Source organism: Populus nigra, chromosome 1 (genome assembly GCF_951802175.1).
Source record: "Populus nigra chromosome 1, ddPopNigr1.1, whole genome shotgun sequence".
NCBI classification, from domain to species: Eukaryota; Viridiplantae; Streptophyta; class Magnoliopsida; order Malpighiales; family Salicaceae; genus Populus; species Populus nigra.
Genome location: NC_084852.1, coordinates 36,950,619 through 37,022,707, shown reverse-complemented (window position 1 = coordinate 37,022,707; position 72,089 = coordinate 36,950,619). Strand labels below are relative to the sequence as shown.

The following is a 72,089-nucleotide window of genomic DNA, read 5'->3' as shown; positions in this document are numbered from 1 at the left end:
TATAGCTAGATATTCAACAGATATATATGCCTTCCTTTCTCCAATCTTTTTTTCATCAGGACAGAAATTAGGTTCTCAGGCGACATCGATTCTCTGCTGTAACAGTTGAGACTGATTTTATACATCGATACTAAATATATAATTCTAGTTCACCAGCAACATTAACAAATGACAGTAATCTGACCACTACGTACTGCTACTGTAATTGCTATTAAAACGTGCAAACTATTTTTCTAATGCTAAAAAGAGAAGACACGCGGATGCATGCATATCAACTACTATATGATCAATAAGCTAGAAAATAGCACATTCACGGGATTTAAAATTAATGAACCTAGCTAGTTTCTCCATCATTTTTTCAGAACAAAAGATATTAGGTTCACATACCAAATTAAGCTCTTAAATTTAATTTCCTCAGGATCCTTTTCTTTTTCATGCAAGTTGGTCTTGCAGGAGAGAGTACTTCGCTCACATACTGCTTCTCTTTTCTTCTTCCATATTTTACTGTGGGTGTTCTGTCGTTGTGAGCTAGCTCGCTTTTACTGTTAATATACCCCCCAGCTTATGAAATAATAATAAAAACAAAAAAAATAGTTGAGGCTGATTTCATCCGTTCATAGTAAGTATATCTAACTCTAGCCACCAGCACTCCTACTGTAATTGTTATTAAAACGTGCTAATTAAATAGATAAGACACGCATTTGCATATATATATATATCAACTACTATGCCAAGACAAGAAGCTAAGTTTAAGATCAATATGGACAAATAGTATATATTTAAACAATATATTTACAAAAAAAGACACAAAAGGCCAAGATTCCCACTTACAAAGAAATTTGCTATCTGAGCACTTAGAACCAGTAATTTAATGAAAACACGTAAGATCTGTTTTGTTGTCAAAGAAAAGAAACATCAGATGTAGTTCAGCTGCATCACATGTAAAAAACATGCCAATCTTTTTTCTATATATATATATATATATATCTGTGCTTTTGGGATCTACCTTTTTTTATCCATCTCGCTCTTCGAAAACACCGAGTACAAAATTATTGCTCTGATATGAGGTCTCGAGAGAATGTGGAGGAGAGCTAAAGGCACTAAACGAGAATAGTGCTTCTCCTTTTCACTTTATTTCCCACTATCTATACTGACAAGAACAGCACCCCGCAATATTCTGCAGGCTTTAATTCAGAGTTTCATTCACTCGTCATATAAAGCATTGGCGGAGAAAAATTCAGCATGTTTTGTTTTGAGTTCTTTTTTTTTTTGAAAAATAGTATACTGGAAATTCCTTTTTTTTCTTTCTTTTTTGGGAAAACATGACCGCTAAAAACTTATTTATAAAAATGATATAATTAATTGAGACAATAAAAGGCACAGTTGAGACCTTCACAACTAGCAAAGATGTGCATGTGTGACATGCCTGATCTCAACATTGCAGTAACAATTAATGTTGTTTTTTCGATCTTTCAATTCTATGTTAAAAAGACAAAAAAACCCAACAAAATCACCTAGTGGTATTCAATATAATTCACAACCAATTCAACATAATATATTCACATGATCTATAATTCATTTTCATCTCAAATCAATTCATAATTAAAACAAACTCAATCAATCTTTTTATATCAACAAAAACAATTCTCATAATATTCAAGTGCATCATTTAACTATACCTAATAAATTATCTCGTGGATGGGCTTGCACTATCAAAACCATGAACATGCTGTCATGTATAAAAAAAGGGCTCATCTTTCTCTATTTCAATGTCCAGAGGATCAAACCTTCCTAACCTGATCAGGTCTAAAATGACATGATGAGAACCAAATGGAGAGAGCATCACACACAATATTATCAGTAACATCACAAAGTTAATACAATTCCGCATGTAATTATAATGCTAAAAAATAATTTATTAATAATATTTTTATAATTGTAGAAAATACTTAAAAAGGACTTATACATACCAAATAATTGCTCAAATAGTTTTTGTTTAGCTACCAACAACTTATGATATGATATGAGACATCATATAATAACTTATGATATGATATGAGACATCATATAATAAAATCCCTATATATGGTTATGGTTGCTTGAATGATCACTATTTTAATACTTATTTTAGTTTTGATAATGGTCAACATTACATTAATGATAAAATCCAAATCAAACTGATAGTGGCTTTGCATAATCATTAAATATTAAATTGAGATATGTGTGGTTTTTTTAATTTTAAGATTTCAAATAAAAAAGAATTATTGCCATATACACTCAACGACCTTTAATATACTGGCTCATACATATACCGTAATTACATATAAATTATGGTTGAGTGTTACATTTTATGATATAATGAATTCTTTGCATGCCACCACCTAATTACAATAATTAATTTAAACCTGGATTGAAAGGTTTGTCTAACCTTCAACTCAATAATTAAACCTAAATTTTTACAACTCAAAGCCTGGTAAATTGCATATCATTTGAGTCGGCCCATTAATATCCTTAAATTTAGAAATAAAAGGTTATATGAATTGGTTTGTTGACCTAACTAACTCATTTTTCTCAATTGCTACATCAATATAACGGTCGTCTTCCTATTCTATATTTGATTACTATATATATTTTGTTTTGAATATTTATTTTTTAATTTTTTCTCTTAAAATTTAATTTTTATATCAATTTTGGTCCTTATTTTTATAATTTTTATTTTTTTTCCTTATCATTTTTTTATTGAAATTTTTTATCTATCAAATTTGATCTTTATTTTTTTGATTGTTACTTATTTTATTTGAAATAATATATGAAATGTTAATTATTATTATTTTAATTTCTTCATCTTTAATTTTTTTATTTTTTAGATTTGATCTCTATTATTTTGATTATTATTTATTTTATTTGAAATAATTTATGAAATTATATTTTTTTTTCAATTTCATTCTCATTCAACTTTTTAATTTGTAAGATTTGTTCCTCATTCTTTTAATAAACTTGAGAAAAATAAAACATTAATAAGTTATTTTCCATGATATAACCAAATACTGAAAAGTGTTTTCCAACTTATTTTTTATTACACTACCAAACATCAGAAAATAATTCACTTTCCTGGAATTTACTTAAAAAAAACTACTTTTCAGCAAACAAACGGAGCATAATTGAGGAGCAATAAAGCTTTAAAAATAAATGATTAAAAACTATTTTTGTTTAAAATTTCAATACATTTTTAATTTGCATTTTATGATTGTTTTTTCTATATTTTCACAAGTTTATATATTTATTTAGTATGAATGCTAGTTTTTATATAGATTGTATAATTACCATGTTTTGATATGCTTGCATGAAATAAATAAATTCACTTGCCTAATTATTTTTTTATATGTGAATTTCCGGACAACAAAAACGTTTTTTTTTTCATTTTTAAGCTGTTCGAAAATCATGCTACAAATCACGAAAAAGGATCGCATACCATACATGTTTTCGATTTACATGCTAGGAGGATATTTTACAAAACAGGGACCAATTATGATGTAGATTATCCATGACATTGATAATGAATTACGATGCAAAACGCAAAAATTATACATACCCATGACAAGATTGGGGCGTCCCATCAATTCGATGGTTTTTTTTTGTTTTTTTTTTTACGACAAGAATCTCCCAGCAATCAAATATTTAAGGCCCCTCCTTCCTAAAGCTAGGGCACTGACATTGAACTTCTGGACAAAACTAAGCTAGATAACATAATAAAGAATAAGAATTCTACAAGTATACTCTCTGTCCGTTCTCATGATACATGCCCAAATCAGCAATACTATTGAAATTAATTTTTATTTTTATAATAATGAATGTTATATATCAAATCAATATATTCATTAATTGAGATTAAATTATTCTTACACAGTTTTAAACGTACACTACTTAATGACATTGGTCTAATATGTTTAGAGAATTATAATATTGGTTATAATCAATATTCAAACTAAAATAAAATAAAATATAACTAGCTAGCTAGTTTATATGTAAACGATTGAATGAATGCGTTATATAAGCGAAGCAACTGAGTAAATTCTGAAACAGCAACAACACATGAACGTTAAATGAGTTTCTCGTTTAGATCAGTACAAACACATCATGTCTCGTTCTTTACGGGTCTCTCCTCTACTGTAATTAAATCCCGTTGGCGTGTCTCATGAGCCCCTGTTGCTGACTTTTGATCATGCTCCATTTGACAATAGCTAACTTTCTTAGTTCTTAATGATGATAGGGTTTAACGTAATACATACTCGGAGATTATCATCAACCCTTTTGGGCTTATAAAATCTAAGTGTGTGATGGAAAACGTGGGACACGGCAAGAATTAGTTTATTACTAGTTGCATTAAATATATCATCATCATGCTACTTATTTTTGATTTGCTTGGCTAGCTAGAACAACAAGCAATTGGCCACTGCAAAGTGACGCCCTACTTTCTTTAAAAAAACTTTAACGATGAGAGAATGGTATAGAGATATAAGAGGGAAAATACTGAGTTCTGAACAAATTAAGAGCACTGGCTACCGATCATGCCGTTGTATGGAAAGGGAGAAAGACTTGATGAATAATATGCTTGTGCTTGACGTCTTCTGGTGCAGAATTTCGGGAAATAATTATTGCAGAGACACTTCTATCTGTCAATGAAAGAAAGGGGCTGTTTCCTGTTATTATATAAATTATTTTTTCAAAGAAAAATTGACAAAAAGAAGCATGAATCACATGAGATGCAGATTGACGAACAACCAACAGGGGGGAAAGCGTGCAGCACCAAGGGAGATAGAGTGTGTGATGATCGAGGGTAGTCGTGCTCGTACCCAAATTCATGAAGAAAAAAAGGAGAGCGCGAGTATATTAGTATTCTTTTTTATGTTCAAAGACAATATCGCTGTTTTTTATTTTTATTTTTATAGAAATTATTATATATATGATTCCATGTTGCATTGTGTTATCCAATCTTCCGCATAAACATGAACCTCGCTTTTTTTTAATAAATAAATAAAATACTAACGTTCCCTCGATTTATTATTTTAATTCATAAAAATTATTATATATATCGTTTTTATATACATGGATCTAATTGGTTTCGTTTATTGTGCTCTAGTCGGTCAATGCTCTTCTTTCTGTTTCTTGATTTTGTTACAGCTCGATGCTCCTTTTACATATATGATGCATATAAGTCGTTGTACAAAATAAAGCAACACGAAATAAAACTGAATAAAGGCAAATTAGCAAAAATATTCATTAAAAAAAACTGTAAAAAATAAAAGTTAACCGGCTAATTTTTGAAATCTATGACCCTGATATTAGGATTACCTTACAGAAGCAAACACAAAAAAATTACAAATTAAAATTTTTAAATATAAACTAACAAAACACATTTAATTTTTGAAATAGATGACGCATAATTTAAGATGAGAAGAGAGAAAAAATCAATTGGAGTCCAACCGTTGCTACACAGAGTACACATGTCTAACCACTAGAAATAGAACAACATTATTCTTCCAATGCAGTCATGGAAGATGATATTTGACCACCAACAGATGCCGCATGTGCCGCTTGAAGAGTGTAGGGGCCTCCCACTCGCTAGCGAGTGTTTAGCGGACGCTAACCACTTTTATTTTTTAATTATATTTATATTTGTTAAAAAATTATTTTCTCTTCATCTAAATTGATTATAATTAAAAAAATCATGATAAAAATACAAAAAACCCCTTGAAAATATTAAAAGATCCAAATCAAAATAGATTTTAAAGCGTTAAAAGACTCCAAAGCTCCGAGACTTTTTTTTTGTTTTTAAAAGCAATGATGATTTTTTTGCTCATATTAATGTAATAATGATAAATAAACCATATATAAAAAAATTATTTTGCTGCCAATAGATATCAAAATATACTGTGTCGTGGTTCACATTGAATCTCTTGTCTTTTTGGTTTTTGTTTTAATATTCTTTATTCAAATTCTAACCCACAGATTGGGGCAGATTTAAGTTAACCTATAGATTTGAGAGATTTTTTTTCCGTATAAAAGAAAGAATTGAAATATATATTATTGTAAACTAATATCTATAAACATATATATAAATTACAAATATCTTTTGACTTTCATCTAAAATAAAAAAAATATAATTTTATTATATGAAGTAAACACATTAGATTGGATCAGTGACCTGAGAAATTATCCATGGGTAAGGTTGACTCAACTGAAAAGTCTCAGGATGAAAATATTACACCCATAACCCAATGTTTACGGGTGCATTTAGATTGGATAAGTACTGGGACGTCGGTTTTGAATTTGCCAACACTAGCTAGATCTCATGCATAGCAGTATGAACACGAGCCAAGTACCAGCAACATCACACTTAAACTCTCAGGGAGTGTAAATTACGCTTTATATGTGTGTATCAAGAATCTCCATTACTATTTCAATCTTATGTGCCTCACAAGAGAACTTTTTTTAAAAAAAAAACCAAAGGAAACATTTCGTCGGCAACAGATTAATGTTCCTTGCCAATGGAAATTAAATAGTTCCTCAGAAAAAAATAGCCTTAATTCTGATCCCATTTGTTATATAGCTTTTACAATACCATTCTACTCTAGAATTAATACGTGCGCAGAGTTTCCTTGACCGCAGTTCGATATATTTGAATGAGACGCTGCCTGGACGAATATGCATGTGTGTTGGTGAATGAAATTAGGAACAGTTTGGTAGTGGGAAGGAAATTAAAGGATAAAGCTATATACGTGATATTGAAAATGGAATTGAACGAGCACTTCATTGAAAAGGCTGAGTCTAAAGGATTATTTTGAAATGGATTAATCAACAACAACTAGAACAAGAAGAGGAAGACGATTATCTTCCCCTTAGAAATGCCAACTAACATCCACTACTGTATTTAAATGACGTGACTGCAGGTTGAAAATCAGCTACCATATACCTATATTAAAAGACTTCAAAGATAAGGAAAAATCTTTCTTTAACCCGCAAGTGTTAATTACTTTGATTTGTGTGGTCCTCCTTCATCGTATAGTTTATAATATTTCTTACAAGATAGTTATTGTCTAGAGACGACATGCTGGTTGACAATCTAGTCGACTGTCGGTGCTAGGCTTTTGTCCTATGAAATCACACTATATGCTGCCTGTTTCCTTGAGTGCGAGGGGCCGGGCATCTGGCAGTGAGAAAACCATGTTGACAATTGGGTAGGATAGCAGTAATGTCAAAGATGTAAAGGTAAGCAGTAGATAGATATTCGATACCATACAATGGAATTAAATGAAGTGCATGCAAAGAAAACAGCTAGTGTCTCTCACGAGAAGTATTCTTCTTCTTCCTTTTCATTTCTTTTTTCTTTTTTTGTGTTTTGCATGCCCTGGTCATTGAATTCTCTTTCAAAATATATAGCTAAGTCAACGGACATACGAGGAAAGGCTCCGCTGAGGAAATTTTGTAGGATTGACTAAAGAAATTAATTATATTTGCACCGCGCACGCATGCAGTAGAAAACAACCACTGCAATTAAAAAGATCAGCAAAAGTGGAGACTTGCGGGGAAGGTGCTCTGATGATGGTTAGTCAGAAAGGAAGTTCCACCGTCCAAGCTGATTGGCGTAATTAAATCTTCAGTGAAAAGGCACACCAGTCTAAGCTGTAAAGGTGTTCAGATCAAAAGGCGATTCATACATTTCAAACAAAATAAAATGAAAGAGACAGATCTTAGCTGGTAAGAGATGAAATTCCAATATGACTTAAAGGCACCATTACTCTTGCTGAATCCTTATTTGATGGATCATGTTCTTAGAATGAAAATAAAAATTGTCTTGTTCTTCATAGTTCGGCAAAAATCACGACAGTGAAAAAAAAACAGGCAAGGGATTCTTTTATTCCATTTGTTTTTGTTCTCATGCATGCTGCTTTGATCTTCCTTTCTTCTCTACTATCTTAGTAAGATTTTTCAAGTAATCAACTCTTCCTTTCCCCTCCCTTGTTATAATTAAGGATATATATTGGAGATTAATGTGCATAATTCAAAAGGAAAAAGTCAATAAAAATAAGATACAGTCTTTCACATTTATGTGTTTATTCCTTAATTTCTCTTTTATGTTGCGTGCACAGAAAACAAAAGCGACTAGTACATGATAGAAAACATTATCGCATACTAGTACTCACGTTAGACACGAAGAAGTCTCGAGGAACCCCAAAAAAACAAAAAAGGTTATATTTCTCAAGAAAATGACAGAGCCTATGAAGTAATTTGATGATTTCCCCGACAGGGAAATAGAACACCCCCCCCCCCCTCCCCCTTTTTCTTTCAAATATTAACAGTGGAGCACGAATTAGAAAATCCCAATGTGAAATATGGACAATTCGTAGTCTAGTCTAACCAGCTAATTCTTAGAGAAATCAATAAAATATTAAATTCTTTCCACAAAGGGTTTCCAAGTATTCGCAATGTTGCTGCTCTGGCAAGTCATAAGCATTGAATTGGACTGGTGGAGAATTGAGGCAATGTCAACAATAAAACACGAACAAAATGAAGGGCCAAACCACCGTGAGAGCAGAAGTACAAGAAAATCTGTACCATGATTCAAAATCTTTAATACTTTTCTTGTATTTTTTTTTTATTTAGAGTTGAGTTTTCCTCTTTTGCTCGTGCAATTGCTGGTGCCTGGTATGCGTCATCAACAATGTTTCATTGCTTGTTTCTGAAGGAACAAGAGCAGATCACTATAACCTTTTAATGGGTGTTACGCCCTAAAAAATTAATAAGTCAATAGACGCTATAGTAACAGTACGGTGAAAGATTCATAGCACATTTTTCCCCCTTACGGCTCAGGAGTTGGGATAATTTTAAAAGCACTTTGGAAGTATACTAGCGGTCAAGGAGAAAAGTGAAAGAAAACGAAAGTAAGGCCAAGGCTCGTAGGCTTTGGTAGCTCGACGAGAAGCACGAACAAAGTCCAATATCTAGTTATAAAACTTATTCCTGGCTGCAACCTGAGACCTAAATCAATTTAGATAAAATAATAATAATAATAATTGACTTAACTTAATTTAGTCAAAAATTTAAATTAATCCATGATCTAATTACCCCAATTAAAATTAAACTTGTTGAATTTTTTAATAAAAAAAAATGGGTTAATTTTTTCTTTCACTTTTTCTCTACTTTTTTTTTTTTCCCAGTGAAATCCTGGGCCTAACGCCCATGAACTAGATTAATCGAGTTAATAGGACTCAATATGATCATAATACAAAATTGAAAATAAACCCATGGTTGGGCCATCTATAATCCAATTGTCCTTTACTATATGGACATTTCATCAAACCAAAGTTTGCTAACCAATCTACTATTGTGTTGAACTCTAGCATCGCATTTCCTGGACAGGATCTCCTTCGCTCTATTAACCATGGTGTAGTTAGCATCCGCTTTGTTCAGATGCTTTGTGATTAAATTGATGATCAGCGTAGAAACCGACTCCAAAATTAACCACCGTATACCAAGATCCCAAGCGAGATAACTGTAAATCCCTTGATCCAAGTTGTAAACCCTTGGAAAAAAAATTAATTGATGAAGGAAATATTATGCTAAAAGGAATATTTAACTCATGGGGATGATGATAGATAAGAGAAGTTAAAATAAAATGTTTATGTATGGGTTTAAAAAAATAAATTGTGCAAAATAACTGAAAAATAAAAAAAAACACAGGAATGTGAATTAAAACCAAATGGGGTAAATAAATAATGAAAGAATAATGGTGAAATGTAGTATAATAAAATTTGTTATGCCTTGGTTTAAATTCAACGGAAAGAGATCTCACAATTAAGTGAATGAGAGAAATTTGGAGAAAATTCTAAAAAAAGTCTTAGAAATCCGTAGGAAAACAAGAAATCAAAGGGAAAGTCTTGAGAGTTTGTGAGGATTAAGTTTTTTAAACACAATTAAAAGGAAAACAAGTGAGGGAGTAAGAAAATGAAGAGGGAGGTTGAGCCAAGTACTATGGAAGAAGAGGAACCATTGGAAATTCACCTGAAGAGCATTTAAGGCTCACAAAATCATCTGATAAGGTGTTCTATACTCATTTCAACTAGTTTATGTGAAGTTATTCAAGTTATAATTGAGTTTGTTGGATTAATCAATATTCGTGAAGGAATTGTTAGATTATAAACAATCAGAAAAATTATCAAATTAATTAGTATCTATGAGAAGAGTATCAAATTATTGACAATAAAAAAAATTGTTGTTGATTGTTGGATTTATTGACATTTGTGAAGGAATTATTAAATTATGAACACTCAGTAGGATTGTCAGATTAATTAATATCCATAAAAGGATTATCAAATTATGAATAATCAGTAAGATTTTTAAATTAATTTACATCCATTAAAAGATTATCGGATTGTAAACAATCAGAATAATTGTTAGATTTATTGGCATTTAAGAGAAGATTACTAGATTAATAATAATAAGAAGGAATGTTAGGATTATATACAATCATATGAATTGTCGGATTAATTAATATTTTTAAAGAAATTACTAGAATGTAAATAATAAAAAAATTTAACGAATTTATTAGCATATGTGAGATGGAATTTCTGGGTTGTGAACAATCAGCAAAATTGTAGATAATTGACATCCGTAAGGAGTAAGGAGATTGGCGGAGTGTGAAGCTTGACATGGGACCATAGATAGCATTGTAGATAATTAATGTTGTCTTTACTTGTCTCAATTTGGAATTCTAATCCAATGTATTTCTGAAATTTTCTTTTTCCACCCATGCACTTCTGCAGGAACGACAATTTTGTCACTCTCATAGAGTTCAGGTGATTAATTATTACTGAACCTGTTACCTTCAACTTTCTGCTGCGTCATTTGTCTGGCCTGTTGATCATCGGTTAGTCGTCTGCTGTGATGGAATTAACTGTAACATCCGAGCTTTTTATTCTAAATGATATTATATTATTTTCATCCCTTCAAGATTTAGAGGCTATCATTCTATGATGAATTTTCTTAAGAACAACAGCAATTAAGTGTGAGTTCCAATCTAGCATATTGATCCTTTTGTGCCATTCATCTTGTTTACAAACCAAATTAATCTGCCTCAATATCAGGGATTTTAGATCCTTCAATATATACCAGTTACCTCCAGGTTATCTTAGGTCTTCGTATTCTCCTCCTCCCTCCTTCCACTGTCTTAAGAAAATGAATGCATCACGTGTTTTCCTTCACTTCATATTTCTCAGTAGACTTTCAAGAATCTACTGGTTATGCGTTTTTACTTGAGGGTTCTCATGAAAATATTTGTTTTTGAACTAGATAAATGATTTCTATTATGCAAAGGGCATTGCTCAAGATTAGCTAATACCTGAAAATTTGTGCTTTTTTTTTTTTTTTAATTCTTTGAGATTTCCAACCTGTTTTCCTTGGTGTTTTGGCGTTTCTTTCGAGAGATGTTTATCAGACTTTACCTTTATCTTCCAATTTTTAATGGATCCCTTGAACTGTTGGCTTGTCAAACCATTTTTCTTCTTGCATTCCAACATTTTCATATGCGCTTTTGCTAAATAACACCAAGGTAATTTGCAAACTGATGGTTACTCGTGATTTAAGTTGAATGCGAACTAAAATAAGAATTTTGAAAAAATTTCTGGAGGACTTGCATTACCGTATTACGAAGTGGTGTATATGGTGCAACTTTGCTTGATAAAAAAACAAAACTATAGGTACTCATGCTTGAAACTTTCGTAACGAAAATATTTGTTGGACCATGTTTCATCCACGTGAGATGATCCACCATGAAGATGATTTGTTGGACACTTCAAGGAGGTAATTCTGGATGTGCGTTTTCAGGAATACTATTTAATCAAGACATTGAAAAAAATTTAGTGGTATAGGGAATGAGATCCTGGGTTTTGATTTCAATGACCAACGGGGTGCTAATTTTCATAAATTTGACATTGAAATAATGGTTATTATTACTACATTGATCACTATGATAATCAATAAGATAGACAATTCGAAATTTAAGTTCTTAGTAGCAGATGATCAAAATGTAGTTTATCAGCACCAGTAGGGGTGTCTCCAAGCTTGCAAGTTAACATCCAGCAGATGAACTAATCCTAAATCCAGCAAGACTAAGACAACAACGCAAGAGACATTGCACAGCACAAACACCTGAAATCTAATAGCATTCTAGAACAGAAGGATCTGGCCTGAAACCATCCTTTAAATGACCAAAAAATCAGGTCCCTGGTGTTTGATTAAACTGCACAATATATATATGTCACTTGTCTTCTGCCTCTTCATCTCCAGATCCAGTATATTCATGGTTTAAATCTAGACCAGCTAGTTTTGCACAGTTATCACTGACCATATCCACACCCTCATCCACATCCACGCCCACGTCCGCATTCATGACTGCAGAAGAACTACTAGCTGGGGTGCTGAGAAGGGCCTTTTGCAGCCTGACTGCACTTGGAAACGTGAGGGTGTTCCAGTTGGTGATCTTTTGGCTAACAGCATCCTCAATGGGGGAAAACCCGCATTTCCCCTCCCACATCTCAGTGAGCTCCTGGACTGATGGGATGATTAGATGCTCAACCCCCATAACTGAAAAAATCTGGAAATTAAATCAGAAGTAACAACGTGTCAGATACTGAATTATAATATAAACAGAAGGCTTTAATGATCAGTGCAAACTGAACCATATATTTTAGCAGTTGAGAGCATAACATCAGCTACAATCTGAATTCTGAAATTGTAAATGACAGAAAAGAGAAGAGAGTACATTGGCTGAAAACTGCCTTTTCTCTGTGATTTGCCGAGGGTTGTAGCATAAAATAGCGTAATGGGCAGAATTGAGACCAACCTAGTTCGATCACATAGTTTTTCTCCATGATTTTTTTTCTTTCTAAATGAGCACTTAAAAAATGAAACAGAAGTGAAAGTTCCAGGTTTTGACCGAACTTGCCATAATTTATGTGAAGCAGTTAGCAGAAATTACTTTTGAAAGCTCTTGTTAGAGAATAATATAATTCATATCCTGGGACCTCATCTAAGAGTTTAAGCTTTTAGGTTGAGATGGTTCATTGACATGGTATCAGAGCCTTGATGACCAAGTGGTCACGAGTTCGAATCTCACCATTTCCATTTATTTGATAAAAATTAAGCACAAGGTAAAGTGGGCCTGTGCAAGTTTCAAGCCCAAAGAGCTTTCACTTGAGGGGGTGTGTTAAAGAATAATATAAATCATATCCTAAACCTCACCTAAGAGCTTAAACTTTTAGGTTGAGATGGTTCCTTTACGGCTCTTAATCAAGACGAATGAGAATGTGGAGAATTGCTTTCAGATAGTAGAGAATTTCACATGAGAACTTACAGATTCAAGAGTAACCAGTAACATTCTTGACATCCCGTTTTGCCTATACAAGTGCCGAGTTCCAATGAAAGGCATCTCAGCCAAATCGGTCCCATGCACCCTGCAGAAGCACGGAACAAACATTTCAAGTTAACAATATCCTACGTATGTATTTTGCTGATAGTTGCACAAAGAACAGCATGTGTAATTTGTTTCCGACAAATGAAGATACCTTATAGTTGCAGCTGAAATGATGTCATCGTTCTTCTCCAGGATCGCAGTATAAAAGCCTCGAAAATTTATCCTGTTGAGGTTCGATCTGAAAAGACAGAAATATCAGTCTTTATTTCTTGGATTTTTCATATGTTTTGATTTTGAGGAATTCCTTATGAACGTAAATAGCAAAAGTGATCATGTTATAGAGAAGTTTTTGCATCAGTATGTATATGACACAACATGTAAAACAGAAGAAAAAATGTTACGAGGCTGGCAAGTATTAAACAGCCTAATGTCCACAGTTGTACGAGGAGCTTAAACATAAATACAATGGGAAAAAGGCACAGCTCTGCAAAATCTATAAGCGCTCACCCTCGACTATAAGCCACACTCTGAACTACATTGATCTGCGTATGCCGATCAATGATTGTCGTGAAACATTCGTCCAGCACCTCCCAGGCCAATGAAATTTTTGAATTGCATTCGGTGATTAAATGAAGATCCTTGAAGTCCAAGTTGTCTGGCTCCATCCGCTGGAGGAGAGTCCAACAGAACCCCCCTTCTAACTCATGTTTCACACCTACGAGGCTCTGAAGCTTCTCGTAAACCTATGAATAAAGCTCAAGATCAATTCAAATCTCAAGTTGACAAGTCTTAAATGTTAATGTGTTGGGTTAATCTTACATATTCTTAACGGTAAAATGGTAATTGTTAGGGAAATTGAAAGAAAGCTAATTGTGTTGAAATATATACCTCTCCGCAGTGAGAATCACATGCTAAGGTTTCGCCACTGGCATTAAGATCCAACTCCTTATTGCTAACTAAACACTGGCAATGATCTATGACAGCAAAGGATACAGCTTCATTAGTGACTACAAGAATTGAGAATCTTTAAAAAAAAAATCAGGAAATGATAGGAAAGTACATACATTTTTTATCACATTGAACGCAAGTTTGCAGGTCTTTGTCGTTTTTATTACAGTGCTTGCACACACAGTAGGGACAAATCCAATCTCCTCGGGGAATCCTCTGCAATTAATAAAAAATTGAAAAATTTACATTAGAAACAGAGGAGCAATGATTTTTACTTCTTCGAAAAAAACTTATCATGTCAAGAAAATTTACTTACTTCCAACCCCATACATTTGAGATGGGAAGTGGACCAACACTTTTCGCAACAGATCAAGTCCCCTCCATCTGCACAAATCAGGCAAGCATCATCGTGTTTATCGGAGGCGCCATTACGGGGAACAATCTCATTAAAGGTGCGCCGCTCGACCTCTACATTGCTCTGCCAAACTTCAAACTGACACTGCAAGAGGGAGCTGTTGCTTCGAGCAACATGGATATGTTCATATGGCCTTTGTAAAACACTCCCGGCATGGGTCTCAAAATCCCACACTGTCATAACTTCATTGCAGCACTCACACCGTACACCCTCTCTTCTTGCTCTTCCCTTCATCAGCACCTCCTTTTTGCTTTGTTTGCGATCATCCGAATCCCCCTCCCTATCAGCAACATAATAAATTTTCTCGTTCTCGATGATCATGCCATGGTCTATCAACCATGACATTATAGTTCTCGCTACATATTCTGCAGGTGTGCTGCCGGAAGTACTTGCTTCTCCGGCTGAAGGAGTTGATTTCCTCGTCCTCTTAGGAGGGCGACCCGCCCTTCTCTGCTCCGAACTTTCAGTAATCATAGTGTTACTTCTTCGCGGTCTAACGTTCCTGGTAAAATCAGGATCCATTCTCCTGCTAGAATCACTTTCATGTCCATCATCATCATCATCATCACAGCTGACGTACGGCCTCTTTTGTTTTCTAGCCCTTAACTTATAAGCCATGTTTCTAGATTTCAAGAACCCTGGTTTTGCTTCAAGAATTTGTGTTTTTGGTACGCAAGAAAGTATCTGAAACAGAAACAATAACAACAACAATAATAATCAGAATAGTAACCACATAACAGCAAGAGCTGGCTAGCTAGCCAGAAACAAAAATAGCATCGGTGTAAAAACACAAAATCATCTTGATTTGTTTCCATTTCATTTGTTGATTGCTGTAATCTTCTTCGTGGGAGAGTTTCAATGTTAACGTCCAAATACGGAACAAGAACTGAAGTACAGAAAAAACCTTGTAGCTATTGCTGTACCGAGTAATAATGATTGGAGCGTTACAGTTGATGCTCATTTGTCTGTTTTTTTTGCTCGAATCCATTTCTGTTTGTCAAAAACAACTGTTTTTCTCCCCGACACTCACTATTTTGAGCACTAATCTTATTGGCTTGCTTTTTAAGTAAGTAAATATATGCAAAGATTATATAAATTTTAAATATTTCTTTTTTTGCTTCTAATGAATCCCTAATTTAATTTGTTTTTGCTAACAAAAATAAAAATAAAATCCTCCGCCATTAAACCAGCCAACCAGGTTTTTGTGTAAACCCACACCTATCATCTTTTTTAGCCCAACACCCTGCCAGTGATTTAACTTGATAGTGAAAGTCATGTCTGAGTAGTTACGTATGAAATTAAATATCCCACCGACAAGTAAAATTTCCAAATTATTTAAAATTTGATGAAGAAAAAACATTATCTTTCTTGGATCAAATTAGATTGTGCATCAAATATTCATTTTTAAATAAATTAAGTGACCCACAATAATATATATATATATATATATGTGTGTGTGTGTGTGTGTGTTTTGAGGTTTGAATCCATTATTTTACAAAATCTAAATAAAAAAAATAGAGAAAGAAACGAATACTATTAAAATTTCAAATGAACAACAAAATAAGTGAGAAAATAATTTTAAAAAATAGAAACCCAAAATTACTTAGATATTTTTGGGAAATCAAGATCCATGAAGCATCGTTTGGGAACGTGGTTTGCACCGTGTTCCACAAAATTCAATTTTTTTATTAAAAATTAATTTTTTTATATATTTTGGATCGTTTAGATGCGTTGATCTCAAAAATAAATTTTAAAAAATAAAAAAAAATATTTTAATATATTTCAGCACGAAAAGCAATTTAAAAAGCAACCGCAACCACACTTCAAACAACCTAACATGATTCTCTACAAATGTAATTAAAGAGAAAATTTACCTATTGGTATTTGGAGATGATCACTCTAAATTCTTAGCATGTATGTGATTCTCTTCAGATATCAAGTATCGATCATGAAAAGAAATGACCGCCTCTTGATCTTAAAATCAAGAAATTAATATCACAGTTTTACAATAGTAATAAGAAGAAGAACAAAACAATACTCTTGTTTCCAAGATTCTAAAAGATAAAAGTGATTGATTAAAAGGGTTATGAGAGAAATAGAGAGTATGATTGCTTTTAAAGAGTTCAGAAATGATTTGGAGACAGAAGAGTGTCTAAGACACGAAGCAAAAACGAGAAAATCTACATGCAATGGAAGGCAAGAGGAATCCCAAATGCAAATTTTTTAAAGCCTTTTTCCTTGTATGGCAATGTTACATATAAGAAATTCAAATCTATGTGTATGTATAATAGTATTATCTCGAATTGTAGATACGTTTTAGCAAAATTGGGTCACTTCACAGCTGAGTTCTAGCAATACAATTAAAGAAAATCTCTGTATTAGTAAATATGGATAACTATATAATAAGTGAAGCTCGTTTCCATTTTTTGAGTGCAAGAAATTACATTAACCCTCTTGAGAAAATATAAAATTACAAACACCATCTACAAATTTGAAAAATTGATATTATTTAAAAAAGGGATAGTTAAATTGAAAAAATATATATAGAAATATAAAAAATGATGGTGATTAATTTTTTGGTTAATGAAAAATATTAATTTCATCATTTAAATATGGTATATATGAGTGGTTAGTTATGCATTTTGAATTTACTAATGCGTTTAGTACTTTTATAAGATTGATAAACTATATATTGCGTGCATTTATTGGTAAGTTTGTAGTTGTTTATTTTGATAATACATTGATTTACAATAAAGAATTAGATGGACATATAAATTATTTTAGACAAATACTTGATATGTTTAGAAAGAAAAGTTTGTATGTTAACACAACAACCATTACAGTGATTGATGACATATGAGAATATCTCGATAGATCTCACTCACCTGGCATGTCTACGATTCAACTTACCTAGACTTTTCAGATGTCTCAAAGATTAGTGATCGATATGAATCACAAACTCCTTAGGCAAAAAAAATATTGTCAAGTCTTCAAAGTCCTCACAAATACATATAACTCTTTTTTATATGTTGGATAATTTAGAGTTGCACCATTAAGCTTTGTACTGAAATAGGATATGCGTCTTTTATCCTCCATTAAAACAAATTTAATACCTCTAACTAAATAATCACATTCAATCTTAAAATTTTTGTAAAGTTAGGCAAAGCAAGTAATAGAGCCGAAATAAAATTTTCTTTTAACAAATTAAAAACTTTCTCTTATTTAATTTTTCATTTAAAATCTATTGTTTTCTTTATAATTTCAGTTAATAGAGCAACTATTATACAAAAATCTTTTACAAACTTTCTATAAAAACTAGCAAATTCATGAAAACTTCTTACCTCACTTATCATTTTAGGTGCAAGCCACTTTTTTTAACCTTAACTTTAATTTCATCCATCACAATACCTTTTGTAATATATATATATATATATTCCATGCAAAGTCATACTTTTTTAGATTAGCATACAATTTTTTTTTAATTATGCCATTTTATGACCAAATAAAAGGCTAATTTAAGTTAAATTGTTGAGGAATGAAAAAAAAAATAAAAGACAAAGGACCAAAATGAAAATGACAGGGAAAATATGTGGCAACCTTAAAGTTTAAGAAAAAATTCAGTTAATCCTTATACTTTCCAATTTATTTTTTCAATCCCCTTGGTTTTTGAAATTTTTCAATCCCTAATTTGAGAGAGGGGAGAGAAAATTACTGGATTATGGTGATGGAGAAAGAAAGTCTTGGTTGACATTGATTTAGGCCTAAAAAGGTCGATCTTGATGTCAATGGGTTCCATTTGATGATAAGAGTCTTACTAGGTGTTATTTAGCCTTCCCAACACCTAAAATGGTAGATCTGAGCTTGGAAAGCTTTTTGGTTTCGAGTTGATTTTGGTTCATAGACTGGTTTTTGGGTTATTTGACACCACATAGAAGTTTATCAAGGTGTACAGGGTGTTTTATAGATATTTTGGGTCAAAATGGTTTGAAAAAAAATAAGTTTTTAGGTCAAAAAACAAAAACCCTTGATTTGTCAACCATCTTTTTGGTTGAAATTTGCGGAAAAATATGCAACGCGTCACCTACTTTATTTTCAAAAAAATTAGGGTGGGAAACATGTTACAAATAAAAAGATAAGGGACCACAAGTAAGCCTAGTTTGCTAAACACATCAACGTCTGACCTTTCTTTTTGTTTTTTTAATCGATACCTTTTTTATATGTATTTTTTAGTAGTTTTTTAAATTTATATCTAAATTAATATCCCTTCTCTCTCTAATTTTTTAGATTTTTTATATACCCTTTTTTTAAATTATTTTGTATGTATTTAATGTTTTGAAAAGATTATTGTAATTCATCTATAATATTTTATATAAATAAACTTTATTTTCATGAGGTGTTTATAAAAATAAAAATTATTTGTTCTTGGTAAGAAAAGGTGACCTTTAAGATTAAAAAAAAAAATATGCGCATTAAAGGAAAAAGTTGGGGTTAAATATCATATCTATCTTTTATTTTTTTTTAGAATAATTATCTTTTTATTTCAGAATTTGATTGACATTAGTAACTATTTCTCAGTTTATCGGTTTATACATTCTAAGATTTATTTCATTTAGCATAAACAATGTCTTTATGTTTCTTAATTAAAAGAATCACGAAACAGTTAAACACACTCGCAATATTGTCTCAATTAAACGCACTTGAGACCCTACACATGACATTGCGTTAAGAACTCTATTTTTGTATTTATTAATGTATATGATCCTCGTTTTATTTTATTATATGTAAGCATCGACTTTTTGATACATAATTATATTTTTTTTCTTGATGTCAAAAAACATGTTGACAACACCTATATATTCATTATTTCACATTAAAAAAAATCTGACCTAACAACGAAGTGATTCAAATAAACATGTTAATATTTTTTTTTTCATTTAGTCACATATATTGTGCTCAATTTATTTAATTAAAAGAATGTATAAGCTTTTCGGTTTATGATTAGGATTTTTTTGTCAAAAAAACATGTTGAAAAAGGTTGTATATTTAATTTTTTACTAAAAACATTATTCAACCTAGGTGAAGCGCATGTCAAATATTTAGTAAATAAATCTAAATAGCGTTTAAAAAACCACAATGTTTTGCCCATTTTGCCTTTATCTATATAAACAACAGGCAATGGATGAGGGGTATTATAATCTTTTTGTAAGGACATATATGTCTTTTCTAGATTTATTAAGGGCACAAAGGTCATTTTGTCTTTTTAAAAGTAGTATAATTACCAAAGTAACCTTATAGGAAAAAACAGTTTTATGTTCAGGGGTTTTGTGGTAATTTTAATTTTTTATTATACCGTAAAATGACAAATATACCATCAAGATCGAAAAACCAAAGTTGTCTTGTAGAGGCATTTTAGTCTTTTTATCTTGGTTTTTTTAGCTATATTTAGAGCAATGAGGGGCATTTATATATTTAAATGATATAAAATTTGTATATAAAAAAGTTGTTAGTGCGTGCGTCAACACCACACTTGCTCTTTGGATAACACATGTGGCAACGTTTGGTGCTAGAGGTTTTTTTATTAATTATTTTGTATGTATTTAATTTTTGAAGATATTATTCTTATTCATTTATAAATATTTTTTATATTTTATTTAGATGAGGTTTATTTTTAAAAATAAAAACAATACTTATTCTTTGATGATATTTCTAATGTGTGTAGTTTTGCATAATATTTTTTCCTTTTGTTTTATTCAATTAATTTAATGTGTGTGTTTATTTTTATTATCATTTAATTGAATAAAAATTTTATTTTAATAAACAAATTCATTAAATATAATAAAATAAGTATCTTATATTATATGATCAAAAATCTTGATTTATATTTATCTCTTAATTTTTTTAATTTTATTTTTAGTTATCGTTAATGATTATTTATTTATTTATTTACTAAGATGATGCTAGATTTATTTAATAAAATATTTGCATGAGCTTTTCAATTTATACTTATTATTTATTTATATAAAAAAACACATAGATAAAACTTGTATATTTAATTTTTTTATTAAAAAAATATACAACCCACACAGCATAATAATACAAGTTAAATAAGCAGTGATTAAACTATTTAGAGTGCTAATAACGGTTTTGGTTTAAAATTAGGTTTAGCAAAAAATTCTTTTGCCCAAGACAGCACTGCACACTAAAATATCATATTAATGATCCTTAATTTAAACCGATAATAATGGACGAGAAAATAAATAAATAAGAGTTGAACCACTTTTTCCCTTTTCTTTTCCACTGTGTTTTAGTTTAATAGACCAAATTTAAAAAAACTAGGTGAAAACAATTCATTCTCTTTCAAAATTCATAAATTAAATCAAAATAAATAAATTCTAAACATCTATTTCTCATCTACAATTTTCTTGAAAACAAGCAACACAAACATAAAATTATAATAGAAAAGCGGCATGGTTATCGATATCAACCTTGGCACTAGTCAAATAACATCATTTTCATAAGAATTGAGGTACAACTGGGATGTGGTATAGTTTTTAATAAGATGACATGCCCGTGTACTACTGTAGGTTTATAAAACAAATATATTTAATAGTGTTATAATTGTGAACCAGTGCTAGATAAATAATAGAAATTAAAGGTATGATGGAGCAAATATTTCATGATGAAAAAAAAATTGTGTTGGCAATCCAAAACTTAGAGACTGAACAAAATGATTTATAGCAATTTACAGTATTTTGTGAGGAAAGATATAGTGTTTTCGCCACATGATTTAGCTTTTCAGTTAATAAAAAGAAAAAAAATTACAAAGCTAAATTCTCTACCAATTTAATATTAAAAAAACCCAACAAAGATAATTTTGGAAGGAAAAAAACCTATAAGAAAAAACGTTGTAGCAATTAACAATGTTTTGTGAAGAAAACTATAATGCTTTTCCCAATAAAATAAAATAAAAAACCATTTAGAAAAATATTGTAACAATCCACAGTGTTTTGTGAGAAAAACTACAACGCTTTTCTCATATGATTTTGTTCTATTGTAATTATAATTCTTAACCAACTCAATATTAAAAAAAAAATCGACAAAGATAATTTTGGAAAAAATCATAAAAAAATCACATGGGAAAACACTGCAATAATTTACAGTGTTTTAAATAAGAAAAATTACAAAGTTAAATTCTTAATCAGCTCAATATTAAAAAAAAATCGATAGAGACAATTTTATAAAAAAAATAACAAAACAAACACCAACAAAAGGAAAAAAAAATCATGTTGGAAACACTATAGCAATTCACAGTGTTTTGTGATGAAAGCTACAGTGCTTCTCCACATAATTTAGCCTTATTTGTAATGACTTGTAATTGTAATTCACAAACAACTCAATATTAAAAAAATAAAATTAAAAAGGATAATTTGAAAAAGATTATAAAAAAAACCATATGGGAATGCAATGAACAGTATTTTTCAAAAAAAGTTATAGTACTTTCCTCACATATTGTAACTGTAATTTTTAACCAGCTTGATATTAAAAAATAAAATAAAATAAAGATAGTTTTGGAGGAAAAAAAAACTATGCGGAGAAACACTGTAGCAATCAACAATGTTTTAAAGAAAAAAAATTACAAAACCAAAATTTCAATCACTCAATATTAAAAAAAAATCGACAAATATAATTTAAAAAAATAAAGAAATAAAATAGAAAAACTAAGTGGAAAAACATCACAGCAATCCACAATATTTTTTTTAAAAAAATTACAAAGTAAAAATTTTAACCAAATCAATATTTAAAAGGTAAAATCAACAAAAATAATTTTGAAAAAAAAATAAATGAAAAAAAAAGAAAAAGTTAGTTAAAAAAAATAGGGAGAAGAATCATTGTGGATTACTGTTGTAATCCACAGTGTTTTGTGTGTGGGGGAACAGTGAATCCCTCACACGGTTTATTAGAATATTTTATAATTCGAATAATTATTAAAATTCTTTTATAGTTTGATTTGAATTTTTATAAATTATATTTTTTATCATGTAATTTATATATTCAATGACATTTTATATCTTGACAATGTATTTTATTTGATTTTTTTTCTTATTATAACAATATAAAGAAAAAAAATATAATTCATATCAAACTATTATATGATTTTTTTTTAATTTTATATCCTATCTCAAGAAAGTTTGATGACTAGCTATGCAAAAGATAATAAAAAGGGGCTTGCATTTTTTTAATTTTCTTTATGGTTATAAAAAGTATTCCTTCATAATTAAAGAGGTGGTTTAAGGATCGACGAAGAGCATAATATGGGTATCATTAATTATAAAAACCTATACTTTTTCTTTTTTATATTATATTAGAATTGTCATTAAAAAACAATTCATGATATTTAACTTCTATTTTTTTAATTATAAAATCACACTAATTATCATTTAACAATCTTAAAAGTATAATTCAACTGGTCAGGTTCTAAATTTATTTCATAAAAATTACTAGTTCAAGTCTCACAAATCTCAGGATCACTGAAGACTTACATATTCATTAACTTCATGATTCATGAAATTAGTTAAGCTATACGTAAACCAACCAAAATATCCACATTAAAAAAAAATCATTCATTTAACAAATAGGATGGAAAAATAAACCATCTACGTGGCATTAAACATAAGATATAAGGACATTATCCAATATCCACTGAAATGATTTTGTTACGTGTGTACGTGGACCATTGATAATTAAAAAGGATAGATTTTGATAATGGTGTGAATAAAAACATATTTTAAGTATGTTTGTTAATGAAAAGTGATTTTCAATAAATCATGTTCTAGTAAAAAAATTTGGTTTGGTTTTAGAAAAATATTTTATTTTTATTTTGAATAAAAAATACTTTTTAAAAATTATAAAATATTAAAAAAATATCATATTATTTATTAATCATATTAAATTTAGTTTTTATATATATATATATATATATATATAATTTCATTCTTAATAATTTATTTTTTATATGATTTATTGACTAGGGAATTTTAGATTTACAATTATGTTGGAAAACTCAACAAATTGAATGTCTATGTCTAAGAAAAAAAAATCAACCAGCTTGCTTACTTATTAGTATTTTTTTTATTTTTTTTTAATGTTGATCAAATTTAACTATGTTCATTATGTTTAAATATTATATGATAGATGAGTTTTCGAACTTAATCTCGTCGAATTCACAAGAAGATGAGATTATAACCCTATACGATTGATTGACGAGCTTTTTAATTAATGGAGAAGGTGGAATTAATATAAAACAATTATTCCCGTCCAAGTTACTCGCACAAAAATTTGTCTAAATCTTTCCAAAATCAAAGAAACAAGCAAATGGGTACTTTCCCTGCTCTAACAAGATCACTGGGTCATTACTGTATTAAAAAGTCGAGATCCTTTTACTTTCCGAATCCTCACGTTTACAGCAACGGTCACCAGTACCAAACCCATAGAACCCTCCTCATCTTGGACTCCCTGTCCTCTGAATCAGTCAGGCTTCGAAGATTGTCAGATTCGGATTCTGGTAAAATCCCACCTTAAACTCTCTGCATTAGTGTTTGGTGCTGTACTCTTTTTTGTTTCTGACAAGTTTTTAGATTGTTAAAAAAGTGAACACTTTTGTTGTTAAAACAGGGATTGTCGAGGTTAATTTGGATAGGCCTGCAGCGAAAAATTCAATTGGCAAGGAAATGTTAAGAGGGTTACGCAATGCTTTTGAAACAATTGAAAGCGATGTCTCTGCTCAGGTTGTTTTGATTTGCAGTTCGGTTCCGAAGGTTTTCTGTGCTGGTGCTGATTTGAAGGTAATGCATTCTCTCCTCGTTCTTTGATTTTTCTCTTTTTCTCAGTAGTTGGGGATTTTATTTGTTAAATACTTTGCTATGTCACAAAAAGGCTCATCACAATATCCCAAAAGAAAGAGACTTCATGAAAAGCAACTTGCTTTGAACCGCAGAAGGCTTGAACAGATCATTAGAAAGTAGAGGAGACTTCATCTCTGAGTTTCTAAGTTCTAATCTTAATGTCTAGTTGGGTTGTTAGATTCCCTGTTTTCTCTTTACATGTTACTTTATTGATGTCAAATAATCATTAATCACCAATATCTTTCTTTGAATCTCTTCGTACACTTTTTTGGTTCAGCACAATTATGGCAGTGATACCCTAACTAAGTTGCTACCTTGGCGAAGTTTTACTTGCATCTTTATTGGTATTTCTGCATTTTATACCTATACTTATATAGGTCCACCTGGAGATGGTGTTCAATCTATTGTTTTTTCTAAAAAAAAAATTCTATGCTTGGGGATATTGGGGCTAGAAGGTTGAAAATAAGGGTGGGTGACTTGAATACTCAACCATGATTTTATATATATATAAAAAATCAGTTGAAGTCGTGTTCATTACAAGTGAGGATAAGAACTTGATCTCCTTTATGGGCTTTCATATTGATAGACTTTAATTTTGAGGCTCTCTAAACCCACCTGTGGGCTGTGGCTATATTCTCCGTGTTCAGAAGCACATTCAGGTTTTTGTGATTTTTTGTTGTACTTGTTTTCCCTTTCTGCTAGGTTTTTATTTTTCTCTTGTAAGGATGACAGTATTGATAATATTTCCTCTTGGGGACTGCAAGTCTGCACTTATATTTGGTGGTGAATCCAGATACTTGACAGATCTGTCTTTGATTGGATTGGCAGGAGCGCAAGACAATGGCTCCATCTGAAGTTCAAGATTTTGTGAACTCATTGCGATCTACATTCTCATTCATAGAGGTGGGTCCTTATGATTGTCCATAACTTTTCTAGCAGTTATGTTTTTTTGTTACTTGAACATTGTAGATACGGTGATGTGTGAATATGTTTGTGAGACTGGTCTAAAGGGGTGGTTTCCATATCCGTAGATGAATTGGGTACATGTCATTCAAATTCTAGTTCTTTGGTTTTGCATGAATTCTAATAGCTCTTCTTTATAATTCTATCTCTGACCTTTTGTTTTAAGTTTTGAATTTTGCACGTAGCCAACTCCTTGAAAACTTGTTTCCTGAACTATAGCCCAAGTGCAATTCTAAGATCCATGTGTTTATTATAAGATGTCTTTATGTCAGAGCATTTGTCCCAATTTCTATCTCCTCCTTAACAACATAATGAGCAACATGTTTCTGTCAATGCAGGCACTCTATGTTCCTACTGTTGCTGTTATTGAAGGAGCAGCATTAGGTGGTGGACTTGAAATGGCTTTATCGTGTGATCTTCGCATATGTGGTAGTTGCAGATTTATTCATACATTTGCTTCTGTAAAATATTTTCTTATGTATTATATCTTGATACTCAAAATGTGATTCTTACCTCATCTTACCCCATATCAATGATTCAGGAGAAGATGCAGTATTGGGCTTGCCAGAAACAGGACTTGCCATAATTCCTGGGTATTTGCTAAATTTGGCTTGTCATTGGTAGTTAATTACTTGGAATTGCAAGTTCTTTGCATTTTTTATTTGACTGCTCTTGTTTTCTTTATAGATAAACATGGATGTATTGTACTGTCTCCTCAACTTATTGTTACAGCACTTGTATTCTACAATGTAATTTTTCTTATCTATCATTGATGATGAATTGTACATGGAATGGACTTCTGATATGTAACAATTTTTAACAGACGTCATTGTGCTTGAAACCTTCTTAAGTTTCATTGGAAATTGGCCATTTAGTGATAGATCATCCTCTTATGGAATCTTTGGTCCTAACAGTGCAGGTGGGACACAAAGACTTCCTAGGTTGGTTGGAAAATCACTAGCAAAGGAACTTATATTTACTGGCCGCAAGATTGATGGCAGAGAGGCCATGTCAATGGGTATGTTTAGCTGGTAGCAGCTTTGAATCTTTTTTTTCTTTGATTCATATTTAGCAACGAAGGTGTGTTATGTTGCAGGGCTTGTCAATTACTCTGTTCCTGCTGGTGAAGCTCATTCAAAAGCACTTGAAATTGCTCGGGAGATTATTCAGAAGGTACAAAATGTAAACCTTAAGGATTTTTCTCACAGAAAATTATTTAGCACAGAATAACAGTGCAACTCTGCACTCTGCAGAAACTTTGTCATTGAACATAGAAGACTAAGCATCTCTGCTAGAACTTAGAATACTCAAAACTCGTTAGTTTTAAATGTTAATTCAAGATAGGAAATTCTGGGAGGTCTAAAACCCTGTGTATTTAATGTCATGCGTATGCAAAAACAGGGGTCTTGAATCCCAACATTAACTTTCAAACCCATTTATGGTGGGATTGGGGAAAACTATTGTAAAGCTTTATCTTTGGCATTGCTGGAACTGCATTGACGATCCTTTATTTTGTGGACTGAATCTGTTCAAAGAGTGCCTGTTGTTAGCTTTGGAGACTGAATGACTTGATGGTGACCATAAGCACAACATTTCAAGGGTATTGTGTAAACCTGAAGTCATTTTGATGTAGAACAAAGAGCACCAATTTATTACTATCAGTTTGTTGGAAGTTCACTTTGACATGTGTGTACTCTTGTCAGGGTCCAGTAGCAATTAGGATGGCAAAAAAGGCCATCAATGAGGGACTTGAGATAGATTTACCATCAGCTTTGGAATTGGAAGAAGAGTGCTATGAACAGCTCTTGAACACGAAAGATCGTTTGGAAGGCTTGGCAGCATTTGCTGAAAAGCGGAAACCAAGGTACAGAGGGGAATAAAAAGAAAAAAAATGTTCCTGGACAAGTTTCTTAGGATAAAATTCCATTCTTCATTTCTTTATTAATAATTTATACAAATTTAATACTGTCTGGCATGCACATTTGCTCATGGGCACATTTTTTTCATCTTGTCTGTCATAATCAATTTGGTGATGATTAGAATGTATTGTTGGTTATCTATTTGTTTAGAAGCTACCTAGTTTCATTAGTGAGTTAATGATTTGGAAATCTGCGCAAAGCATCTTTTGAAGTGGGGCATTTATTTACAGATGGTAACCTCCTAACATACAAATAATGTCATATAAAATATATTATTGATAGAATTGATAAATCGATGGTTGAGTGAAGACCTTTGCCATATTGCTAGCGAGGGTTTCTAGTGAATCTTCGTGTATGAGCGGTCCCTTAATGAAGGGGGAAAGTGACATATCTCTATAATAAAAAACTGCTGTCGTTTTAGGTTTAAAATACAGAAAAGTAGGAACATATGGGAGTTTAGCAATGCCTTGGAAGTCATTACAAATTTGATGACTTTTTGGGGTGAAATTAATAATTTGAAAAACTAGCTTATAATGAAAGATTAAAAGTTTCGCAAAATCAAAACTTGCACTACTGTCAAAATGAGAAACCTGATGTAGAGAAGCCTTTACCCTCGACTTCTGCTATAATTTCATTTGCTCATTTTGTGACCAGGTATCTGAAACTATTTGATATGGAGTATTCTCCGCTTCAGATTTGAGATAAAGGTCTTTGACCACAGTTTGTCTTTTAGAACCAGCCGAGTTGTTAGAAAGCAGAAAAGTTTTGAGGTTTGGATTCGAGCTTCAACTGGGGGATGATGAGCTTGGGATATTTACGTAATTAATTTTAAACAACAAAACATGCTGGCAAAAAGAATTTTACATTTTTTTTAATTATTGATTACAGGTTCCTTGTCAAAGAAATCTTTGACTGCACTGGAAAGTGAGTTTATTGACTACAGGATCTTTGACAACACTGAAAAGAGATGGTTGTTCTCTGTAAGATGATTAGCCTTTTTCAATTTGAAACGAGGAGGATGAAATATTACAAACCATGATTTAACTTCAGTTGAATATAAAGGCATTACAACTAACAACGTCAATTTATATATATAATCTAGTTTGTATTGGTATCTTAAGCTAGCTCAAATCTTATGTGCCCCCAGTTTGTCGTGTCTTTCGTTTTCTCAAAATTGCAGGCTTTGCCAAATACCTGCTCGCTCTGGGCAAAGGTACTCTAAAGAAAACAACATTTTGTTTCTGCCAAGATACTTGTTTTAGTTGAATTACTCATTTTGAAATGTCTTTATAACTTAAGTGCATGCAATAATCATTTTCTCATATTTGTAGGACAATCAAATCATTAAAAAAAAATGATATGTTCTTTGCTGAATTATCACAGAGAGCTCTAGTTTAATTTAGGCTACTTAAAAACTGTATTAGATGATGTTCTGGGCTGTGCAGATGAATAGATGTTACTGGTGACTAAAATTAATTTCTCTTGTACAGAAAAAATAAATCACTTTATTTTCTAGTTTATTTTAAGTTTTGTTTATGCATGGAACTAATCAACGTTCTTTAATTTGTTAGATCATGACCAAATTTCATCAGCTTTTCAACTGCTCTGCTTAAGCAATGTTATGACTTTTTACATTATCTTCTTCTTTGATCAAAGTATGATATATATAAACATAAATAGATTTTAAACCTTCAGATTTCAGAACTTTACGATGTCTATGAACTTCTTGATCACTAAAAGAGAATCCTTGACATAGAAGCAGGCGTATCACTGTTCAGGTTTTGAGCAGATGCTACAAGGTTCATAATCTCAAGCTTCACATCAAACTAGAAAATTGGCTTGATAATAACGTGTTTTCGAGTGAAGCAAATTTGATTGCAAAATTTAAGAACAAGTTTTACTCTCTACCACCAAGCCCCATTTAGGGATACATAAACTTAAATATTAGATATACTGAACAGACAATATGAGTCTGCTGTAGTGTGAGTTTGCTTTTCAGGACTTGGAAAGAATTTGTACTGCTATAATTTATGCAGATGAACTTTAGCCGTCAATACGGAATGCATCCTCCTGATGATCACCATGACTTTGACGTGCCGTAAATTAGATCAGTTTGATTAAGAAAATGACTAACACGTTATTATGATTCACTTAGCTTGAAATCACATTACTTTTGGGAATGGAAATCTAATGTTTTTTTGACGATAATGTGAGCCATAACCGAAATTAAGCTAGCAAATGACTTGTCTTTTTCCAGATACGGAGAGTAAATGGCTGGAAAAACTCCTCATTTAGCTTGAATATAAACATTGATACGAGCATACAGAATCCTTGAAATTGAAACTCCGAATTTACAGTTTTGAACTTGCTATTTATTTAAGGTATCATTGAATTTCAGTAGTTATGCGAAATTGTCATACTGCTAGAATCAGTAGCAACTGCATCCTTCATCCAGCTAACATGCACGGTGTATAGTTTACGAGGATGACATAATTTGTTACTGAAGAAAAAAAAGATCAATTTACAGGACAATGCAATGCATTGTATGAGCAAATAATGGTTGTAAATTCTGTTAAAATGGATAGGTCCATGAGACTTGAATCTTTATTTCCTTTTGTTCTCAGAATTTTAGCTCGTCATTCTCTAAAAGACAATTGCAACTGAACTGTCATGTTTGCCTTTTCAAATATCATACATGGTTAACAAAGGGCACTTTCCCGTGTTAAGCTTGAAATTTAGCCTAAGACTCAGGTGTACTGGCCCTCTTGCAAATGTAGGTTTTTTTGCGGTCCAGTTTCAGTAATTTCTCAGGTTCACGAAAATCCCACCAACATTTTCCAAAATTTAATCTCATTTGATTACGTCAAGATAAAAATTTGAAACTGTTAACCATTACTTGGTGAACTAACTAGACCTATCTCCACAGCTTAGAATTACCATAACTGAGTCTTGTGTTTGCTCTACTAATTTAATGGCTATCCTACTGGCTAAGTCTTTCCTGTTTAGAAATGGACATTAGCTTAATGTATTGTCAGTCTCCTTTTTCAATAGTCTGCTTTTCTCAAAGATTGAATGGAAAATATTGATGGAGACCAAGTCAATCTTAAAGGAAAAAAATATACAATATGGCTCCAAAAGGAATAAAATTGACATTGGTCGAATGCATTTCTGAAACAGACAAGGACTGGTATGCTACTTCTGTTGTTAATTAAAGAAAAAGGTTCATCATACAATTTGGCTTTAGGTTAACTTTAAGGAAGCAATCTTGACCAAATCTCCATCACTGAGTTTGTCCTATCACATGAATATTTACTTGCAATGATCTCTATCTGTTCTTGATCCTTGCATTGCAGGAGGTTATTATCCTCTCTAAATCATTTATTGTCCATCTTGTTTCGTTGTAAAAGCACATGACAGCCAGAAAACTTCCCACACCGACCAAAAACCAGATTTTGGACAAAAAAATGGACGAGTCTGAGAAATGTCGGTGACAAACAGTCTCTAGTTCCAGCAAAAGTTGTCCAATCTGGCTTGCCAACGTAGGCTCATGATTTTATTGTAACCATCAATAGGAAAACAGATTTTTCTTCTTATTCTCTTTCATGTTTATGCAAGCTCATTGTTTTGCTGCTTGAATATCTGGATAGATATCCTTCTTCATCATGACTTTTCTTTGCCTTTTCTTGTTCTGGCAACAACTAAACAAACGCTGATTTTTTCTCCACGTTATTAGCCTTTAGATATACATGCAATTGTGTCGACATTTCTTAAGAAGTAGAAATCTTTATGGAGGCTTCAGGTTCCATGGCTAGTTGATTTCGATTTGTGAATAGGGGAGAAACCAGATAGGTCGTTGTTTTGTAGAGATTATCATAAATTCTGCGAATGTACTTATCTGGCTTTATGCTTGCTTCTTTTACTGATTTTACAGAACTTGCAAGTTTCAGTGGTGAATGTACAGTAATCGCAAAAGGTTAAGAACTTAAATATTTGAGGAAAATATACTTTTTTAATAAAAATTGATGAAGGTAGTAGAATGAAAGTAACGGACCTTCCTCGCGCTTCAATGATTAAAACTTAAAATTTCTACTTCAAGATTTCAGGTTCTAACTCTAAGAAAGGTGAAGATTTGAAAATGAGTAATTGTCCATTTTACCAACGGTTTTTAACAACAGAGACATTAAATTAATTACCAGAAAATTGCATAAATTACAAGCACGCGTGTTCTCTCTGTTCGTGTTGATTTCATTATAAAGATTTTCATGCCCTTCATTTCTCTTTAGAAATCGGGAAAAGACTATTAAACTATCCATTGTGTAGCCCAGATCATTGAACCTCCTGTTCAACCAAAAAAAGAAAAAGGACATAATTAATATAGGACAAATTACATGGCATGTTCGATCCATTGGAACTTATAGTCAAAAAACAAAAATGGGGATACATAAATTATCCCAACTATTTCGTACAAGTCAACAAAACTGAGAGTAAGACAACCCTGAGATTTATCACCACCTTTTCTTTACAGTTAACAGATATTTCTGCTTATGCCTTTTGTTTGACTTTCTTCATTAACTCGATAAATTCTCCAAAAACTGCAGCGAGAAAACTCTAGGTTAACATGCATGTGCAAGAAATCCAATAGATAAACATAGAGGCGAAATGATGATGAAGTTCAAGAAGCAATTCTGCATCATCATCAACAACAAGAAAAATGACAAACACCACCCAGCTCCACTCGTGCGCAGAGGGGAAAGCTAAAATGAAGCAAGGAAAGGACTCTGTTTTGCATTGTGCTCTCCCTCTCCCTTTCAGCTGTTTTATAATGGAACTACTTGACAATGACAATAGCTATTTGTGGATGTAATTCTGTATCAGCTATATAGTGAAAAGTGATTTTATGTCGTGCATAGAAGTGCAGAAAATGGAAAAAAAAAAAGGAACAAGTAAAGATAAGAAAGGACTTCGATTACCAGAATCTGAATCATGAGGTCCTGGTGATGCCTCTGGGTGATATTGAAGAGACATGACATTTAGCGCCGGAAAAGCAAGACCAGCACAGCTTCCATCATTAAGATTAATGTGTGTCACTTCCACACCTTTGGGAAGTGATGCAGGGTCAACTGCATAGTTGTGATTCTGCCACATCAACCATTGCATGTTAGAAAGTGAATAGAATAGAACAAAAGGAGAGCATTTCCTGCATGAATTCAACTATGCACATACAATCTTAACTACTAAATTCTAATTCAATCATTGTAAAACATGACCATCCCCTTTTTAACTTCATACTTTGAGGATTCTCATGATTAACATTGAGTTGAAAATCTAATGGGGGGGGGGGGGTAACATCATCATCTTTAACTAGTCAGATATCTAATGGATTAGGGTTGGTAATTAGTAAAATTTGAACCTGCTTTTGATGTTTTCATGAATTCACCTATTCAAATATTGAAAATTCTTTTAAACAGGTTACCATTGAAAAACTCACCTGGGCACTGATCTCTACACGGTTTGCAACAAGGTTACGAACAGGATGATTTCCTCCATGGTGGCCAAACTTCATCTTAAAGGTTTTACCACCTAATGCCTGGCCAAGCAACTGATGGCCCATACAAATTCCAAAAACAGGGACCTTTCCCAGCAATTCTTTGACTGTTTTAACAGCGTAAGGAACTGCAGAAGGGTCTCCAGGTCCATTGCTGAAAAGAACTCCATCTGGTTTCATCTTTAGCGTTTCTGATGCTGGCCAATTTGAAGGGACCACGGTGATTTTACATCCATAAGATGATAAGCGTCTGGGTATATTATGCTTGATCCCAAAATCATATGCAATGACCTTCAATCCAAGAATAAGCATGAAAAAGAGTAAGAGCAAATTGTAAGCAAAGATATTCAACTGAAATCAAACTAAGGCAAGTTATACTAACATGGTAAATCTCTCCTCTTCCCTCGCAGTTAAAGTCCCACTCTGGATCTGTTTTGTCAACCCATTCATAAGGGGCAGTGCAAGTGACACCACTTATCAAATCAATTCCTGAAAATTGAATCAGCAAAGTGAGAACTGCCAATGTTCTGTAATACTCACAACCGTATCCATCAAGTAAACTGAATCTTTTACCTACAATGTCCCATGAGCGAGACATTTCCAAAAGTTCCTCATCTGTCTTCGATTCTTCAGTGGTTAGAACACCAACAAGGCTTCCATCTTGCCTCAATCTGCGGGTTATTGCACGGGTGTCAACATCATCTGTCGTGTATTGAAACAGCATCAAATGCAGAGGTTAAAATCTATTGACAAACAAAGCAGGACACTGAATAACAAACAGAGCATCAACAAACTGAAATTTAACTTACATATTCCCATGATGTTCCTTTCTAGCAAGTAATCACCAAGGGCTTTGGTGCACCTCCAATTTGATGTGCTGAATCCAGTTATTAGACAGTTTACAAACATAATAAGCAGAAGCTGATTAGATATGTCAAGTGAAGATGAAGCAGATTAGAAAGCAGCAAATGAAGAAACAGCACCTGATACTTAAGCTTCTGATTACAAGACCAGCAAGGAAACACTGCCTTGATTCCTCATCATCTAACAAGCAAGGCATCGAAATCAGATTGCCAGTAGCAAAAAGATGATATACTATGTGAAGAATTGAAGGCTGTTTCACCTACCAAAATTTACCCCAGTGTTCCCAATATGTGGGTTTGTCATAAGAACAAACTGCCCTGCATAACTAGGATCCGTAAGGATTTCTTGATACCTATAATGTGAATAAATATGAGACATGTTTCACTTCAATAATGGATAATACAATTTTTTAACAATTGAAACAGACAGTGTACTTCACATAGGCTTGGGAAGCCACAATGGTAATGCTGCATCAATTTTAGGAAAAAAACTTTGAACTGACATACAACGGCGTAGTGCTTACAAAACTATTTAAGACTTAAACTAGTCAGCCTTTTCCATTTGAATGGCCTTCAAAGTGGCATCATATATACCTTTGCTTAATGTCTCTGCATCAATTGTAAAATGCCCTTGTCTGTCCCTTAATGTGCCTCAGACATTGATTTGTATGCGCTTTCTATCTAAACCATATAACAGAACAGCATTCCTAGGGTGAGAAGACATGACTGTTATCTTGCTTCGTTCTACCACTTCAAAAGTGGATATCCAAGCTCAGCTCGATATTAAGGTGAACATGTCAATTCTAATCTAACTATGCAAATCTGGAGTGGTCCCACTTTTAAATGTTCCAAACCTAATAATTTGAAATGAGGGAAACTCTCCGTTGTGACAAAAACTGGATTACATCAATGTTATTTCTACTGACTCAATTAAGTAAACTACTCCACATGATAAATGGAGATAATACCATAAAAAAGGCCAAACAAAGAAAATTAAAATTCATTTCTTTATATAGAACATGAAGAAATCTTACCCTGTCAAAGAAGTATTGAAGACAACTTCACCAACTTGAGTTCCTCTAGCACCAAATGACTTTGCCCTCCAAACTGAACCATCTTCAAGTACTAATCTAGCATCTGAAGTTTTCCAAGGCCTTTCCACCACTCCTTAAAAACCAAAAAAGACCTCAAAGTTTTCACATTTTCATGCACATAATCCCTACGTTACTCTCGATTAAAACAACAAATCAACAATATAGAATAATCCCAGAAAAAAATGATATTAAAAAGGTAAAAGGTAAGAAAGAAAGGAGAGAGGTTGACCAGTGGCAGCACCATCCAAGGAAGAAAGAGAAGCTGTGCATTTAACACTGAAAACTCTCAAAGATTTCACCTTTGGTTTTGGTTTTGGTTTTGGTTTTAAGAAGTTTTGTGTTGTTAGGGCAATAGGGTTTTTTATTGCAAGCTCCATCCTCTCTCCCTCACTCACTCACTTTCAGTGTCTCTGATTCGTTTGGTTTTTGCTTTCTGTGCGTGCGGGTGTTCTCTCTGTCTCTGGTTTTCTTTAGTAACAAAGAGACGGGTATAAACCCTTCTTCTTTAGGATGGCTATGAAAGATGCTTGATAGGTATAAAGAGTTGTCGGCTTAAAGCCCATTTTAAAACCAAAGTGGCTTCAGCTTCTGAGTCTCTTATAAAATGGGCTGGAGGTAGTTTGAATTGGATCCGGCCGTAATGAATAATGGGCCTGATTATGACTAAGTGACTGTAAAAGTATACTTGCAAGTCAATTAACAGATGCTAAAATCCACGTCTATCATTTATATAACTGGGTCGGGTTTAGATTGATAATTATATTTTATCTAATTTTTTATATTTTATAATTTATAAAACTGAGCTATTTGTTTATTTTTATCTGCATGGATTGGATATATGGGATTAGATTAATTTTTGTAAATTTTACAAATATTTACAAGTTGGGTTTATATTATCAATTTTTATGAAATTACATTTAGAGATGGATTTACAGTATAGAATATAGGTCTGATGGCACATTTAATATTACATCTAATTTTTATATTCTATACCATCATTAAATTTTAATTACCTCTCCCTTCCCTCCATCAAATAAACAAGTTCTTTTTTAATTATATTAAAGAAATTCAATAGAAAATCCACTAATAAAAGCTTTGGATCCGAAACATATCTAAATAAAAAATATATTTAATTCACAAATTATTAAATATAAAAATTAAAAAGTATAAGATATACAGGTTAATAAAGTTTTAAAAATCTTGATTCGTTATCTAATTCATGATATTTATTTTTTAGGTTTTTTAATTCAATATTATTTATATTATCTTGAATTGAACAAATATTATATTTGAAACCTTTTTTTAACAACCCGCTGAAATCTCTGATTCAAGGGAAAGGGTCTCAAAATTAATTTCAGAAATTTCCTACTTGTATATTTATCGCTGGTGTTTTCAACAAATTAAAGCATTGGATTGCATGATGTCCACCAACGAATTAGTCACCCAGAGGAGGTGATCATGAAGAGTCTACAAAGACGCAACAAAAGCACGGATTCTAGCTAAAGGTTTTCTTCCTCTTGGCAATTTGACTCGAAACCAGGATCGGAGACTTCTTCTACATGAGTGTAGGCCGCAAACAATCCTAATAGAAAACACTCCAACAAACCACAGATGTAATTTCTGTCTTTTACAGGGGAGGATCTTGTCGCTTGCATGGCTCAGTCAAGCAAACCAGTTCTTCAAGAGATTTAGAAGGAGGACATGTTCAGTTACGTCGCCTTCCGTCTTGAAGGGGAGGCCAATCTATGATGACAGTGGATTGAGAAGATATATCAAAAAAGAAGGATTTTGAAAGAAAAAAAGAGAGGAGTTATTGGCTAGGCTTTGTCACATTAAGTATTGGATCATGACGAGGAGTTGTCTCGCATCTAATAAACTGATGACCTACACACCTACCCGAACGAGTTTGAGAGTCTAATTGAGTGCATGAGTGGTCCAGAAAGGCCCTTGTAGACACCTTCATTGATTGCAAGAGAATTCAAGACGAATCAGATACCTTGGTGAGAAAGGCAATTAAATACCTCGCCAAGAAGACGATCATTTTTCTGATATGAGGGAGAAAGAACAGTGAAGTAAGTCAGTCATACCATCATCGGAGAGCCGTTAGTAAGCCGCTTTTCGAAGTCTCTCTCATGAGATGAAAAAACATAATGAAAAGCTTCTTTAGGATACAAGTGCAAAGGACCCTAAGTGTTTATTATCGGCTTTTAGGAGAAAAACAATAACAACCCATTATCAGGTTCCAGGAGAAAGACGATAACAACCTATTATAGGGAGAGGAGACTCCAAATCTCAACAATGAGGAACTAACCGAAACTCAACATGCTATAACTGCAATTATTTATTGTTTAACATTTTAGTTTCAGCTGACGGATCATTCTTGGATAGACTTTTCAAATCCACTGCAAGCATGGATTCGGGGTTTTACTTTTCTCCTCTTGTCTTTAGCTATTCTGCTGCTACCTGTTGCTGCTGCTGCTCAGCCACCCTTCCTCTGCCCCCACAATTCATGTCAACAGAGTTTTGATGATGAATTTAAATGGTTACTATATGTGTCATCTTACGATCATATCTTTTTCTTCCCTTTTATATTTTCTTCATCTTTTTTGTGCAGCGAGCAAAATTTCTTGAGAGTGACAGTGAAATGGAAGATGCCCATGCAGTAGCTGCCCCACATATGGTGAAACAGAGGTAAGTGTTTTATTAATTACAGTTTCAGTTACTAGTGATGGAATACTATATTCAATATGGTGATATAACGTGGGTAATGTAAACATAAGGAAGCTAGAAGAACAGGACTTCCTACTTTTCAATGCATATGTGGTTAAGAAATACACATGGCTTTCAGTGTTCATGCTCTTTACTGGATAACATAATGATTTCTATATTCCAGAGAGCTAAGAACCTTAAGTGTGGGAGATAAATAAATGAGTTGTAGCCTTGGAGGTTGGATGACAAGAGTTTGCCTCGAGCTAGCATAATTGGGTCAAGTAATTAATTACGTTAGAAACATGTCATAACTACTCGAGATTCATTGACTCGTAGCAAAATTCAAAAAACAGGTTCTATGGAGAAATCTTCATGGTCTTTAACCACATTAATTTAGAGAATAGCCTGAGTTGGAGAAAGAAATGTTGAGGATTGAGGAGTTTGAATTAAGAAAGGTTGGAAAGATGGTATGATGAACAGACTTTGCAAGAAATGTAAGCTGAAAGCATGGGTTTCACTTGGAATAAAAGCCAAGCTTGGCTTTTAATATGTGAAGTTGCAGATATACATTATTTCTTCATGTTTGATGCGGAAGTAATGTGCTGCTATGGTTGTAAAGGCTCTACACTGAAAATAAACTTCGTTGAAAAGTAGCCATACGTTTGCTTCATCTTCATTTTGCTTGGTTCATGCCATTCCTTTTGATTTCTTGTTAATTGCTGTTTGTGCAGGCTTCAGATAATGTGGACGCTCATTTTATCTGCTTCACTTATGTGGATGGTAAACACTTAAAATAATCAGCTTCCCTTTTGCTACGCTTGTTTAAGGCATGAAAAAGCAATAATGTGGTGTTGTTTTTAGTTGGTGAGCTTGTGAATAGTTTTGGTTTCGACTGTTCATGATCCTAATTCATAGTTATCTTATACATAGGAAAACTTTTTTAGCTTAATGGGAGAAAATCTGGGCCAATATCGCATCCTGCATCCTCACCAGGCAGCTTTATACAGGTATAAATTAGAATCCTTTAGTTTATTTTTGTCCTTGTAAACTTTTATTTTATGTGTGCTCAGACGGGAACAACATGGATGAATGTTTTAGGTCAATAGATGTATTGAAATAATTAACATGAAGCGCATGATGAAGATTTTCAACAATTAGAGGGTTATTGCTTTAATTACTACGTGGAAGTTGAATATTGTGGCTTATGAAGTTTTTTGGTGTAAAATGTTTCGTTTCAGACCTCATGAAAGCCAAGAGAAGAGGAGCAGCGGCCATCCTCATCATTTCACAGTCATGCTGATGACGGTGTGCAACCTCTTTTTTGGCAGACAAGTTGCAGCAGCGGTGTGAACCCGGCAGCAATGGAGGCCGACTCCCAGCAACCGTTCCTTGCGGTTGTGAAGATCATCTCCCTTCGCGCTTTTCTTTCTTATGTTAGTCGTTCCAACCGGTCCCTGTACTAGTAAGCCTCTATTCGCAGTCCTAAGGTGCGAGAGTCTATTAGACTGTGGTAACAGAATCCTCCCCCTCCTATTCTTTTTTGTCTAATTCAATTCATCTGCATGTTCAAAGAGCTGTTTGTCCAATTCCGGGCACTGTAAGAACCGATTCTCTAATTCAATCAAATATCCCAACCCAAAGGCCGGCCAGGCTTCTGAAGATGTTCTAAGCTAAGAACAAGACTTTCCCTCTAAATATAGAAGTTCAACGACCCATCCTATAGGCGAATATCTCTGAAATCATGATAGTTGAAATCATGTTGGTGAATATATCTGAAATCATGTTGGCAAATATTCTGTTGCCTTATTCTGTCATATCTCCTAATATCATGCTTAGTTATAAACATGTAATCAGTTGTCAATTAAGACATACATTTAGGTAGTTGTGTTTGGAAGTTGCACGGAAATAGTAATTCTCCATGTATATATGTACTGGTTTTCTAAATCAATAGATGAGACCTTCAAATTCAAATCCTTTCTTCTCATGGTATCAGAGTTGTATCTAGTTTAATAAAATATCCTGGCCATTGCAGAGAAATGGCTACCTTGAGGAAAACTATCTCTCCTTATGACATAACCTCCAATGACAATCCTGGAAGTCTGTTGACACAAGTTCAACTGAAGGGAGAAAATTATGATGAATGGGCTCGTGCTCTCAAGATTGCATTGAGAGCAAGAAAAAAATTTGGGTTTGTGGACGGATCTATTGAGCATCCAGATGAGGAATCACCGGACCTTGAAGACTGGTGGACCAATAACTCTTTACTGGTGTCCTGGATAATGAACACCATTGAACCATCATTGAGATCAACTATGTTACATATGGAGGTGGCACAAGATCTTTGGGAAGACATAAAAGAACGATTTTCCATGGTGAATGGACCACGCATACAACAACTAAGGGCTGAGCTTTCTGAATGCAAGCAGAGAGGATTGACAATTGTTGCTTACTTTGGAAAGTTTAAGAAATTATGGGAAGAATTGGCAAACTTTGAACAAATGCTGATGTGCAAGTGCGGCTTGTGTACCTGCAACCTTGGAGCGGCCTTAGAAAAGAAGCGTGAGGAAGAGAAAGCTCATCAGTTCCTCATGGGACTTGATGAAATAGTCTATGGGACTGTAAGATCAAATCTATTAGCTCAGGACCCATTGCCACATTTGAACAGACTCTACTCAACACTAGTTCAGGAAGAACGTGTCAGAATCATATCTCGTGGAAAGAAAGAGCGCGGCGAGGTGATGACCTTTGCAGTGCAAGCAGAGTTCAAATCACGCAACAAAAATGAAGGAAAGGACAAAAATGTGGTATGCAACCATTGTAATCGCAAGGTTAGCTGTTTTCAGCTAATTGGATATCCGGATTGGTGGGGAGATCGTGCTCGTGGGACTGGAAGAGGAAATGGACGTGGAAAGGGAGGACAGCGAGGCATGACTCTTGTTGGCAGAGGACGTGGAGGATTGGTCAAAGCCAATGCAACTCAAGTCTCATATACTGATAGAAGCGATACCAATGGCCTTAGTGATAAACAATGGCTGACATTACTGAACATTCTAAACAATACCAAGACAGGGGCAACTGAGAAACTCACTGGTAAGTGTTCCTCCATACAATGGATCATCGACACAGGTGCTTCTCATCATATGACAAGAAGGCTAGATTGCTTATCCCATGTCCAAGACATGGTAGAATGTCATGCTGGGCTTCCAAACGGGCAACAAATAGCTGCTACAATAGAAGGAACAGTGGTGCTGAGTGACAAGTTGAAATTAACAAATGTTTTATATGTGCCAAGTTTGCAATGCAATCTCATTTCGGTATCTTAGTTGATTGATGAATCTGATTGTGTTGCTCAGTTCACTAATAAAATTTGTGTTATACAGGACTGCACTTCGAGGATGGTGATTGGTGCGGGTGAGATACGAGAGGGGCTTTACTACTTGCGAGGAAAGGCAACTGTGGCAACAGTACAAACTGGTAATGAGAAATCCTTCAATTTGTGGCACAAACAGCTGGGACATCCATCATCTAAGGTTCTAGAGTTGGTTCCAAATGTTGGTGCTGGTAAAATTAGTAGCTTACGTAATCAAGTTTGCGATGTTTGTCTTAGAGCAAAACAAACAAGGGATAAATTTCCTGCTAGTAATAATAAAACTTTGGAAAGTTTTCAGTTAATTCACTGCAACTTATGGGGACCCTATTGATTGTGCATCAAAAGTATCATTAAGTCTCTTATTTTACATATGTATTTATTATTTTTATTTGGGTTTTTTATAATAATTGATGTGCTTTTTAGTAATGAAGTTTCTTTTAATGTCTCGATAGGTTTTTGGAGCTTAAATGAATTATTTCAGAAAATTCAACGTCGGAATTCGGAACAAAGAATTGAAGAGAAATTTAGTTGAAGATTGAAGCAAATCTTGGTTCAAATAAGTGCTCCAAATTTGCCCCAAAAATCAATTCAAGTCCAATTCTAGAAAAGAATATCATATGATTTATTTCAAGCCCAAACATGCCTTATGTTGTGTGCAAACTTCAACCATCAAACACTCAAGGTTTCAAAGTCAATCTTAGCCCAAATAATAGGTACATTTGTATCCTTATTTGATGCTTAAATTCAGCCCCAAATCAGCCCCAAATCAGCCCCAAATCACCTTCCAAATCAGCCCAAACACAATCCATGATCCTACATGTTCACATAATAAATAACATTTGATTTATTTGGGTAATTCATTGATCCAAGAGGGCAAGCACATGGATGGAAAGCTGGAGGGGACATTGTGACATTATTTTGGGTCAAAAGAAGAAAGAGACAACTCATAAAGGAGGAAGAAAAACGTGCACCAAAGTGTTCTCCAAGCTGGCCTGGTTTGATTTTCCAGAACACCTTTCGGTGTTTTCTCCATAACTTTTGACTCAGATGTCCAAATGAGCTGTTCTTTAATGATCTGGAAAGCTAACAGAATGGCCTATAAATATGTCTCTAATAGCCATCTCCAGAGGAGGCTTCAAAAAGGGTCGAATTGCTGTCCAAAGTTAGAGTCAGATTTGTGTCCGAATTTTTACTGAAATTGTGTTGTGTTCTTCTTTATAGATTTCGGTTCTTTAGCTTGTAAAACTCATTATTTCAGTTTGATTCAAGTCATTTTATGTTTATTAAAGTGTTATTATATCTAATCATGGTTGGCTAATCTTCTTCTTGGATCCAAATCAAGGATGATGGTGGTTGAGGTGAGTTCTTTAAGATATGAATGAATCTTAATGTCTATCTTTTCATTTTCTTCATGAATGTTTATTATTGCAAAGAAATTTTAGAAATCATTTAGGTAATGTTATAATCTTGAATTTTTATGCACAAACCTTAGTTTTGGTATAGAGATTGCTTGATTCAATGTCTTACTTAATATGAAAATACTTGTACATTCTTAAGCAATAATCAATCTTCATCCTTTTAAACTTCATTGTAATATCTTCCGATCTAATATCACCATCGTTGATATTAGGTTGAGTTATCTTATATATGTTAAAGGAATCACCAATACATCACCATTAAAATTGATTTGGACCAAGACTTACTTTTTCTTGTCATTTAAAATCTATTTACACTTTTTCATCTTTGAAAACAAATCCATCAATCATTTTCAACCAAGTTATTGTTAATTTAATTTCTCTTGAGTTTTGTTTTGTTACCTAGCTTAATTTCCAGATCTAGCTCTCTGTGGATATGACCTCGATCTTACCGAGTTAATTGCTACATCGCACACTCGTGCACTTGCGAGTTAAAACAAGCCGAACATAAAAAGCGGTCAAGCAATTTTGGCGCCGTTGCCGGGGAGCTAGCAAGCAAAGGTAACAAATTTCTATTTGATTATTGGAAAACAAAAAAAATACATAAAAATAAAAAATCAAATGGCTGGTTTTACCGCCTAAAAAAATTTAATTTGACCTCAACTTTTCGGATATTGGACTGTGGACTGGACTATTAATTGTTGGATTTTTGTTGGTTCAACCATTTTTCTTTTATTGTCTATTCTAATTAGTTTATAATATTTATTGTTTATATTATAAGGCTGGTACTACCGCCTTTTGTTCATTTTATTTTATTTTGTTGTTCATTGTTGTTATTTTTCTTATATTTATTGTCTGAAGTGCTTGGCCGGTACTACCGCCTTTTGTTCATTTTATTTTATTTTGTTGTTTATTGTTGTTATTTTTCTTATATTTATTGTCTGAAGTGCTTGGCCGGTACTACCGCCTTTTGTTCATTTTATTTTATTTTGTTGTTTATTGTTGTTATTTTTCTTATATTTATTGTTTGAAGTGCTTGGCCGGTATTACCGCCTTTTATTCATGCTTGTTATAATTATCTTTTAATGTTTATTGTTGTTACTATTGCTTATTAGTTAGAGAGTGAATTTCTTAATTTGTTGTATTTTTATTTTTGAGCTATTACTTTATCTTTTACGTTTCATTTACTTTTATTTGCAATCTTTTTTTTCTTTTTCTTTTTCTTTTCCTTTCCTTTCGTATTCATATAATTGTTATATTATTGTTTTTTTATCATGGCTAATGTTGAAGATGTAGAGGGTGAAGGGAGTGTTCAAGGTAATGGACCTCCACAATTCAATGATCAACCTAATTTTCGAACTCTTAGAGAGTATCTTCACCCGGCTAGACAAAGTACACCTTCGTGTATTATCTTACCTCTTAACCAACAAGCTTTCAATTTGAAACCGGGCATGATTCAACTTCTTCCCACATTTCACGGTATGGATTCTGAAAATCCATACATACACATTAAAGACTTTGAAGAGGTATGTAATACTTTTATTGATAGAACATGCACCGAGGAAACTATTCGTCTTAAATTGTTCCCATTCTCTCTAAAGGATAAAGCCAAGCTTTGGTTAAACTCCTTGCGTCCTAGGTCTATAGGTACATGGAGAGAAATGCAAGCTGAATTTTTGAAAAAATACTTCCCCACTCATAGAACGGCAGCCTTACAACGTCAAATGATGAATTTTTCTTGTAGTCCAAATGAGTCATTTCACCAAGCTTGGGAAAGGTTTAAAGACTTGTTAAATGCATGCCCCCACCATGGTTTTGAGATGTGGAGGTTAGTGAGTTTCTTCTACGACTCTCTTACCGCAGATTTTAAAAAGCTAGTGTCAACCATGTGTAATGGTGAGTTTTATGACAAAGAACCAAGTGAAGCCTTTGATTTCTTTGATCAATTGGCTGAAAACACAAAGCAATGGGAGACTTCTCTCCCACTTCATGTTGAGTCTAGAAATACCATTTCTCATTCAAGTGGGAAGTTCCAATTGAAAGAAACTGATGACCTCAATGCTAGATTAGCCTCATTGGCTAGGAAAGTAGAGTCTCTTGAGATTAAAAAAGTGCATGTCATGAGTGAACAACAAGAGGAAAGTTGTGTTGTTTGTGAGAGCAAAGGGCATAGGACAACTGAGTGTCCTACCATTCCAGCCTTCAAGGAAGTGCTATATGGCCAAACTTCTGATTCAAGTAATGTTAGAAAGCCATTTTCAAACCAAGTAGGCAATCCCTACTCTGAGACCTACAATCCTGGATGGAGGAACCACCCAAATTTTGGATGGAGAAATGAGGGCCCTTCAGTACCTCAAACATTTCAACCTCCACCCCAACCATTTCATGCTCCCACACATAATACATACCAACCACCTCATAAGAGATCCCTAGAGGATACTCTTCAACAATTCATGCAAACACAAGGAGGAATCAACAACCAAGCTTACAAATTTCAAGACCAGACCAATAGGACCTTAGATGACATTCGAAGTCAACTAACCAAGTTGACTCAATCACTAAGCATTCAAGAGAAGGGAAAGATCCCAGCTCAACCAATGCCAAATCCTAGAGGTCAGGTACACATGAGCGAATCCTCATCTAGTGAACCTTCAAACCATGAACAAGTCCAAGCCATCACTACCCTTAGAAGTGGAAAGATTGTTGACAAAGCTATAGGTTTTGAGATTCCTAGAGGTATTGTGGAGGAGAAATCTAAGGAAAGTGAAGAGGAAATCAAAACACAAGTGACAAATGAGAGCTTGAGTGACAAAGAAGGTGAGATAAATGAGAAAGAGATGAGTGAGAAAGGAGATGATTCAAGAAAAATTGGAGTCAAAGTGAGTGATTTAGAATTTGTTCCTAGAGCACCATTTCCACAAAGGTTAGGGAAACCTAAACATGATCTTATGAACTCGGAAATCTATGAATTGTTCAAACAAGTGAAAGTCAACATCCCACTCCTTGATGCAATTAAACAAGTCCCATCTTATGCAAAGTTCCTCAAGGACTTATGCACAGTCAAAAGGAGATTGAATGTGAAAGAAAGAGCCTTTCTAACTGAACATGCTAGTGCCATCATCCAGTTTAAGACCCCTCCCAAATACAAAGATCCTGGTTGTCCTACCATTTCATGCATTATTGGAAATCATAAGATAGACCAAGCTTTGTTAGATTTAGGAGCAAGTGTGAATTTGATACCCTACACTGTTTACGAACAATTAGGTTTAGGAGGAATCAAGCCTACTCGAATCACCCTTCAATTAGCTGATAGGTCAATCAAGATTCCTAGGGGTATTGTTGAGGATGTGTTGGTCCAAGTAGATAAATTCTACTTTCCTGTTGATTTTGTAGTGTTGGACACCGCACCTATTCAAGGTTCTAATGCTCCCATCCCAGTCATCTTAGGTAGACCTTTCCTAGCTACATCCAATGCTTTAATCAACTGTAGGAATGGGGTGATGAAATTGTCTTTTGGGAACATGACTGTGGAGATGAACATATTCAATGTCTCCAAACAAATTGGTGAACACGAGGACATTAGAGAGGTGGATTTGATCCAAACAGTTTGTCAAGAACACTTTGAGAGAGAATGGATAAAGGATCCATTGGAGAGAACTTTAATTCATGATGAAAGATTTTATTCTTTGGAATGTGTTGATGAAGAAGTAAGAGAACTCGAGACTTATCTAGATCCAATGCCTCTTATGTCAATAGGTCAATGGACCCCATCGTTTGAGCCTTTGATTTCACCCCAAGTGAAAGCTGAGGCATCTCTTGTCCAACCTTATAAACCAGAAAGGAAGCCTTTACCGAGTGATCTTAAGTATGCATTTCTAGGGGAAGATGAATCATATCCTATTGTGATTTCATCAAAACTTAGCATAGAGCAGGAACAAGAACTTTTGAGAGTGGTGAGAAAACACAAAAAAGCAATTGGGTGGACTATTACTGACTTGAAAGGAATTAGCCCTCTTTTATGTACACATAGAATCTATCTTGAAGAAGAGGCTAAAACTGTGAGGCAAATGCAAAGACGATTGAACCCAAACATGAAGGAAGTAGTAAGATGTGAAGTGCTTAAGCTACTTAATGCGGGTATCATTTACCCCATTGCAAACTCAAAATGGGTTAGTCCAACCCAAGTTGTCCCAAAAAAATCTGGAGTCACGGTAGTGAAAAATGAAAATAATGAGCTAGTACCAACTAGAATCCAAACTGGATGGCGTATGTGCATTGATTATCGTAAGTTGAACATGGTGACTAGGAAGGACCATTTTCCACTTCCATTTTTAGACCAAGTGCTTGAAAGAGTAGCCGGAAGAGCTTTCTATTGTTTTCTTGATGGATACTCAGGTTACAACCAAATTGAGATTTCTTTAGAAGACCAAGAAAAAACCACTTTCACTTGTCCTTTTGGTACCTATGCTTATAGAAGAATGCCTTTTGGCTTGTGTAATGCACCAGCCACTTTTCAAAGGTGTATGATGAGTATCTTTAGTGACATGGTGGAAAATTTTTTGGAAGTTTTCATGGATGATTTTTCAGTTTATGGGGATTCTTATGAGTTGTGTCTAATGCATTTAGAAAAAGTTCTTGAAAGGTGTGAAGAGAGGAATCTTGTACTTAATTGGGAGAAATGTCATTTTATGGTGACACATGGCATTGTCTTAGGTCACATTGTCTCTTCAAAAGGGATAGAGGTAGATAAGTCAAAGGTTGAAGTCATTCAAAAATTACCTACCCCTCGGACTGTGAAAGATGTGAGATCCTTTTTAGGACACGCTGGTTTTTACCGAAGATTCATTCATTCTTTTAGTACCATTGCCAAACCATTGTGTAACTTGTTGTCACAAGATGTTCAATTTGATTGGACATCAAAATGTCAAGAAGCTTTTGAAAAGCTTAAAGGGTTGTTGACCACTGCACCAATCATGCAAGCTCCTGATTGGTCTTTACCATTTGAACTGATGTGTGATGCTAGTGATTTTGCGGTAGGGGCTGTTTTAGGACAAAGAAAAGATAAGAAACCTCATGTCATTTATTATGCTAGCAAGACTTTGAATGATGCTCAATTGAATTACACTACAACTGAAAAAGAACTTTTAGCTGTAGTATTTGCATTGGACAAGTTTAGGTCTTATTTGGTTGGATCTCTTGTTATTGTTTTTACTGATCATGCAGCATTGAAATACTTGCTCACAAAACAAGATGTCAAGCCACGTTTGATTCGATGGATCCTCTTACTCCAAGAGTTTAACCTTGAAATTCGAGATAAAAAGGGAGTAGAGAATGTAGTGGCTGATCATTTGTCCCGTCTTTCAAGCTATGAGACCACAATTGATGAATCTCCAATAAATGAATTCTTTGCTGATGAAAATTTATTTTGTGCAGGTACTGTTTCCTACATTGGCTCTCCATGGTATGCTGACATAGCAAATTACCTAGCCACAAGTCAGATTCCTTCTCATTGGTCTAAACTTGACAAACAAAAATTCTTGCGTAACGTGCGCACCTTTTTTTGGGATGACCCCTACCTATTTAAATACTGCCCTGACCAAATTGTTAGGCGGTGCATCCCTGATCATGAAATTCCAAGTGTAATTAATTTTTGTCATGCATTAGCCTGTGGTGGGCATTTCTCTTCCAAGAAAACCACTGCCAAGATCTTGCAGTGTGGTTTTTATTGGCCCACCATGTTCAAAGATGTCCATGCCTTCTGTGTTGCATGTGACCGATGCCAACGACTAGGTAACCTTACTAGGCGTAACATGATGCCCCTAAACCCCATTCTTGTTTTGGAAATATTTGATTGTTGGGGGATTGATTTCATGGGACCTTTTCCAAGTTCATTTGGTTACCAATTCATCCTTGTAGCTGTTGATTATGTGTCTAAATGGGTGGAGGCCATTGCATCTCGAACCAATGACCATCGAGTTGTGGTCAAATTCTTGAAAGAAAATATTTTCTCTCGTTTTGGCATGCCCCGGGCTATGATTAGTGATGGGGGTAAGCATTTTTGTAACAAGCCCGTTGGGATTTTGATGAGAAAATATAGTGTAATTCACAAGGTCAGTACCCCCTATCATCCACAGACTAGTGGCCAAGCTGAGTTGGCAAATAGGGAGATCAAGAACATTCTAGAGAAAACAGTCAATCCAAACCGTAAAGATTGGTCCCTACGACTAGTTGATGCTTTGTGGGCATATCGCACTGCTTACAAGACCTCTTTAGGAATGTCTCCTTATAGGCTAGTTTATGGAAAGCCTTGTCATCTCCCTGTTGAGATTGAGCACCGTGCATATTGGGCCATCCGGCAATTCAATGATAATGAAAACGAGGTTGGCAAAAATAGAAAGCTTCAATTGGATGAATTAGAGGAGCTGAGAAATGATGCATTTGAAAATGCAAAAATTTCAAAACATAAGATGAAAGCTTTGCATGATAAACACATTTTTAGAAAATCCTTTCATGTTGGTCAAAAGGTTCTCTTGTATAATTCACGATTACATCTCTTTCCTGGGAAGTTAAGGACAAAATGGATTGGTCCATTTGTGATTAAATCCATCTCTGAGCATGGTGCATTTGAGGTAGAAAATCCTAAGAATGGAAATGTTTTCAAAGTAAATGGTCATCGATTGAAACCTTATCTTGAAAACTTTGTGGCTGAAGTTGAGACATTGGATCTTGAAGATCCAATACCATTGTAGTATCAGAAGTAATGAGTTTTTATTTTTATTTTTTTTCATTTTTATTTTTATTTTTTTTTCTCTTTCTTCCATCTCTTATATTTTCTTGTTCATGCATTAGGGACAATGCATTATTTTAAGTTGGGGGGGTGTGAGGTTCTTTATTTTCAAAAAAAAAAAAAAAAAAAAAAAACATCAATGTTTTCTTTTAGTTGTGATATGCAGGTAAAAAAAATCAAGCAAGAAGTCAGCTCATGTCCAATTCAATCAGACATTCATCCTTGAGAACAAAAGGGGAGTAACAGTTTTCTAATCTTTATACTTTTCTTCTCTTTCTTTTTTACATTGAGGATAATGAAAAACTTAATTTTAGATATTTGATTATGTTGAATGCTTGAGATAACCATGCTTGTTAAAAAAAAAAAAAAAAACTTGCATTCGTATGTGAATGAGACTTGTTTAAGATCAACATTACATTTTTGGATTCATTATTGTGTTGAACATTGCATGCTTTAATTTGGGATAGATAATATCTTATAAAGCAAGATATAGCATACTTTTTTCTTAAGATTATTGAAGTACATCTTTCCTTGTAAAAGTTGTGTGAGTTGTGTGATTATGCATGAAAGATGAGTGTGATGCTTTACTTGTGATCATCCCTTTTGATCTAGTCCTAAACAAGGTTTAAGTAAATAGAGTAATTATTATTACACAAATGTGTACAAAATTCTATCTACTCCAATGTTTTGAGTTGCTCAGTAACTAGGGGTATTCATCACAAATGTTTATCTTTACGTCAAACGGCAGCTTGAAATATGAGTATGCAAAGCACTTTAAGTTTGTGACTTTGTGAGTAACCGGGTGCATTCATCACAAATGTTTGTATTCGCGTCAAAAGGGAAGTGACCACTTAAAGAAAAAGAATAAATAATATCTTCAAAAAAAAAGAGAAAAAAAAAAAGAAAAAAGAAAAAAATATATATAGATATTTCTCTAGTTTGCTACCTTGTTTGTAGTAGTAAGAAGGGAAGATTACAAGTTGAGTTTTTGCGTGAATCAATTATGTTGGTTGCATGATAAATACGATTGAATTTGGAATTTTGTATGGATGTTTGATTTAGAGAATGTGAGTATGCTTATTTTTCTTTATTTGTTATTGTGTACACTAAGTTAAAGATACCAATGTTTGCATGATATGTCCTTTAAGTGTGATGAGTCGAGCCTAATTATGTTATTATTATTCTTTTTATTTCAAAGGTTTTATGTTTTGTTTTGCTTGAGGACTAGCAAAATCTAAGTTGGGGGGTGTGATTGTGCATCAAAAGTATCATTAAGTCTCTTATTTTACATATGTATTTATTATTTTTATTTGGGTTTTTTATAATAATTGATGTGCTTTTTAGTAATGAAGTTTCTTTTAATGTCTCGATAGGTTTTTGGAGCTTAAATGAATTATTTCAGAAAATTCAACGTCGGAATTCGGAACAAAGAATTGAAGAGAAATTTAGTTGAAGATTGAAGCAAATCTTGGTTCAAATAAGTGCTCCAAATTTGCCCCAAAAATCAATTCAAGTCCAATTCTAGAAAAGAATATCATATGATTTATTTCAAGCCCAAACATGCCTTATGTTGTGTGCAAACTTCAACCATCAAACACTCAAGGTTTCAAAGTCAATCTTAGCCCAAATAATAGGTACATTTGTATCCTTATTTGATGCTTAAATTCAGCCCCAAATCAGCCCCAAATCAGCCCCAAATCACCTTCCAAATCAGCCCAAACACAATCCATGATCCTACATGTTCACATAATAAATAACATTTGATTTATTTGGGTAATTCATTGATCCAAGAGGGCAAGCACATGGATGGAAAGCTGGAGGGGACATTGTGACATTATTTTGGGTCAAAAGAAGAAAGAGACAACTCATAAAGGAGGAAGAAAAACGTGCACCAAAGTGTTCTCCAAGCTGGCCTGGTTTGATTTTCCAGAACACCTTTCGGTGTTTTCTCCATAACTTTTGACTCAGATGTCCAAATGAGCTGTTCTTTAATGATCTGGAAAGCTAACAGAATGGCCTATAAATATGTCTCTAATAGCCATCTCCAGAGGAGGCTTCAAAAAGGGTCGAATTGCTGTCCAAAGTTAGAGTCAGATTTGTGTCCGAATTTTTACTGAAATTGTGTTGTGTTCTTCTTTATAGATTTCGGTTCTTTAGCTTGTAAAACTCATTATTTCAGTTTGATTCAAGTCATTTTATGTTTATTAAAGTGTTATTATATCTAATCATGGTTGGCTAATCTTCTTCTTGGATCCAAATCAAGGATGATGGTGGTTGAGGTGAGTTCTTTAAGATATGAATGAATCTTAATGTCTATCTTTTCATTTTCTTCATGAATGTTTATTATTGCAAAGAAATTTTAGAAATCATTTAGGTAATGTTATAATCTTGAATTTTTATGCACAAACCTTAGTTTTGGTATAGAGATTGCTTGATTCAATGTCTTACTTAATATGAAAATACTTGTACATTCTTAAGCAATAATCAATCTTCATCCTTTTAAACTTCATTGTAATATCTTCCGATCTAATATCACCATCGTTGATATTAGGTTGAGTTATCTTATATATGTTAAAGGAATCACCAATACATCACCATTAAAATTGATTTGGACCAAGACTTACTTTTTCTTGTCATTTAAAATCTATTTACACTTTTTCATCTTTGAAAACAAATCCATCAATCATTTTCAACCAAGTTATTGTTAATTTAATTTCTCTTGAGTTTTGTTTTGTTACCTAGCTTAATTTCCAGATCTAGCTCTCTGTGGATATGACCTCGATCTTACCGAGTTAATTGCTACATCGCACACTCGTGCACTTGCGAGTTAAAACAAGCCGAACATAAAAAGCGGTCAAGCACCTATCGAACCACTGCACTTCGTGGTGCAAGATACTTTTTAACCATTATTGATGATTATTCGCGAGCAACATGGATATACTTGCTGCTTGACAAGAAAGAAGTCTTAGTGAATTTGTGCAATTTTATCGCTTTGGTGGAACGTCAATTTAACAAACAAGTGAAAACGGTGCGAAGTTACAATGTTACTGAATTCATCTGCCTTGGTAATTATTTCCATAAGCATGGTATTATGCATGAAACTTCTTGTGCAAGAACTCCACAACAAAATGGACGTGTGGAACGCAAGTATAGGCATATACTTAATGTGGCTCGTGCTCTGTGGTTCCAAGCAAATCTCCCTATCGAATTTTGGGGGGAATGCATTTTGACTACTGGATATGTGATAAATCGGACTCCATCACTCATTCTGCATGGGAAAACACCATATGAAGTCTTATATGGTAAGACGCCTCAACTCGGACATATGCGTGTGTTCGGATGTTTATGTTATGTTCATAACCAAGGACATAAAGGAGATAAATTTGCTAGCCGCAGCCGTAAATGTGTTTTCATGGGTTATTCTTATGGCAAGAAGGGGTGGCGAGTTTATGACCTTGAATTAGGAGTATTTTTAATTTCAAGAGATGTTGTGTTTTGTGAGGACAAATTTCCTTATCTCACTAATGGCCAGCAAAGCCCACTTTCTGCGCATGTTGATTCTACCTCGGGTCCTATAATAGATTGGGTTAGTATGGATGACAATGAGGGACCAAGCACTGCTCTGCATAGTCACATGCATGAAAATCTTGTTCCTCACGTTAGGCAAGAGATCAGTAGGGAAACTGGAACAGACGATAATCTGGAAGGCAATGCATCAATACTCGAGTCCTCAACTGTCTTTCCCTCTGACACAGCAGTAGTTCATAACAACAGCCATGAGACTACACATGAAAAGAGGGGTTCCAGTGTTGCTGTAAATGAGGAATATTTGGGTCGAGGCCAACGCACCAAGATACCTTCCACTCGCCTGCAAGATTTTGTGACACACACCATCTGTACGTTAAGCCCCTCGAAGAGTTCATCTTGCTCATCACAATCCTCAGGTACACCATACCTTATAGCTCATTATGTGAACTGTGATAACTTTTCTGCCTCATATAGACATTTCTTGGCAACTATTACTACAGGAACTGAACCTCAAACATTTGTTGAGGCTGTGAAAGATGAACAGTGGAGACAAGCTATGAAACATGAAATACATGCTTTAGAATATAATGGCACTTGGACTATGGAACCTCTTTCTCCTGGTAAGAAAGTTATCGGATGCAAATGGGTTTATCGAATTAAGTATAATTCTGATGGCTCCATTGAGAGATTCAAAGCAAGACTCGTGATCTTGGGCAATAATCAAGTTGAAAGGCTTGACTACAATGAAACGTTTGCTCCTGTCACCAAAATGGTCACTGTTCGTACTGTTAGTATCATGGGGACAAACAATGCCTCACCTCCACTAATGCCTAGTGGGAACACATCACCTTCCACTTAGCATAAAGTGGAGGCATAAATGGTGGCAACTATTTTGCCGTAATTGGTGGCCTTGACTTCTTCCCCCAAGCTTTGGCTATAATTAGATGTGTTGGTGTGTGAAGAACGCAGAGAAGAGTGAAAACACAGAGAGAAAAACGTGAGAGAGAGAGAGAGCTTGAGTTGAGTAGAGAAGATTTTCTCCTCCTCCTTATTTTGTTGTTTGTATTGTTTCTAAGCTTGATTAATACAAACCAGTAGCTCCGTGGAGTAGGCAAGTTGCCGAACCACGTAAATTTATGTGTTTGAGTTCTGGAATTGCCCAACAACTGGTATCAGAGCTTGTTCTTGAAAAAGAGGGTGTTTGATCCAAACTCAAAAATCAAAGTTCTCAAAACGTGTTTTTGACATTACCATCGCGTAGAGGAAGAAGAGACGAATTCACTGGTGAAAACCCGGCGAAGAACCGTCGTCCTGCATGCCCGCACGCGCCACCACGCGCCGACGACAACACTGCCCACGCGCGACCACTCGCGCCACGCTCTCCACGCGTCGTCTTCACCCGATTGTTTGCAACTGAACCGGGTTGACCCGCCACGCCAGCAGCCAGTCAGCAGCCACGCCAGCAATCCTGCACAGTCATCCGCCACGTCATCAGACCAGTCAGCAGACACGTCATCACCTGCCACGTCAGTCGAAATTATGCGTACATTTGCCACGTCAGCAAACGTGGGTCCCGGTTGGCCTACGTGGATGCCACGTCATCTGGACACGTCAGCAAAAGTGAGTTTTGATCCAGTGCTTCGCAGACACTATTCTGGCATGACACGCGGCTTCATCTGCACCGTCTGTTGATCCAAAACTTTGATTGTTAAAATCTGAGCCATCCGAAGTCCGATTGGGGTGATCTCAGTGTCGTTTCCAATAGTTTTGGCCGTTCCGGACACATCTGTAAGGTCAGATTTAACAAATTCGAATCAGAGAAACAATAAAAATGGCAGATGAAATAAAGGCTGCGGGAATTGAAAAATTTGATGGATCAGATTTTGGATATTGGAAAATGCAAATTGAAGACTATTTATATGGGAAGAAACTTCATCTTCCTCTGTTGGGGAGCAAACCAGAAAATATGCCAGAAGAAGATTGGTTGCTTCTTGATAGACAAGTTTTGGGTATTATCCGGTTATCTTTATCAAGAAGAGTTGCTCACAATGTTACAAAAGAAAGATCCACTGCAAGACTGATGGAAGCCCTGTCTGGGATGTATGAGAAGCCCTCAGCAAATAACAAAGTGCACCTGATGAAGAAGTTGTTCAACTTGAAGATGACAGAAAGCACCTCTGTTACACAGCATCTCAACAACTTCAATACTATCACAAATCAATTGTCATCTGTAAAGATTGAGTTTGATGATGAGATCCGTGCACTCATTTTACTGGCTTCACTTCCAAGCAGTTGGGAAGGTATGAGAACAACCGTGAGCAACTCAGCTGGAAAATCCAAACTGAAATATGATGATATCCGAGACTTGATTTTAGCTGAAGAAGTGCGAAGGAAAGACTCAGGTGAAAGTTCAAGTTCAGGATCAGCTCTCAACATTAACACTCGAGGGAGGAGACAGGATAGAGGTTTATCCAGAGGCAGATCCAAATCAAGATACAGAAGTAAAAGCAAGTTCGGACCTAGAAAGCAGGTTGAATGTTGGAATTGTGGCAAACCTGGTCATTTCATGAGGAATTGCACAAAACCGAAAAAACCTGAAGCTGACTCTGCAAACGCTACCACAGATGAGGTGCAAGACGCTTTGATTCTTGCTATACAAAGTCCAATTGATGATTGGATTCTTGATTCTGGTGCTTCATTCCACTGTACACCACACCATGAGATGATGCAAAACTATGTTGCTGGAGATCACGGTGTAGTCTATCTGGCCGATGGACAACCAATGAAGATTGTGGGTATAGGAGAAGTGCAGATCAAGACAATGAATGGATCTACATGGAACTTGCAAAATGTAAGGCATGTTCCTGGACTAAAGAAGAAGCTGATCTCAGTCGGACAACTTGATGAGAGTGGTCATTCAATCCTTTTTTCTGGAGGTATGTGGAAGGTATCAAAGGGAGCAATGGTTTTGGCTCGTGGAAAGAAAACCGGCACCCTGTATATGACCACAAGATTTGCAGACATTATTGCCTCTACTGAAGCAGAAAATCAAGCACAGATATGGCACTGTAGACTCGGCCATATGAGTCAAAAAGGGATGAAGATACTTCAGTCGAAGGGAAAACTACCAGAGCTTAAAAATGTTGATCTAGACATTTGTGAAAGCTGTGTTCTTGGAAAACAGAAGAAGCTTAGTTTCTTAAAGGTTGGCAGGGCCTTAAGACCAAGAAAGCTAGAACTAGTGCACATAAATTTATGGGGACCGTCTCCAGTGGCATCTCTTGGAGGTTCTCGGTATTACGTAACTTTCATTGATGATTTCAGCAGAAAGGTATGGGTCTACTTTCTGAAAAATAAATCTGATGTGTTCGAAACATTCAAGAAGTGGAAGGCTATGGTTGAGAATGAATCAGGTTTAAAGTTGAAATGCTTAAGATCTGATAATGGAGGAGAATACATTGATGGAGGTTTCAAGGAGTATTGCGCTGTTAATGGTATCAGAATGGAAAAGACCATTCCAGGCACACCACAACAGAATGGCATTGCTGAAAGAATGAACCGGACCATCAATGAACGAGCTAGAAGCATGAGGCTGCATTCAGGGCTACCTCAAACATTCTGGGCTGACGCAGTTCATACTGCAGTTTACTTGATCAACCGTGGACCATCAGTTCCTTTGGAGTTCAGATTGCCCGAGGAAGTATGGAGAGGAAAAGAGGTACAACTTTCTCATTTAAAGGTCTTTGGGTGTGTTTCCTATGTGCATATAGATTCTGATGCTCGCAACAAGCTAGATGCCAAATCCAAGAAATGTTTCTTCATTGGCTATGGAGATGAAGAATTTAGATTTCGATTCTGGGATGATCAGAACAGAAAGATTATCAGAAGCAGGAACGTGATCTTCAATGAGAAAGTTTTGTACAAAGACAGATCAAGTGCAGAAACAGATATGACTGATTCAGATACAAGTCCACAAAAATCTGAATTCATCATATTAGAAGGGCTTCCCGATGTTACCGAGCAAAACAAAACTCAAGAATCTTTACAAGAAGATTCAAGCACATCTGTACGCACCACTACACAAGATGATGCAGAGCCAAGTGAACCAATTGTTTATGTTCGCAGGTCTTCAAGCACTGTAAAGCCCCCACAACGGTTCACACTTCTACTGAATTATATTTTGCTGACAGATGGTGGTGAGCCGCTAAGTTATGAAGAATCCTTACAAGATGGAAACTCAAGCAAGTGGGAGTTAGCCATGAAGGATGAGATGAGTTCGTTGCTGAAGAACAAGACCTGGGAGCTGACCACACTACCTGAAGGAAAGAAGGCTTTGCAAAACAAGTGGGTCTACAGAGTAAAGACTGAGCATGATGGAAGCAAACGGTTCAAGGCAAGACTTGTTGTAAAAGGGTTTCAACAAAAGAAAGGGATTGACTACTCTGAGATATTTTCTCCAGTTGTGAAGCTTACAACAATCAGAGTTGTTCTGGGGATAGTAGCAGTAGAGAATTTACATCTTGAACAATTAGATGTAAAAACAGCTTTTCTTCATGGAGAATTGGAGGAAGACATTTACATGCAACAACCAGAGGGGTTTGAAATACCAGGAAAGGAGAACCAAGTCTGCAAGCTAAAGAAAAGCCTATACGGTTTGAAGCAAGCTCCAAGACAGTGGTACAAGAAGTTTGACAACTTCATCTGTAGTTCGGGATACACAAGATGCCAGGCTGATCACTGTTGCTATGTCAAACATTTTGACAACTCCTACATCATTCTACTATTATATGTGGATGATATGTTGATTGCAGGATCCAAAATTGAGGAGATTGACAAGCTGAAACAACAACTGTCAAAACAGTTTGAAATGAAGGATCTGGGAGCTGCTAAACAAATACTTGGCATGAGAATCATCAGAGATCAAGACAAAGGCATACTAAAGTTTTCACAAACAGAGTATGTCAAGAAGGTTCTCAGCAGGTTTAGTATGGATAATGCTAAACCAGTAAGTACACCTCTGGGGAATCATTTCAAGCTCAGCAAAGACCAGTCACCAAAAACTGAGCTAGAAAGTGGATACATGGATAAGATTCCATACGCCTCAGCTATCGGCTCTTTGATGTATGCTATGGTCTGTACTAGACCAGACATTGCCCATGCAGTGGGAGTTGTAAGCCGATATATGAGCAATCCTAGAAAGCAACATTGGGAGGCGGTGAAATGGATCATGAGATACTTAAAAGGTTCATCAGAGACATGTCTTACCTTCACAGCTGGTGGTTTGAAACTTGAAGGTTTTGTAGACGCTGATCTAGCAGGAGATGTTGATAGCAGAAAGAGCACTACAGGATATGTATATACTCTAGGAGGGACTGCTGTTTCCTGAAGTTCGACCTTACAAAAGATCGTCGCTCTTTCAACAACCGAAGCTGAATATGTTGCAGTTTCAGAATCTGCAAAAGAGATAGTATGGCTACAGATTTTCCTGAAAGAATTGGGCAAGATGAATGAAAAGGGTACTTTGTACAGCGACAGTCAGAGTGCAATCTTCCTTGCCAAGAATCCAGCATTTCACTCCAGGACGAAGCATATTCAAATCAAATATCACTTCATCCGACAATTGCTAGACGAGGAGCAACTACTGCTAGAAAAGGTCTGCGAAAGCAAGAATCCAGCTGACATGTTAACCAAAGGAGTTACACTGGACAAACTGAAGTTGTGTAAAACTTCAGTTGGCCTTCAAGGATAAAAGATAATTTCATTGTTTGTCTCCAAGTGGGAGATTGTTAGTATCATGGGGACAAACAATGCCCCACCTCCACTAATGCCTAGTGGGAACACATCACCTTCCACTTAGCATAAAGTGGAGGTATAAATGGTGGCAACTATTTTGCCGTACACCATACCTTATAGCTCATTATGTGAACTGTGATAACTTTTCTGCCCCATATAGACATTTCTTGGCAGCTATTACTACAGGAACTGAACCTCAAACATTTGCTGAGGCTGTGAAAGATGAACAGTGGAGACAAGCTATGAAACATGAAATACATGCTTTAGAATATAATGGCACTTGGACTATGGAACCTCTTTCTCCTGGTAAGAAAGTTATCGGATGCAAATGGGTTTATCGAATTAAGTATAATTCTGATGGCTCCATTGAGAGATTCAAAGCAAGACTCGTGATCTTGGGTAATAATCAAGTTGAAGGGCTTGACTACAATGAAACGTTTGCTCCTGTCACCAAAATGGTCACTGTTCGTACTGTTAGTATCATGGGGACAAACAATGCCTCACCTCCACTAATGCCTAGTGGGAACACATCACCTTCCACTTAGCATAAAGTGGAGGCATAAATGGTGGCAACTATTTTGCTGTAATTGGTGGCCTTGACTTCTTCCCTCAAGCTTTGGCTATAATTAGACAAAGTGAAGAGTGTTGGTGTGTGAAGAACGCAGAGAAGAGTGAAAACACAGAGAGAAAAACGTGAGAGAGAGAGAGAGAGAGCTTGAGTTGAGTAGAGAAGATTTTCTCCTCCTCCTTATTTTGTTGTTTGTATTGTTTCTAAGCTTGATTAATACAAACCAGTAGCTCCGTGGAGTAGGCAAGTTGCCGAACCACGTAAATTTGTGTGTTTGAGTTCTGGAATTGCCCAACACGTACCTTTCTTGCTGTTGTTGCTGCCAAAAGCTGGGAACTTCACCAAATGGTTGTTCACAATGCTTTCTTGCATGGTGATCTTGAAGAAGAGGTGTACATGAAGATGCCCCCTGGCTTCCGATCTCCTACTTTAAACCAAGTATGTCATCTTCGAAAGTCCCTCTGTGGTTTGAGACAAGCTCCTAGATGTTGGTTTGCTAAATTGGCTGGTGCTTTGAAACAATTTGGGTTCCAGCAATCTCATTCCGATTATTCTTTGTTTACTCTACACAAAGGTACACTACAACTCCATGCATGTACTAGTCTATGTTGATGATCTGATTATTTCAGGAAATAATAGTGCTGCCATTCACACCTTCAAACATTACTTAAGCATCTGCTTCCATATGAAGGATCTTGGTTCTTTGAAATATTTTTTGGGCATTGAAGTTGCCCGCAACTCTACTGATCTTTTCCTTTGTCAAAGGAAATATGCTCTTGACATCATTTCTGAAGTTGGCATGCTAGGCGTTAAACCTGTTGTTTTTCCTCTATATCAAAATCATCATCTTCCATTGGCTGATGGACCACCTCTTTCAGACCCAGACCACTATCGTCGCTTAGTGGGACGTTTAATTTATTTATTTGTTACAAGACCAGAGCTTTCCTATTGTGTGCATATGCTTGCACAATTCATGCAACATCCACGTCAGGAACATTGGGAGGCAGCTCTTCGTATTGTCCGGTACCTGAAAGGTAATTCAGGCCAAGGAATTTTGCTCCGTGCTAACTGTGATCTGCAGCTCTATGCTTGGTGTGACTCTGATTGGGCAAGGTGCCCTTTGACTAGACGCTCCATTATAGGTTGGTTTGTACTTCATGGTAATTCACATATCTCTTGGAAAACCAAGAAACAACACATTGTATCTCGCTCTTCAGCTGAAGCTGAGTATCGATCCATGGTTACCACCACTTGTGAACTAATATGGCTAAAAGCTTTGCTTCAGTCTCTCGGAGTTGCTCATCCACATCCTATGAAACTTTATTGTGATAATCAAACAGCCCTTCACATTGCTGCCAATCTAGTTTTTCATGAGCGTACAAAACATATCGAAATTTATTGTCATTTTATCCGCAATGCAATTCTCAGAGGCAACATCACTACCAAGTACGTGCCCACTCATGCTCAATTGGTGGATATCTTCACCAAGGCATTGGGCAAGAAGCAGTTTGAATACTTTCTTAGCAAGTTAGGCATTCGAAATCCGTATGCTTCAACTTGAGGGAGGGTATTAGGTGAATATCTCTGAAATCATGTTGGCAAATATTATGTTGCCTTATTATGTCATATCTTCTAATATCATGCTTAGTTGTAAACATGTAATCAGTTGTCACTTAAGGCATACATTTAGGTAGCTGTGTTTGGAAGTTGCACGGAAATAGTGCTTCTTCATGTATATATGCACTGGTTTTCTGAATCAATAGATGAGACCTTCAAATTCAAATCCTTTCTTCTCACATCCAGTCAACTCTAGGTTATTAGCTTGTGTTCAGCTTTGTGATTGGCCATGACTATGTTTTAAACTCTTAGCCTTGTACTTTGGTGTTTGTTGTAGTTTCTTGTCATTGTTTCACTCCGCTTCCCTTGATATGCTCCATTCCGGCATCTACCCGACTTGAGTCTGGCAAATAATCATACCTAATATATTTGGATCCAATTATAGACTTAACACAATCCAACATGGATTTAAAAAGTTATCAAACCTAAAATCCCATCGAATTAGATTTTATTGCACATGTCATAATTTAATTTTTGAATAAATAATAAAAAATAAATGAATAAAAATATATTTGAAAATAAAATTAAAACAACACAAATTCGAAATTTAAGGATAAAATTATTAGATTTAAGAGTAAATTGATAAATTGAAGAATTAATAAGTTTGAAAATTTAATTAAAACTTGGATTAGTTTAATTAATGAAATCAGGAGAATTAATAAGTTTACGGATTTAATTAAATTTTGATTTTTTTTTCAATGGCTTAATTGAAGAATTAATAAGTTTGCGGGCTTAATTAAACTTTGATTTAATTAATTAAATAAATTCAGGGATTTAATTGAAATTAATCCAAGGGGCAAAATTTGATTAAGGGACCCAATTGATACATTTCAAAACATCAGGGACCAAACTACAATTTGTCATTTCCATGCCAAATGACGTCGTTTTGGATCCTACTGTTCATCATCTGTTTGCCGAAGACCGGTTCAACAGGGGAAAATCCAGCAGATCACGACCACTATACCCACGATGCGGCCATGATCTCTCGCCTCCACGATGCCCATCATTTCTGGAGGCAGGGACACCAGACCTTCTCTGGCTTTATAAAAGCCAAAGAAAGGCCTCAGAAAAGGGGGGGAATGGAGACGAAGGAGCAGGAGGGAAGAACACTGGAAAAAAAAAAAACAGAGTAAGAGGAGAGTAGCATCTACCCATCAGCTTCACCATTGTCTTCATCGCCTTCGTCCTGTTTCCAGGTAAGCTTCTACAGCTTCACCACTCTGAACCATAAAAAACAAGCAAAAAAAATAAAATAACGAAGACACTAGAAAATTACACAAGGCAAGATGAAAACAAAGGAAATTCAAAGTAATTGGGGAGGGCTTTTCCAGAAGAGAAAACACTAGAGGACAGATGCAGGGGACAAAAGAATAGCAGCAACACAGGGGCAGAAGAAGACTAGAAGAAAACCCAGAGAAAAAAAAAAAGGTAATAGACAGACACGAAACGAGGAGGAAGAAGACATCGTCCGGCTAGAACTAACCAGTCGCCACCATCGTCTTCGTCTTCACCCCGCAGCTACACCAGGTAAGTTTGCATCTTTCCTTCTCTTTCCATCTTTAATTACACAGGCACTGTGCACTTGCAATTTTAATTACTTCCACCGTGCTGAGCGTGCGTGAAGCTTTTCATGCGTGTTCCCTACCCAACCGGGCCACTGGTTTAGGTCATTGACCAGGCAAGGCTGGCTGGTCTAGCCCAGCATAAAAAAAATTATGTATGTATAAATAAAAAATAAAAAATATAAATTTATTTTATTGGTTTATTCATTGACGTTAGAGTCAGAAATAAAAATACTGATTTAAATTTATTTTATTTTTTTATTTAGCTATATAAAAAATAAAAAAATTGTGTATGCGTAAAAATAAATTTATTTTATTTATTTATTCACTGCTGCCAGAGTTAGGAATAAAAATACTAATTTGAATTTATTTTTTTATAGCTACATAATATTTACCAACACCAGAGTTAGAAGTATCCGTAGTTGAATATTCACCGCGCCAAAGTCAGGAATATTACACGCAAACCATCATAGCATAAACCAACAAAATATTAGCAATTTATGAAAATATCAGCATTGTAGCTCGTCTCAGGTAGGACGCTTAAAATGTGATAATATCTTTCCTTTTGCGTAACCAGTCTCGTACTATAGAATCTCTGTTGATCAATTAGGGTTTCTAGTGATCATAATACTAGGTGACGACTCCTTAAACAAGATCATTTCCCATCAAAGAATAGGATGCCAAAAATTTGTTCTTTTCATATTTATTTTTAAGGTTGCTGCGATGTCGGGTACGACAGCACATAAAAGGACTTCTACTGTTGCACGTCAGAAAACACCCCGCGAGCGAGCATCGTCCGTCCTGGCGATGGTGGTTTTTCTCTCTCTGTTATTGGGATTGATTTTGTTGGGAGTCGCCACCTAGTATTTAATTGAGGGTTACTAGGAACCCAGGTTGACTGGTCTTGTCAGAGATTCGCGGGTAAGGGACTGATTGTGGTTAGGGAAGGTATTAGCACCCCTAACGCACCCTACCTGAGGTAAGCTGCTTCGTGGCTTGTGATGTGTTAAAAAAGTTTTAACAATTTTGTCTTTTCATCGGAATTTAGAAATACAACTTCCGTACAAGTTTGTACGTCTACACCGTGATCCAATCAAAATATTAAATCCTTCTTTATTCTTTTGTCGTCTCATCATGAAAGGATCCCTGAAATAAGTACAAACATGCATTTTTTGTTTTTTTATTTTTTATTTTTTTTTGTTTTTTTTATAATCCAATGACATTAATAAAGATACAAGCGCACACACACATTTTTTATTATATATTTTTTTGTTCTTTTGTTTTCTTTTTCTTTTTTTTGCCTTTTCTTCTTTTTTTCTTTTTCTTCCTTTTTTTTTTACATCCACAATACAAGTTATAAAATTCAAAAATAAATAAAAATTACATCAAATAATCTAAATTTTACAAAAAAGTCCTCAAAACTCTAGAAATTGCATAGGAACCCTCTGCAACCGGAACAGTGCATAGGAACAGCTGCGGTGCGTGTTCCAACGCGCCGCCACCACTGGCGGTGCGTGGGCTCACGCGCCGCTGCTGATACTGGAAACGGGCAGTCTGCCTTGTCTTCTCCTTCTCTTCCCTTCTTCAACGGTGGTGGCACCCACCGTCACCTACAAAACACAGAAAAACGCAAGCAAGCAACGATCTCATTTGGTTTTGTTTTCTTAGATCCGGTTCCTTCGGGTCTGTCATGGTTTATTGCCCGAGAGTTCATCTCTGATGGCGGCTGGATCTCGGTCTAAGTCTGCTGCACGGGCTTGAATCAGTGGAGGACCAGTTGCTGAAGGCTGGTTGAATGAGACGGCGAGGTGGCTTGCTGCCGTCGTTCGGTGGCTGTGGAGGAGACCGAAGGAGAAGAGGATCCGTTGAAACGGGGGGAGCTGGGTCGGCAGCTACCATCTGGTGCTCTTTTGGCCAAGGAAGGGGAGTTGTGGCCGGCTTTTGTGGTTTGTTGCAAAGGGAAGGGAGACCCGGTTCAGTCGACGATGGGCAAAAGGAAACTGAAAAGGCCAGCAAGAGGGGAGCCTCTTTCGGGTGCAGGGAAGAAGGGCGTGTGGAACGGCTGAGAAAAGGGAGCACACGAAGAAGAAGAAGGAGGCAGATTCAGGGGTGAGACCAGAGGAGAAGTGAGCGGCGGCTGGAAGAGGGGAGAAGACCGGCTGTTTGGGAGAGAAGGGAGTCCAGCTGGAAGAGGAAAACCAAAAACGTGGGGGGCGGCTCTCTTGAAAAAAGATGGGTTTAAGTTTAGGTTTTTTTTTGTATTTTTTTCTTGATGTTTTCAAAATTGCCCCCTCCACTTTGGCTGAAAATGAAGGCTATTTAATGGCAAAATAGTTTTTCGGGCTTCAAAATTGGTCCCTCAAGTTTTGTGTTTGGCCCCTGATTTCAATTGATTCACTTGGTAAAAATTAAATTTGGTCTCTTAAAATTCCTATCTTTTCAATTAAGTCCAAATTAAGCTCCCAAACTTAATTTTTCACCAATTAAGTCCTCCAATTAATTTGACCCGCTTAAAGTATAATTAAGTCCTTACACTTAATTAACTCCTTCAATTAGACCTAAATTAATTCTTAAACATAATTAAAATTCAATTTGGCCCATGATTAAATCAAATTGGCCCATTAAAAATTTAATTATATCATTGGACTTAACTTTTATGCAAATTCGTCCAATACTCATTTAATTTGACCTTTGAATTTGCATTTTTCTATTTTTGGGCATAACAGCGTACACTTGGCCCTCCGAAAATTGTAGCTTGATTTTTGCCTATTTTTGCAGCCTTTCTTGGTCAGCTTTCTCCATATTGCCAGCCTCTATTTTATTTTTTTGATTTTGATTTTTTTGATTTTTTTGGAAAAAAACGAATTTTGAGGAATCACCCAAAATTGGGTGATGACATCTACCATAAATTATGTACTTATTGGGCCGTGGAGAGGGAAATATTGACATGAACATTTGATTAACCATTTTTCAAACACCAAATAATCTTATTCTTAAGCATATCGAATTTTAAGACATCATCAATTGACGTCATCTGTGAAAAACTAATAAAAAAGTCATTAATTATTCTTCCATAACTGGTTTATGTATTGACATCCATAATCACTATCAAAGATAGATAATTAAGCACTCCTGGAATAGGATGTGCCACAAACCTCCCTATAGTTGTTGGCACATCTACTCTATTAGAGCTTCAATACCTCTTCAATAAAAAGTAGGAAAGCCTAAAGAGTAATTAAATCATTCTAAGTCAAATATATTATCACTTTTTCTACTTGCCCATAAACTTAGTGAGACGAGTAAATTTGGGTTATGTGTTTGCTAACTTCACGAATGCAATTAGAGCCTTGAGATTTTGAAAAGCTTTCAATAAATATAAGTGGAATGTTTAAAATTTTCTAAGTACTCATCTAGGCTATTTAAAGGGATCCCTCTTATATTTTTCTAAGTATAAGACATTGGACCTATATAGGCTAGGATACAGACTACTTAGAGAAATATTAAATCTACTAAAAGACCTTATATTCATACTTAGAAAATATAACATCATATATGTCGCACGTCATAAAAATCCGCGCGGCGTCGGCTGGCGATTTTTTGTTATGTTGATTTTGCTTGATTCGTTGGAGTCGCCACTTAGTAATTTATTGAAGACTACTAGGAAACCCGGGTACTGGTCTTATCAGAGGTTCGCGGGTAAGAGACTGGTTGTGGTTAGGGAAGGTATTAGCACCCCTAACGCACCCTACCTGAGGTAAGCTGCTTCACGGTTTGATGTGATTTGAAAATTTGAAATGTTAATTAAATTCTAAGGTTTTAATAAATCAGTTATTAAATCCCAGAATATATGTAGAAACATGTTCTTACATTTTCATGGAAAATATAACATGATTTTATTTCTCCTTAAGATATTTAACCATATTCAAATTAAACAATTAATTCTTTTTTTGTCTTTTTTAACATTTATAAAACATGTAAAATAAAATACATACACACACGTCACTTTTTACTATAATCAAATCACACATCATTTCTACAAGTTACAAAATAACAAAAATTAAGCAAACAACACACAGTAATTTAAATACATATTCCAGCATGTAGAAATTACAAAACAGACCCCTAAAAATCCAAGAATTGCAGAGGAGGTCTTCTGGAAGTGGAGGGGCAGTGGCGGCGCGTGGGTTCACGCGCCGCCGCATGAAAGTCAGTCGAGGAGGGGGGCTCTGGAACGGTTTCCTCCTGTCTTCTCTTCCCTGCCCGTGGTGGCTTTCACCATGACCTGCAACAAGAGAAAAACACTCAAGCAGTCGATTTTATTTTGTTTTTTAGATCTGTCCAGCTCCTCCGGCTTCTCCCTTCTCGTCGGTGTTTCTTCTGCTGATGGCCGATCTGGTGGCTGGGAGGACTTCTTCTTCTTCTCCTCCGCTTCAGTGGCTGGCGGTCACTTTGGCTCACTCTGGTTTTGGCCAAAAACAGAGGAGGTTGGGGAAGAAGAGAGAAGGACTCGGGTCTGTCCGGTTGTTGGTCCAAGGAGAGGAAGATGGGGCTGCTGGCGGCATTGAGGCAGAGACACCGTCGTTGGGTTGTTGTGGTTGGTTCTGGAGGGAGTCTGTTGGATGCATGCTGCTGAATCTCCGGCAAGGCAGCTGGTTCGGTGGTCCTTCTTTGGCAAAGAAAGGGGGCAGCGGCTTTGGTTCTCCTTCTGCCCAGAAAATGGAGAGACCCCAGGGGATGGGAGCGGCGGCCTGGTGCTGGGAGAAGGAAAAATCAAAAGGGAAGGGGGAATCAACCGTGGCTTTGTTGGCTGAGGAGAAAGGGCCAACAGAGGGTTTGCAGTGAGGGAGAGAGGGAGATGGGGGAAACCAGGGGGGCTTGAGCCTCTGGCTTTTTTGCTGATGAGAAAGGGAGAGCATCTGGTGGAACCAGCCGAGAGAGAGGGGGGAAAAATCAGAGTTGGGGGTTGCGGCGGCCCCCTTGGAGAAGATAGGTTTAGGTCATTTTTAGGGTTTTTTTTCTTTTTTATGGTGTCTCCTCCAAATTACAAAATGCTCCCCCTTTTGTTTGAGTTGTGGACCAGTATTTATAGGTAAAATATTGTATGGATCTCAAAATTGGTCCCTCAACTTTCTTTCTTTTTTTGTAAATTTGATTTTTCTTAATTTTTTTGTATTTTTTGAAAACAAGCAATATCAACGTCGACTCAATGAAGAAAATCAATGATTTTAAATATAACACGTTAAAAGTTGAACGCGTTCCAAATATCTTTGAAAATTTAAATTCTTTTGAGACGATGCTAAAAATGCTAAAAACGATGCTAAAAATGCTAAAAACGATGCAAATGTATTAAAAATGTATATTTTTTGGATTTTCAATGCTTTTTGCTATTTTTGGATTTTTCTGAAAATTTATCAAAACATGGGTCAAAAATTGGGTAGCAACAATATATAAAAATAAATAATTAAAGGTTTTAGGGCCAACTCCGGGGCTTGAAAGCTAAAATATTTATTATGTGATTAAACGCCCTACAAGACTATGACAAATCATGTCTACTCAAAATAAATAAATAAATAAAGTTTTTACATATCCATGCTCGGCTCTTGGGTAAAATAGACTTTATTATTGGCTAAGGCGACTCTGACAGGGAAGACGTCCTTGAAATTAAGAATTTGGCCAATAGAAAATGACTCATTAAAGTCCACTTGCATTTCCCTAGAGAGATTAAGGAAATACAAGTTAGACATGGATAAGAAGATTTTGTCCCTTATGGTCTCTGTTAAGGAGACAGACTCTCCATACTCCGTGTGGAATTCTTTGGATGAATTCTTTAATGTTTCCATCCTCAAACTAGAATTATAGCCTCTTCCATAGTAGCCCCCAACTCCTTCCTCATGGCTTCCCTAGACTCCCTGAGCTCAGCTACCACTTTTTCTAAAAAATCTATTCGATTATACACCTCCCCAAGCTTCTTCTCAATCGAGCTTAGGACATAAGTTTATCCCTTTATCTCTCTCTACAGTTGAGCATGAACAACCTTAATAGTTTTCAGCTATACATCTTAAAGTAGTCTTTTCTTCATTTAATCTTCGCACCTCTTTCCCATCAGCATGATATTGCTTCATCGCCTCTTCAATGAACTTTCTCTCTTTAACCCATCAATTCCTGAATGAGCACACATTATAAAAGTCCATACAAGAAACAAAATAAATTCAAACTTTTATTAAATAAGACCAGTTAGTATATTAGAAGAAAAAAATTGTGTGAAGATTATGCATGCATAAAAGGTCATCTACTTAGTTACAACTAAGTGATGCTGATAATTAAGGTCGATCAACACATTGACATTAGAAGGAAAGGTAAGTAGTACGTCTAAGGTGTCCATAATCTCTAGTCCTCTATACTTGAAAGTGGGCCTTCCCTGAAGAATAGACTCTATTATGCTTATTTCCTCGTAGCTCAGGTTAGGAAAGCAAAGAGGAGCACGATCCAAGTTCAGCCTGAAGAAGAAGCCCTTCATCCCTATGACATGAAACACTTAGCTGGAAAACCCAGTAAACATAGGGATTGGGCTAGTTTAAGCAAATATCACCCATCTTCTCCTCCATTTCTTTGTATGAGTGGATTCTCCTCGAAAGGTGCCTTTCATAAACTCTCTCAGCTTAGTAGAGGAGGTAAAAATCCAGGGAATAAAAGGTCCATCTTGAGCATTATTGGTTAGTGAATAGGAGTGCTTGAACACCTTAACCATGAGTTTCTCCTTAAAGATCTTCATTAACTTGTCAAAGGCAAATAAGGTTATCCATCTATTAGGATGGAGTTGAGCAAGACTTAGGTTAAAGTAACAAAAAAAAACATCTCTTACAAACCTTTGTAAGGGAAATAAGTACTCAAACTCATATATACATATGGGGACAATGATAATAAAATTACCCTCAATAGATTTACTAGTGACCTGGGTAATACAGTCATCATCCTCTAGCAACTAAACCAAAAAATCACTCAGTTATTTAAAGTTGATCAGGGTTGTTTGCTCATAAAAGACAATGTTTTCTACCTCGTCCCTAGATGTACTAGGTAACCTTAGTTTTCCCTTAAGATTTGAAGTCTCTTAAGGACATGCTCATTACCTTTTTTAATATAAGAGAGTTAAGTAGCGTCACTTTCAATTCTAGAGCTTATTCTAATAGTTGTAGATCTCTAGTGAGAAATTCTAGTTTCGGGCTTAAAACTAAAATCTTTTCGCAGAAGATATGATTTTTCTTGCCTTTTATATAAGTCATTCTTAGAGAAAATTTGAAACATAAAATAAGCGATGAAGTGTGATTTCTATATTTACCTATAAAAAAATTCTTCTGCACAAAACAAAAAAACTTGATCTCTTTATAAGGCTCTTAATATAGGAAATGTAAAGAAAATTTTTGGCAAAAGTAAAAAATAGAATTAAAAAATAAGAAGATTTATATAGGTCATCACCTCTTGTTCCCACCAATACATGTGGGATACGTGAAATCACATTATAACCCTAGAAGGGCTAAATGCATATTGTATTTGATCATATGCAGCTGAATGATATTTTCAGAAAAATTATTTTTCCACCTTATAATAACATTTAAGATCAATGTGGGGAAGGCATCATTCTTTTTAAAAAAAGATAAGACAAATCTAGTTGGTTGCCTTTTTAATGTCTTTTCAAGTCTTTTCACACCTAATGCATAAAGACTTAGGGGGTAACTAATGAGTCAAACTTTTTTACTCAATATTTTGATGCTTTATGAAAGAGTGTAGAGCCATCTTAAAGTGATAACTTAAGCGAACATGGGTTTGGTAGGTGTCAAATCCAATATACTTGAGTTTAGTCATGTAAAACTCAAGTTAACATGAGTATTACAATATATTTGGGCTTAATCATGGGCTGAGTCTAGGGCTATATAGGTCTTGCTAGGTTGGCAGACCTTGTTGGGTTGAGCCATATGTTAAACCTAAGTCAATATATGCTTAATATATTTAGGTTCAACCATAAGCTGAGCGCAAGTCAACGTGATGGAATTAACAAACTCATCTATTATAGATTTAGAAACACGTCAAACCTAATTGATCTAAAGGTTGTTAAAGATCTATATTAGGACCATAGAGTTATATCTTAAACCTATTAATATGAACTGTTCACGTTATAAATAATCATTTTTCTACATCCATAGATGTATAAAAGGTCTTTCAATGACATACCATATTTTCATCTCATTAATGATCTATAAGGGATATTTTTTTCTTCATTAATGATATGTAAGGGGTTTTTATCCCTCATTAGTGTTATTAGAAGAAAATGACTCTCTAGTCTCTCCACTCCATCAAAATGATAAGGTTCGGGGATTATAAATACCTTCTGAACCACTTATATAAAGGATTCACTTTTTTCTACTCTCCAAGCATTCATACCATAATCTTTAGAACATTTATCATACCAAACAACGATTCTTGTTCTTGAAGTTTAAAGTTCTTTCTTTCATTTATTACAATTCCCATTTAAAGTTATTGACTTTATCATCAGAAGGTCCCTAAATCCAACCAAAAGAGACTATTTTGTAGGTACCAAGACTTCTACCATCAATTATGTCTTTATGGGCTATAAAGAGAGAAATATGAATATGAACATTTGATTAACCACTATCTAAACACCAAATAATATAATTCCTGAGCATATCAAATTTTAGACATCATTATGATGCAAACTCAAATGTATTCTATTGTCGAAAAGTTAAAAGAAATTGCTTCAGATGTACGAGTCTTATTTGGCTATGAAAGTTTGTATTTCTTAGTGCAAAGTATAAGGAAGGTGTTAGAAACATAGTAAATGAAAAATAATGTAAATTTTATCCTTTAAATTTTAGTAAAAAAACTAGGAATTAAAAAAATCAGTAGATTGAATGTTGACCAATCTTATTTGGTAAAAGAATTATGAGTCTCTCATCATATTAAAAGAAGATAAATGGCCTTGGGAAAAATATTCTAGCTTCAGAATAAAAAAATATTATTCATTGGAATAGTGTAAAGATGATTTTTCCTCTCCACTTAAAAAACTTATACTGTCTATCAAAGATATTGAAGTCTTTTCATAGGATTCATTTGTCATTGCTAAATTAATCGAGGACAAACAAGTATTTTATCATCTTCATTGCATAGTGAAACAACCAAAATACTCTTTAAAGCAAAAAAAAAAAATTAAAACTAACATAAATGGGCATTTTTTTTTCAATGTTTTTTTCATTATTATAATGTCAGTTGAGGGGCAATTTAGTATTTTACTAAATATAAAAAAATAATAAACAATTAAAATGCATAGTAAAAATGACAAAAATGTTTTTAATAGCAAAAATTCTAAACCATGAGTCAATGAGGTTTCTGGTCTTTTCACAATGGTTTTTTTATTAATTTAACTTAGTATTTGACTAAATATAAAAATAATAAATAACAAAAAGATGAGGTGCATGAAACACACTCTTCAACATATGGGAGGCATCTATGCCCTTTAGGTGGAGCGCGTGATGCTTCCCCACATCCAAAATTGCCCTCATATTGTGCTATGAAAGTGTCTCACATCCTCTTCTTGGTGTAGGGGCGCA

The 72,089-nt window shown here is 34.8% G+C and overlaps 3 protein-coding genes across 8 annotated transcripts; 1 reads left to right on the top strand and 2 right to left on the bottom strand.

Annotated features, from left to right (window-relative positions):
• Positions 1-12,043: 12,043 nt before the first annotated feature.
• Positions 12,044-15,852, bottom strand: LOC133702442 (increased DNA methylation 1-like). Its single transcript, XM_062126787.1, has 8 exons — positions 15,739-15,852; positions 14,736-15,518; positions 14,536-14,635; positions 14,360-14,445; positions 13,979-14,214; positions 13,623-13,709; positions 13,412-13,511; positions 12,044-12,652 (listed from the first exon to the last, which is right to left on the bottom strand). Exons 1-8 carry the CDS (start codon positions 15,820-15,822, stop codon positions 12,317-12,319), a joined length of 1,812 nt encoding a protein of 603 aa, XP_061982771.1. The 5' UTR covers positions 15,823-15,852; the 3' UTR covers positions 12,044-12,316.
• An 8,187-nt stretch (positions 15,853-24,039) lies between these two features.
• On the top strand, positions 24,040-32,477 carry LOC133673734 (probable enoyl-CoA hydratase 2, mitochondrial). Of its 5 annotated transcripts, XR_009835051.1 has the most exons (10): positions 24,040-24,396; positions 24,507-24,676; positions 25,565-25,639; positions 26,038-26,128; positions 26,241-26,292; positions 26,614-26,717; positions 26,796-26,872; positions 27,403-27,563; positions 28,273-28,388; positions 28,507-28,732. XR_009835051.1 is itself a non-coding variant. In XM_062094634.1 (9 exons), exons 1-9 carry the CDS (start codon positions 24,207-24,209, stop codon positions 32,233-32,235), a joined length of 939 nt encoding a protein of 312 aa, XP_061950618.1. In that variant the 5' UTR covers positions 24,040-24,206; the 3' UTR covers positions 32,236-32,477. The 5 variants fall into 5 exon arrangements, 4 of the variants coding, with proteins under 4 accessions (XP_061950618.1, XP_061950626.1, XP_061950609.1 ...); XM_062094634.1 differs by lacking the exons at positions 28,273-28,388; positions 28,507-28,732 and adding an exon at positions 32,217-32,477; XM_062094642.1 differs by lacking the exons at positions 28,273-28,388; positions 28,507-28,732 and adding an exon at positions 31,026-31,047.
• LOC133673720 (carbamoyl-phosphate synthase small chain, chloroplastic-like) lies at positions 31,781-35,639 on the bottom strand. 2 transcript variants are annotated; one of them, XM_062094601.1, is made up of 11 exons: positions 35,350-35,639; positions 35,061-35,193; positions 34,291-34,379; positions 34,147-34,207; positions 33,973-34,040; positions 33,737-33,865; positions 33,546-33,652; positions 33,107-33,454; positions 32,589-32,754; positions 32,131-32,210; positions 31,781-31,956 (listed from the first exon to the last, which is right to left on the bottom strand). In XM_062094601.1, the coding sequence occupies exons 1-10, from the start codon at positions 35,495-35,497 to the stop codon at positions 32,161-32,163; spliced, it is 1,299 nt and encodes a 432-aa protein (XP_061950585.1). In that variant the 5' UTR covers positions 35,498-35,639; the 3' UTR covers positions 31,781-31,956; positions 32,131-32,160. The 2 variants fall into 2 exon arrangements, with proteins under 2 accessions (XP_061950585.1, XP_061950580.1); XM_062094596.1 differs by lacking the exon at positions 31,781-31,956 and having other exon boundaries at positions 31,960-32,210.
• Positions 35,640-72,089: the final 36,450 nt, after the last annotated feature.

Coding starts and splice junctions, on each gene's coding strand:
- LOC133702442 (XM_062126787.1), bottom strand. CDS start 15,822: ATGGATTCGAGCAAAAAAAACAGACAAATGAGCATCAACTGTAACGCT. Junction 14,215..14,359: donor GTGATTCTCACTGCGGAGAG/GTATATATTTCA, acceptor CTTTATTCATAG/GTTTACGAGAAGCTTCAGAG. Junction 13,710..13,978: donor AGTGTGGCTTATAGTCGAGG/GTGAGCGCTTAT, acceptor CTGTCTTTTCAG/ATCGAACCTCAACAGGATAA.
- LOC133673720 (XM_062094601.1), bottom strand. CDS start 35,497: ATGGAGCTTGCAATAAAAAACCCTATTGCCCTAACAACACAAAACTTC. Junction 34,380..35,060: donor TTCAATACTTCTTTGACAGG/GTAAGATTTCTT, acceptor TTCACATTATAG/GTATCAAGAAATCCTTACGG. Junction 34,041..34,146: donor ATCAGAAGCTTAAGTATCAG/GTGCTGTTTCTT, acceptor AACTGGATTCAG/CACATCAAATTGGAGGTGCA.
- LOC133673734 (XM_062094613.1), top strand. CDS start 24,207: ATGGGTACTTTCCCTGCTCTAACAAGATCACTGGGTCATTACTGTATT. Junction 25,640..26,037: donor CTACATTCTCATTCATAGAG/GTGGGTCCTTAT, acceptor CTGTCAATGCAG/GCACTCTATGTTCCTACTGT. Junction 26,873..27,402: donor CTCGGGAGATTATTCAGAAG/GTACAAAATGTA, acceptor TACTCTTGTCAG/GGTCCAGTAGCAATTAGGAT.